The sequence below is a fragment of the Neovison vison genome, chromosome 10, assembly GCF_020171115.1.
Source record: "Neovison vison isolate M4711 chromosome 10, ASM_NN_V1, whole genome shotgun sequence".
NCBI lineage: Eukaryota > Metazoa > Chordata > Mammalia > Carnivora > Mustelidae > Neogale > Neogale vison.
Genome location: NC_058100.1, coordinates 67,320,012 through 67,391,635, shown reverse-complemented (window position 1 = coordinate 67,391,635; position 71,624 = coordinate 67,320,012). Strand labels below are relative to the sequence as shown.

General features: G+C 42.0%; 2 protein-coding genes across 5 annotated transcripts; both read right to left on the bottom strand.

Annotated features, from left to right (window-relative positions):
* Positions 1 to 40,740: 40,740 nt before the first annotated feature.
* On the bottom strand, positions 40,741 to 60,301 carry LHX9 (LIM homeobox 9). 3 transcript variants are annotated; one of them, XM_044266321.1, is made up of 6 exons: positions 60,274 to 60,301; positions 55,007 to 55,125; positions 52,846 to 53,048; positions 51,361 to 51,716; positions 45,256 to 45,458; positions 43,710 to 43,974 (listed from the first exon to the last, which is right to left on the bottom strand). In XM_044266321.1, the coding sequence occupies exons 1-6, from the start codon at positions 60,299 to 60,301 to the stop codon at positions 43,717 to 43,719; spliced, it is 1,167 nt and encodes a 388-aa protein (XP_044122256.1). In that variant the 3' UTR covers positions 43,710 to 43,716. The 3 variants fall into 3 exon arrangements, with proteins under 3 accessions (XP_044122257.1, XP_044122256.1, XP_044122255.1); XM_044266322.1 differs by lacking the exons at positions 43,710 to 43,974; positions 60,274 to 60,301 and adding an exon at positions 40,741 to 41,056 and having other exon boundaries at positions 55,007 to 55,180; XM_044266320.1 differs by lacking the exon at positions 60,274 to 60,301 and having other exon boundaries at positions 55,007 to 55,180.
* A 5,284-nt stretch (positions 60,302 to 65,585) lies between these two features.
* Positions 65,586 to 70,426, bottom strand: C10H1orf53 (chromosome 10 C1orf53 homolog). Of its 2 annotated transcripts, none has more exons than XM_044266318.1 (3): positions 70,145 to 70,426; positions 67,075 to 67,176; positions 65,586 to 65,807 (listed from the first exon to the last, which is right to left on the bottom strand). In XM_044266318.1, exons 1-3 carry the CDS (start codon positions 70,406 to 70,408, stop codon positions 65,736 to 65,738), a joined length of 438 nt encoding a protein of 145 aa, XP_044122253.1. In that variant the 5' UTR covers positions 70,409 to 70,426; the 3' UTR covers positions 65,586 to 65,735. The 2 variants fall into 2 exon arrangements, with proteins under 2 accessions (XP_044122253.1, XP_044122254.1); XM_044266319.1 differs by having other exon boundaries at positions 67,104 to 67,176.
* Positions 70,427 to 71,624: the final 1,198 nt, after the last annotated feature.

Here is a 71,624-nt window from a genome sequence, read left to right as displayed (position 1 = left end):
CATCAGTTGTCTATGGAAGCAGCCAAAGTGCCCCTTGATAGATTAATAGATAAATGGATAAAGAAGAGGTGTGCGCGCACACACACACACACACACACACAGGAATATTATTCAGCCATAAAAACGAATGAACTCTTACCATTTGCAAAAACATGGTTGGAACTGGAGAGTATAATGGTAAGTGAAATAAATCAGAGAAAGACAAATACCATATGATCTCACTCATATGTGGAATCTAAGAAACAAAACAAATGAGAAAAGGAGAAACAAGGAGACACAAACCAAGAAACAGACTCTTAACTATAGAGAATAATCTGGTGGTTATCAGAGGGGAGTAGGAGGAGATAAGGGAAATAAGGGATAAGGATTAAAGAGCATACTTATCATAATGAAAAAAATTAATACAATAATAATAATTTTTTTAAAAGAAATCATCCTGTCCTCTTAAGGGAGCATGTCCATGAAGAGTACAATGCTAAAAATTTGAGATAAACTTGGCTTTCACCTATCAATGAATGAATTCCTTCTATAAGAAGTTACTCATGGTTTTCAGATGACAATTCCTGATGATGAGAGTACTAAGAGATTTTTGATACACATTTCTACAGAGTGAGATAAACATCTCTACATAATCAATCCTAAGCCACATTTTCATCTCAGCAAACAACAAAGTTTGCCACTTTCAAAAGAATGCCATGGTTCTACATCCTTCTTCTGTTATAGACATTAGTACTCTGATTTTTCAGATACTAAATACTTGTTACAAAATTTATAAGAATAGGTTTCTTTAAAAAAAAATCCATACAATCCATCTACCTAGTTAAACACTAAGGTGCATTTACATGTGACTTAAAGTAACTTCTCACTGAGAATTGGGCTCCCAGATGGTCAGATCCCTGTCGTGGCCATCTGTGTGTCCCTGGTGCCCAGCACTGGGTTTTGACCCCAAATACTCATTGGTTGAGTGGACAAATAAATTAATGAGAGCCAAAAACATACAATTATAACATGTTTCTTCAATAATTTTCTATAGTTGAGAAATTAGAACAGATAGTATCTCTGCAATTCCTTTTAGTTAAATGGTCTTAATTTTGCTGAACATACTATATAATAAACACCAGAACTCTAAAGTGGACGGGGGGTGGGAGTGAGGGCCAATATCACGCACATTTTGATCCAAACCCAGGCCTGTTTATATGTTCATTTTCAAGGAAAGGAATAATTTTGTTTTAGCTAAGTTCCCATTAGACTTCAACTTTTTTATTTTACCAATGTTTTATTTTGAAAATTTTTAAACCTACAAAGGTGTTGAAATAGTATAATGAACCTTCCTATATTGCTCACCTAGAGTTACCAGTTTTTACCATATTGGTATTTTTGTTGTACTTCTTTCTCAAATACCTGTGTGCATTATACATATATAACATACACATATTATATATATTAATAAATACCTATCATAGATATTTCAATTTTTTCTCAACTATTTGAAAATAAGTTACAAACATAATAAGCCACCCTAAATTACTCAGCATGTATCTCCTAAGACCAAGGATATTCTCCTTCATAACCTTTTATCATATCATATCATCATACTAAATAAATGTAATATTACACAATAACACTTTAAAATATGAACCCACATTCAAAATTTCTTCAATTGTCATCAAAATGTTCTTTATAGCTCTGCTGTGTGTGTGTGTGTGTGTGTATACAGGTGTGTGTATGTGGTGACCAGAATACAATCAAGGAATACACCTAACTTTCAGCTAATGTGTCTCTTTTTTAAAGACTTTTTTGGGGGTGCCTAGCTGGCTCAGTAATTCAAGCAACCAACTCCTGGTTTCTGTTCAGGTCATTATCTCAGGGTTGAGAGATCGGGTCCTGCATCCAGCTCCATGCTCAGCTCAGAGTCTGCTTGAGATTCTCTTCCTCTCTCCCTACCCCTTCCCCATGCATGTGCACATGCACAAATAAAATCCTTTAAAAAATAAATAAAGACTTTAACCTGTAATAGTTTCCCTGTCTCATATTGTCTTTTATGATATTGATATTTTTGAAGAATCCAGCTAATTGTCTTGCAGATGTCAAAAGTTTAATGATCTGGACTTCTCTGATTTTTCTTCATGATTATATTCAGGTTGAGCATTCTTTGAAAGAGTACTACACGGGTGATGGCATGTCCTTTCCATGGCATCACATCAGGAGACACGTGATGTGAATTTATCCTATCACTGATGACCATACATTTGATGTCTTCTTTAATATGGTATCTGCCAGATTTATCCACTGTAAAGGTACCTTTTTCCTGTTTGTATTTAATACATAATCTGTAGGCAATAACTTAAGGTGACGTGACTATCTTGTTCCATCACAAATGTTTACCTAATGAGTTTTATACCCCATTGATAATCCTTGCATGAGTTGATTATATAGGTGGTTGTGGAGTAGTGATTTTTTTAAGTTCTATTATTCCTTTTACATTTATAAACCAGTGTTGTTCTGAAAAGAATTCCCATTCCCTCTCTTAAAAATATCCTTATGCACTCACACATTCTTATTTATGGTTATCATACATGCCTTTTATTTTCTTTATGGATGTTCTTTATGGATGTCCTATGTTTGTCTTGTTGGATACTTTCTATGCAGCTCCTGTGTCCTTTTGACAAACACCCGTCATTCTTTGTGTACTCTCTTGCTCTCTGAAACAACAGAATGTTCCAGACTTGCACTGTATTTTTCCTTGCCCCAGGAATGAAATCAGCATGGAATCTCAATGAAGCCTATTTCCTTTAAGAGTGCAGAATGGAATTTGGAAACCAAGATCTGCTGGTTTGCTTATTGCTATAATTTAACGTCTTAAAAACAGAGAAGGTTTCTAGCTTATTTTTTGTCACTAGTGCGTAAGCACATGATCCTGCTCAGTGTAGGTGCTCAATAAACACATGTTGAATGTCGACGTCCTATGAAATGCATGCACTTACGGAAATTACTTTGTATTTTTTAAGAGTATTAGAATTTGGAATATCTTTCATCCACAGGGTCTCCACTCACATTTTATTATGTCATATTGGCTATCCCAGACTTGGGCTTGGAATGGAATCTTAAACAAACTTATTATTTTCGTTTAGGAAAACTGACCTAGTCATAAGTGCGCTCTCATTTTTAGGTGTCATTTTTGATAAGGATAACTATAACTGTGTGTGTGTGTGTGTGTGTGTGTGTCCACGCAGAGGACCACATATGCAGCATATGTGCAGCAAAAAGAAATTTGAGATTTAGTGTTAAATTTTTTTTCCCCAAATTTACAAGTCATATAATTTCAAGGTTGCCCACTCCTTAGTTGTTTGCTGATTCTCAGTGTGTCCAGACACAAGTGGAAGAAGGGTATCCATACCTCTTCACTATGAGAGGAGCTGAGTTCTTTACACTGTATTTGGATGGCACTGCAGACGCTGTGATTTGGACTCTACTTCTACCAAACATTGAGTTTTAAAATAGGAATTAGGCATCTTTCTTGCTCACCCTACTTATTTTTTTTTTTCCTGAACTAACATTAGTTCCAAGGAGGTGAATTAAATGGCTTACTAGATTTTTTTTTCCTCTTCTTTCAAAAGCTACAATTTTCCGAAATGGCAGCCTGCCAGTAGGAGTAGAGTCGTGCGGCGCCTCTCTTGTGAATTTAATCTGTGGCTGCTGGCTAAAAGCTGAAAGGGCCATTTTTCAAGCAGCACTTGGGTTTTAGGAGCCAAGAGGGTCCTAAAATCTAAAGTGTGTCTACTTTTACTGGGGGGGAAAAAAAGTTAATTTTTTTTTGAAACCAGGAGAGAGTCAATGTTTTCACTAGTTTTTCTCTTTCACAGCCATCATAATTAAGAAAACCGTTTACCCAAGAGCTCTTCCTAGCCCACGTTGGCATATAATATATTTTCCTGAAAGCATCAGTAGTGTAGAAGCCACCTTCACTATTCCTATCTGAAACCTGGATAGGGATGTTTCAAATACGCATCTTTTATGATTTTATGTAATTAACATTTTCCATCCATCTTCAGTAAATAAATATAATACACAGTTACATGCTTATATGGGCCTTCATTTGTAAGCCAACAAACTAGACATTGCTCATATTATAAAAGCATTTTGTTTACATAAGGAAAGGTGCAGCACGTTATGCTACAGCAACATATTTTAAATAATGTTTTTGCTATAATTTATCACCCATAACACTGAAGGCAACCCCCTAGGACTTCCATACCTAATGAAAGGAGAAAAGGAACTTCAACATTTTCTAAAGAAAACAAAGAGAGGACTCTGATTCTAGGTGAAATACTCTAATGGCGGAATGATTTGAAGAAATCATTGAACAAATATGTGATTTATAAATAACAAACTCCAATAAGTCTTCCTTGGCAGCTTAGGTATTCCTGGTGCTGATTCCAGGCATTGCCTGGTCAGAGATGGCTCAGGGTTAGAAAGCCCTCATTCTTTTTGCTGAGGAACTTTTCTCTCTGGGTTTAAGTTTCTGTTATCAGAAATGGCCCCTTTTAAAAGGATAGATCCCAGGACAGCTTTTTCTTGACCTTCACCTCTTTATACACGCTTAAAATAATTCTAACAGTCAATAGTCAGAACAAATTTATTGATTGTCAACAGGATGCACTGTGCTTGCACCAGGTTGCCTGTTACTTTGATGCTTTTTTTTTTTTTTTTTAAACTGCCGCCAGGGAAACTAGCCTCTCTCTTTGCTTCAGCCAGCTGCACTTTGCAGTTGCTAGAAGTCAAACACCACTCATCTAAGGAAAGTTTAGTTTGAGTCTTAATTATAATCTACAGCAGCACTTGACTAAAGGTGAAATTTTTCATCATAATTTGTTAAAAAGGAGATAATGTTCATTAATTATATTCAGTCCATTTAGATCCATAAAAACAATCTAATGCATGGTATAGGTAGATGATTTAAAGGAAATTATTTAATGAAAACTCAGTTGGTTCATTTTCTGTGAGGTATAGAAATTATATGAAACAAACAAACTGAATAAGGAATGTCTAGGAATTATGCCAAATGAAATGTTGTCATTAATGCCCAAAATATTTGATAAGTTATTCATTTGACATCCCTTGTAAGAAAAGCGTAGTTAAAAATTAAAATGTCCACTCATGGTTAATTGCTAACTGATAACCTATTGATAAGAGATTGATTAATGAATCATGGGCTACCATGCACTCCACTAAAAATAGCTCTCTATAAACTGACTTTTTCAAGATACATTCTCTAGTAAAAAATGCAATTTGTTAACCAGTACATATCATATGATCTCATGTCTGATATTACCTATATGTATATATAATTATGATATATATTTTAAATACGAAATCAAGTCTACAACCAATACATATATGTATGCATACTTTCCATACACACACACACACACACACACACACGCACACACATATAATGAGCATGTATCATTTTTACACTCAGAGGAAAAAAGTATTTTTTAAATAAAGAGGAGTCTTTAGTGATATGGTAAAATACTGACAAAGTACAAAACTTAGAGAAGAAAGTCACAAAACAGCCTTATCGTGGTGATCCTAACATTATTAAAGAAATGTTCATACTCACATGCATTCAAAGGAAACATATATAGTTGCATGAAGAAAAAAAAAACTGAAATAGTCACCAAAATGTGGAAAGTGCCTATTTTTTGAAGGTAGAGTATGGTCGTTTTCTTTTTCCTTCTGTTATTTTCTTCATTATCCTTTTCTTTATATATTCCATCCTCTAACAAATAGCAACTATTTTGCAATCAAGCACTTTTTAAAAGAAAAAGACTGTACATAAGAGAATTTATTGAAGTACTGTTTGTAACAGTACTTGGAAATATGGAAATATTTCCAAATGGAAAGATACACACAGACAGTTAACATTGCTTACCCTGAATGTAGGTGGGGATGGGGACAGAAAGATAGGAATGAAGAAGTGTAGAGATTATATAATGCAAATGAGTGTGTGTCTGTGCATAGTGTGTATACAGGTATGTATGTGAGTAACAGAAGACAGGAATGCCTTGAGGCCATCCTCAGGTATTGTCTTGGATTATCTTCCTAAATTAAAAAATTAAGAACCATGTTGTTGCCATTCTCTTGCTTCAAGGATCAACTCTGCCAGGAAGTTGTATTTCTATACCAGTTACCTACCTCAGTTGTTTCTCTTGGCCTTAAATCCTTCTGCTCTGGCTTCTCCCTTTTTCCCATCTCCCTGTCACTGAGGTCTCAACTGTCCAAATCTTGGCACCAAAAGCCTTTCCCATTATAAAATGTTTATTATGACAATTTCGTACCACATGGACTCTACCATCTTATAAATTATCACATGTTACCTCTTCCACATATTTTGGATTTTAACATTAGTTTCCAGTTCATCATTTCCCAAACTGTATTCCCAAGAACGCTAGTGTATTGAAAGATGAGGAAGATGTTTCTTTAATATGAATGGTGAATATGTCTACTATTTGTTTAACAGACAGTATTTCTTAACACACAGGACTAGAGGAAAGAGAACTGTCCTGGGATCCATCTCTAGCTTTATTATAATCTTCCAGGTGATCATAGGCATCCTTCTCTCTCTTCAGTCTCCAGTTGTTCACTACAAAATAACAACTTAAACGAGAGCCTCTCTGAGGTCATATCCAACCACGAATCTACAAACATTCAAGTAACATCCAGGATGAGAGTCTTTAAGTTATTTTCAGATAAAGAAACTTTTTCAAAAAGCTAGTTCCCACAAAGCTGCCACAGAGTGCACTAAGTATCAAATAAGAAATCTGATTTTTTAAAGAATACATCCTTGCAGTTAAGTAACCAAAAGAAATCTGAAAAAGGAGTAACCAAAGCAAAATTTTGTTTCCCTTTAGATATTTACATTAATCTCTGAATTTACACATAATAAATAATAGATGCTCGGTCAAACTCCTGAATTTTCTGAGAATTGTGATGTTTTAAAACAGCATTTCTTTCTTAATTTCATATATTAATACTATATCCAATTTTGTGTCCTAAACACCAATTTGAAAAGATCTATCCAGATTGATTCACTCATTAGTTTCTGAGTTAGAAATGTGAAGGTATCAGAACTGAGTTTAACTCATAAGTTCTTATGCTTGGGAAACCCCTTAAATCCTCTCCACTTTAAGGGGTGCCTGGGTGGCTCAGTCGTTAGGCATCTGCCTTCAGCTCAGGTCAGGGTCCCAGGGTCCTGGGATCAAGTCCTGCATTGGGCTCCTTTCTTGGCGGGAAGCCTGCTTCTCTCTCTCCCACTCCCTCTGCTTGTGTTCCCTCTCTTGCTGTGTATCTCTCTGTCAAATAAATGAATAAAATCTTAAAAAAAAAATCCTCTCCACTTTAATTGCTTCTTTGGCAGGAGCAACAAGGTCAATACCTGGCACACAGTGGCTGAGCAGTAACTGGCACTTTTTTAAAAGATTTTTTTAAAGAAAAATGAAGAGATTCAGAGATACATAATTATGTAAAAGTCTCTCTGAACTTGTACAGAATTTGTTGACCCAGTGATTTTCAAACTTATTTATTAGTAATAACTTTTCTTTAGTGCATCTCTATTAATACTTATATGTAACACAAATATTTCTTGGGTATTCTAAACCTACCTTGAAATAAAACACAGTTATGATTTTATCACTTAAACTGTCATTTAATCCCTTTCAATGAGATTTTAATGTCTTTTATCTTTTAGAGCCAAAGTAGGACTGATAATATAATGGGTACTCAATGAATACTTGTTAAATTAATCTTAAAAGAACATATAAGGAATATGGGCAGGCTAAAGTTTAGCAGATGTGGTACTCAATATGCTAGCGTCTAAACTGGCCCAAGAATATTTGCAAAGAACAAAGAAGATGTTTCTGAGGCTATGAGACTGCCAAGGGAGCCCAGATTGACTGACCCCTTCTGTGTTTGCCATTTAGTCAGTAGGGATATGCTGCAGGACACAGTGACTTCCCATTCAGCAAGACCAACTATATAATTTGTAGGGTCCAGAGGAAGATGAAAATGCAGATCCTTTGCCCAGAAATTATTAGGAAAACAGTAAAAGCAGAGCATCAGACCAACAGTAAGATGCAGTGTGAGGCGCAGTGTGTTCATACAGATGACATGCCCATGAATGCCCAAGTTTGAGAGGAAAGTCAAAGAGAATAATAGAAACTGGGAAACTGTTCAGTGAGGAAATGATAGTGTACTAACTAAGAAGAATCTGGAGAGTCCTTTACATAGGACTGGTTTCCTTCTGAATCCTTTCTCCAGACCATGAGGCAGGCAGAAATACTTAAGGTCCTCATGGAAAAGGGAAAAGAGAAGTTCAATCCACGAATGAATGTACACTCTCTGCTTATTCAAAGTGTCACAAGAAGGCTAGCTGATCTCATGATGACTACTCCTCATGTAAGGAAGGGTGGTCAGTATAAAGATGGAGGGAGGTGGTTTGGGATTCAGAAGGAGCATTTGTAGGAGCAACAATGTTGCTACAGTGAAGCAGTTTCTTTTTAATATAGATAGGAGCTTATAAACATATAAATGAAAAAGGAATTTTTAAAAAACACTATGTATCTTGGAACACTCAAAAAATAAAATAAAATTTTTAAAAAATTAAAAAAAAAATTAAACTGCCAAAAACCAAAACAAACAAACCAAAAAAGCCCACTGTTATCAAAGAGGTAGGTTAACACATGAAGATACAGTATTATTTCTAAATAACCCAAAGGAATTGTGTTGTCACTTATTCTAAAATAATGACAATATATAAGAAACAACAGTCTACAACTCAGTTCCCCCTTCAGCACAACAGTGTCAGGACTTTCAAGGACCCACTCCTAGCAAAACTGGTGAAAATTATTTAAAGAAAAAAAACACAAGACAATTTACTGGGAATAGTCTTAAAGTCACATAGCAAATAAAGAAACATTTATTCAAGAAAATCTACAAAAACTCGGTAAGAAAAATGAGAAGTCGATAGTATTTGATGAAGACCTACTCTTTTCTTCCCTACTCCCAGCTCATTGACTAAAAACTTTATTCCAGATTGGGGTAGCCAGGAACTAGAGTGCCCTCTCCCCTCTGTTCCCAAAGGCCTATATTTTTAGTAAGGAGATGGGGCAGGAGAGAACCAATATATCAACATTTATCATCCTGTCCCCAACTACCAGTTGCTGAGTCTAATTTCCTGACAAGTGCAGCAAAAAGGTGAGGTTCCCTGCTTCCACCCCATATAGCACTCATGAGCTGGAAGCTCTGTCTTGGGAATGGCACTGCTAAACATTCTGGAACACCAATTGCTCTTGCCCAAGCTTATAAAATAGAGGTTCTACACTTGGAGAAGCAAGCAAGGAGGGCAAGCAAGAAAATCAGTACCTACTGATCTCCCATCCACAAAGCACTCAGTTTCTAAAGTGAAGATGTAATTAAGAGAGAAGCATGCCATTGTTCCAATCCCTAGCTTCAGAGTCATGGCTCAGAGATTTGACAGGGATGTGGGAGGGCATGGGAGGAGAAGCAAACTGTAAAACAGAGAACTCTCTCTTTCCATAATTGGGAAGAGATTGGAAGATTCGCTGGAGATGTCAGCTACACTATTGGCTTTCTAGTTTTCTGAAGACATCTGAGGAATGAGACAGCTGGGAGGAGCCCTCCTGAGGTCAGAACAAATCTCAAACCCTAACCACAAGGATTACTCTGTCAAAGGAGCCTGAATTTGACTGGATTCAACCATGTAACAATTTATGACTGGGGACATTGTTGAAAACAATGGAAGAATGGGCTGCAGAGGAGTTTAACAGCTGGTGTGCTCAGGAAAAGAGTCAAAGAAACTTGACAAAACCACCATCATCCAAAGGTGACTATGGGCATACTCAAGGCTACATCCTTGAGGAGAAACATCAAAATCTTCATGAAGTAGATGGAAATAGACTTCTCTATAATAATTCAACTAGTCGCTACAAATTAAAAAAAAAAAAAAAAGTCAGTAACAAGCCCCTAGGTGAGTGGAAACCAGTACCCAGAATTGCTATATTAGCTAAAATCCCTAGTTTTCAACAAAAAAAAATTATTAGACACACAAAGAATCAGGAAAGTATGACCAATGCATTGAGGCCAGAGGGGATGCAGAAGCAGGCAACAGAAACTACTTATCAGAGTGATCATATATTGCATTTGACAGATAAATATTTCAAAGTAGTCATTACAAATATGTTCAATAAAGTGAGGAAACCATGATTAAAGAAATAAAGGAAAATAGAATGATAATGTCATATCAAATAGAAAATATCAATAAAGAGATGGAAATCACACAAAAGAATCAAATGGAAATTCTGGAGCTATGTCTATGGCAACTGATTTTCTATAAGGGTGCTAAGACCATTCAATGGGGAAAGAACAGTTTCTTCAAAAATGGTGCCGGAGGGGGTGCCTGGGTGGCTCAGTGGTTAAGCATCTGCCTTCCGCTTAGGTCATGATCCCAGGGTTCTGGAATCAAACCACGCATGAGGCTCCCTGCTCAATGGGTATCCTGCTTCTCCTTCTCCCACTCCCCCTGTTCGTGTTCCCTCTCTTGGTGCCCTACTCTGTCAAATAAATAAATCTTTTTTAAAAATTAAAAATAAAAATAAATTAAAAAGGATTAATCATCTTCAAGTGGTTGTCAGGTTGTACGAGAAATGTCAGGGTTGTGCAGTCCAAAGACCATAGGAGGGACTTTGTACTCAGGGGGTAGGATGTGAGTAGGTATTGTAGTATTCCTTCATAATCACAAGCTGACCAGAGAACCACTAGGTTTCTCAACAGTGACACCTGCCTGCCTTTGCATCACCTTGAGATTGAATGGCCGTGGCAGATCAAATATCTACCAACCTATCATGTATCTTGCATGTACACTCAATAAAAGTCTGACTAATTAAACTGTCTATCATCTTCTACATGTATTTTGAGCAAAAATAAAGTATTACGTAGGGGGGTAAAAACAAAAACTCAGGCAACACAAACTAAAACTTACACTAACAACTATTTTCAAAAAACACTGGAAAATGAAAATTATTATGTCAAAAAACAAACAAAATAACAACAAAAACACCATTATCATTAAATAGCCCATAAGAATATCATCATTCATTCTTCATCCCATTGCCCAAACTGGAAATCCCAACATCATCCCTGGCTCCCCGGCTCCATCTAAAAAACCATCTCTCCCTATAGATACTGCTTTAGTGATCTCCATGTCCATCATTGCTTTTCTAGACCAGACACTCATCCTTCATTCCTCCCTGATTTATCATTAAGGCTTCTCTAATAAACCGCAGTATTTCTTCCCCTCCAACTCCCATTTTCCACACACATCTAACCTAATCATGTCAACACGATGCTTACAAACCTGCCTACAGCATCCAAACTCCATGCCTAAAAGGCATGCTCCTCTTCTGACTCCCCAGTCTTATTTCCCATCATCTACCAGCAGCACCCTCTTCTGGCTTGTTCCAGCAGCTTATCTCCATTCACTCTTCTATAACAAGCACTGTCTGTGTTTTCCTGCCCCGGGGTCTCTTGCCACTGCCTAATATGATATTTCTCTTTCTCAGTCCCTCTCCCCTGCTCAGTTCTACTTTGACAGTAGTACTCACCTTACTCATCATTTCTCATTTCCTACCTGCAGTGCCCTCTCCTCCCCCTCCCTCAGGCAGAATTAATTTCCTCCTCATCTGTATTCTCATGGCCTCGTATACTTCCTTACTTATCACTTTGTGTTATGGTTATGTCGCTTCCATGTCAATAAAATTTTTAAAGGAAAGGACTTATTTAGTATTATATTTTGGCACTGAGCCTGGTATAGAGTAGATACAGATTTTGTTGAATGAAACTTCCAGTGAAAACAATTCAGGCATTATGATCTTTGAACTTCAAGTTCTAAAGTTTCTATTGAGAGGTACTAAGAGTTAATACAGTAATAGGTAAGAGGTCAAACCTGTGCAGACAGCATAGACTCGAGTCATGGTTTATGTCACTCAAGGACTTGTTTAACTTCTCTGGGACTCAGTCTCCTCTGCTACACATTGCTGATGATAGTACTATCAACTTCAAAGAACTGTCCCTAGGAATAAAGAAAATTACCCATGTCAAGCACGTTCAATAATATCGAGTACACATTAAGTGCTAAATAAATGTTAGCTATATAAAACTTATGTGATATTGATCTGAAGACTCTGCATTACATATTTTTATTTCAAAATATAAGACTTCTAATATAATCAGGACATTTAAGGGTATTTAAGATTAAGATTAGGGCTCTTACGAAACTTGGGTATGAGTTACCCCCTGATAGTATAAGTAGGAAAAATCAACATTTGAAGGGGCAATTTTTGAGTCAGACAGAACTGGTTTCGAATCCCAACTCAGTCAAAATTAAGCTATGCAAACTTTGGCAAGTCATTTAACCTCGTCTAGCTTTGGTTTCTTGACTTCTAAGATGGGTGTTATAATACATAGTCCACAGACCCACAAAAGATAACATGAGCCTGGTGGTATATTATATAGCTCAAAAAAATGGCAATTATTACCATGAGATCAGCCATCTGTGAAAGAAGCCCATCTTGAAATATGATCTAAGAGTAGATTGTCGAGAAACACTTAGAACCCCCAAGTCAATCAATCTTACTAGACACTTAGCTACAGGAAAATATGATTGACTGGAAAAAAAACAGCAATGATTTACTAAAAGAATGTGTTAACAGAAGGGCTGCAATCTGCATAGAATGTGAAATGCACGGAAACACAAGATTCAAGATTTTGACAGTGTTTATCCAACTCTGAGTCAGAAAGGAAAAAAAGAGACACTGAGTCTAGAAAATGAGTCACAACAGAAGTATACCCTGTGGAGAAGCAGAGAAAATTCACCAGGATTTACCATGGCATCATTAAAATATCATTCAAAGTAATCCAACTCCTTTTGCTCTGATTCCACAATCACCAAGCAATATTCCATTTATTAATACATCCTCCCTTGTAACTTCATTCCAGAAACTACCTCCTTGAGTGGCAGAAACAAATACCTGGATATTGGAAGGGTATATTCTCTGGAAATTAATAAATTATTGCTTTTAATAAAATTAGATGCTTGTTGTTATTGTTGTTGTTCATAGAGTTAACATGAACCAGGCTTGATGAGCCAAATGAAGTCTGAGGACACAGCCAAAAATCAGGATGCTTTGCTTTCAACAAGGGGCAAAGTTCCCTGGCTAAGAAAACCCTACCACAGGACTACTGCCCTGAGAAAACCTGTCTAGCTGTCCAGCCCACTTACCTCCATGATATGTCTACTCTGACCGTATGTCTCTAACATCAACCACTAAAGTGTAGTATAAATGACTCAGTTTGAGGATTTTCAGCTCTGAAAAGGACAACCATTAGATGCCATTCTCTTTCTCACACAAGGAATAAGAAGACTCTCAAAATAACATTGCGTATCTTGCTGAAGTCCACACATCAAGTGTTAACAGAAAAGGGGTGAAAATCCTTTGTACCATCCTAGACTCTGATCAAGCCCACCTTTATACAGATAGCAATTTTCTCTTATAAAATATTATTTACTATTGCTAAAAGACCAATAACATGAAAGATTATATAAATATTACCTAAATAGGTATCTTGATCTTGGTATACTACAATAATCTACATATGTCCTAAAGCAACCTACAAGTCCCTAAAACTTCGTTAGTAAAATAAGACTATCCTTTATCTTTCCACTCTGGTTTTTACTAAAATGTTTCTAACAACTCACCCACAAAAGATATTTTAAAGTTCTTTAAGTAAAAATGGAATCTAGCATTCTATTTTTAAAATACAGTCATATCAACATCACCAAACACAAGCTAAATGCTTCCCAAGTATTTTAAATTAAAGAATTACAGAGAATTTCACAGTTTACTTCTTGGTTAAGGATGGCATCTCAAAATATGGACCATTGGTTTTGTTTTTTTTTTTAAAGATTTCATTTATTTATTTAACAGACAGAGATCCCAAGCAGGTAGAGAGGCAGAGAGAGAGAGAGAGGAGGAAGCAGGCTTCCTGCTGAGCAGAGAGCCCGATGTGGGACTCGATCCCAGGACCCTGAGATCATGACCTGAGCCGAAGGCAGAGGCTTAACCCTCTGAGCCACCAAGACGCCCAGGACCATTGGTTTTTAAAAGCTTCTCTGCAAGACAAATCTATGAGCCAAAAGGCATGCAAAACTGGGAAAAGAAAAATGAGCCCTAAATTTTATTTCCCAAATCTATTAAATGAAAACATATATCCTCTTAAGAAAAGAGAGAGACACTCCCCTCCCCATTTTACTCTTAAAACTAAGGATGTGTGAAGTATTACAGCCCCGTGAGAGCAATATTTGACTCACAACAGACTACATGGTTTCACACCTTTGTTACTACAGTAATCTAAACAGTTGCAGAAATACACAGCCACTCATTCAGTAGAGTTTCTAGGTTACATATGAAATCCAGAAATCTGGGGCACCTGGGTGGCTCAGTGGGTTAAAGCCTCTGCCTTCCACTTGGGTCATGATCTCAGGGTCCTGGGATTAAGCCCCAAGTCAGGCTCTCTGCTCAAGGGGGAGCCTGCTTCGCCCCCCCCACCCCCGCCACGCCCTACTTGTGATCTCTGTCAAATAAATAAATAAAATCTAAAAAAGAAAAAGAAAAAGAAATCCAGAAATCTCCCCTAAAAATGCAAATTTCCCTTCAGTTTATCATGTGCCTACCACAGAAACATGCTACTAAATGGGCCTGTGGTCAAATATGTTGAAAATCTTTTATACTGCAACTTCTTCAAATATTTTTAAATGTAATGAAATAGACACATTAAAAAAATTTAGTAAATTAGTGTTAATGTGATCAGAGGTTAAAGAAAAACGAACTCCCCCTTAGTATCATCCATGATTCCAAGTCAAGGCACTAGAGAGAGAGAAGGGCCCAGAAGGCACCTAGACCCTTGTTGGCTCGTGGTGAGCTCCACACGTTCATACCGCGTCACCGAGGCTCGTGAATACGGCAGGACGGCGACGCGCTGGAAAGAAGAGCCAGACTGAGCTAGCCATGAACGATGATAGACCATATGCCCCCAAACTGGTCAAGTCTCAGGAGAGGAATGTTCGACGTGTCAACAGGAACACAGTCGCACAAACACCTGAGCCACTGTGCAAACTCTCCAATGCCCAAGTGCCGTTTAAATCACGCCCGTATACAAAGTCTTCCTCATTCCTCAGTCCTGGGGCGTTGGCGCAGCCCACTGCCTTCTCAGAGACCTTCGGGTGCCCACCCTCGTCCACGGGAACACATGGCCTTCTGGTCTGTACCCTAGGACCCTGCCCCCTGGCACGGCCCTGACCGCGTGCGGCTGTCCGAACCGCTCTCCAGGAGTTCGGAATGTTGAGAGGAAAACCAGTCAGCCGCCCTGACCTGTGCTCGCTACGGGGCAGCCATGTTGGTCACGTGCGGCGCCGCGGAAGTCCCACAGCGGGGAGGAAGGCGGAGGAGCAGGGTAAGGAGAAAAGAGGGAAGCTGAGGCAAACAAAAACAAACAAACAAACAAACCCTGTGATGGCTGTGGGGCCGAGGAGGGGAGGGCAGGGTAAGAGAGACCCAAACCGGTTCCCAGAATCATTCCGCGTCCTCTTTCCAGTCCCTCACCTTCGGCGGCGTTTATTTCCTCAGGTTCGACTTTCCCTCGGGCGTGTTTGAGCGAGTCCTGCAGCTTAGTCTAGTCTGGCTCTTGTACCCGCCTCGTGGAGTTGCCCAAGCACGTCCCGCCTTCTCCCCGCCGTGTGGCTCGAGCCGCCTGGAAATCGCGCGCTTCTTCCCTCCCAGCTGCTTCCTGCTCGCAGAAGGCTCTCGAACTCTTTCCCTAGGTGTCGCTTGCTGCCCTAAAGGAGGCAAGTTTCAAATAATCAATCTTTTGTTCTCACTTCGCTCTCGAATTTGGGACTTTGAGGCTCCTTTACGAAAAAGTATTCTTTTTAAAATCTCCTTACGGGTAATCAGAACCAGAAACGGGCAACCAACAGGCTGCGACCACCGCCCGGCTGCACCAGCAACGCCGCTTTGCCTTCGCTTTGATTTCTGGTTAGTCTGTCTGGGGTGCTTGTTTCCAGGCTTAAAAAAGAAAAAGAAAGAAAGAAAAGACCTCCTATCTGACTTTCCATATTTTTTAATGATTTAGCACATTGACCTGCCAAAAAGCCTAAGGCTCAAAAACCGTAATAAGGCCTTATAATAATAGAGTTTCTCCTCAGAACAAACTTCCCCTCAAGAGCACCTGAGTCAGCTGGTTCACTCTGTAACAAGCCCCCTAACGAGCTGTGCTGCTACAGATTTCTGCAAAACCAGAGTGGAGGGTGGTGTTCTGGAGCAGGCAACCAGAGGATTCCGGGTACAATTCAGGCCGATGCAAAGACCCAACAGAGAGCTCCCAGCTCTGACACAATATGGATTATTTTTTATAAATATATCAATTAAAAATAGAGTTTTGAAAATTCGAGTCTTACCTTTTGTTTGAATTGGGGCTCACAATTTTTCTGAAAGAGATTTCATGCTATTCTTGAAAATACACATGAAGGTCATGCAGGTCCCCCGCCCCCCATTGTGAAAGAGTGAGACTTTTTCATGTCCGTGAACTGTAAGGAATTTTCTCCTGGGCCTTTTGCCGTGAGAGATCTTTCTTTGTCTCCCTGCGAGGTGAAAACCTTCTGCCCAGGTGACCCACTGGACACACCAAACTCTCTCTGGAAATTGCCTTCCAGTGTTGAAGGGCTACCGAAGAGGTGATTTTTGACCTGTTCTTCTCTCCCCTAAAGGAAAAAAAAAAAAAAAGAAAAGAAAAATTAAAGTACACAGGCTTAAGTTTAATACAAATGTTTTGCAGAAACTATAACCTGATAAAGAGTTCTAGAGCAGAGAGAGGATTGAATTAGCTCAGTGGTAGCATTTCCTCTCCAAAGTGTTCAGACCTGTTGGGAGAAAGTGAGGTGATCTGAACTAGGACTTCTTGAAGTTGCTTCCAGTCATATAGTTTTATTATTACTTCACAAAATATGCTAACAAATAGTCACAAATAGAAGTCACGGCTCCAGGGAACTCAGCCTTTATTTAAAACTCATATTAATTAATGGATTTCTACCTGTTAGTCAAAGGCCCTTCTGTAAACTGGATTTTGAGGAGTCAGGCTATAAGATGCAATCTCCACTTGAAGGCTCTCCCTGTCTGGTCTCCTCCTCCTGTCACCCCAGCTCACTTCCTCTGCTACCATGACTCCAGCAACACTTCATGGAGCTAGGGAACCTCAATCTGTTGATCCTGCCACCTTTTCAAGGTCCTCAGCCTCCTCATGTCATCACTTCTCCTCTGTAGCAGCTCAGCTTTCCTTGTCCATCATGATAATTGCTCCCTTGGTTAGGCCTTCACTCCCAGGACCCTCTCACTTTGTCTTCCTTGCTTGGCAAACCTCCAGCTCCTGCCTAATCCTCGCCTGCACCTGCTCAGCTGATTGTGGCTGGAGACAGGCTGGGCTCTGTTTAAATTCACCACCAGAACCTTAAAAGGGCCCTTACGGCTAGCAGGCAGCTCTGCCATCAGGCCCTAGTCCATTGTTCAGTCTCTACTTTTCATCAAACATCCAACACCTCCTCACCTATTGTCTCTCTCAGCTGGTCACCTCACTGCCTTTTCCACTGAGAAAATGGAAGTAATCACTGGAGAATTCTAACTCCCCTCCCTAGCCCCTCTCCCTACTTTCACCATCACATTCATCCACCACTTGTGCCACAAACTCTACCTTTTCTTATTATTTCGAAGAAATTGTCTATGTCCTTTGGGGGCACTCAGTCTCTGCTCACCTACCGGAATAATATTCACCCCATCCCAGCAAATATCCCCCTCTCCATTGCTGCTATCAGTTTCCCATCTCTGCCACATCTTCCCCACCAGCAAGCACATATAACGTCATTTATTCCATTTTATCCAAAGAATGTCAGTTATTCCATCATAACTCACCATCTCCACTTGAAAACCTAACGAGTACCTCAAACTTAACTTTTCTAAATCTAAGATCCTGATATCCCATCCCTGTACCCCAAACCTTTTCTCCCATAGTTTTCCCATATCAGCCAATGACATCTCCATTCTTCTAGTTATTGAGATTAAAGGTTTTTGAGTAGTTGGTTGTTTTTGCATTTGTTTGTTTGTTTTTTTGTTTTGACACAGAGAGAGGGAGACAGTGAGAGAGGGAACACAAGCAGGGGGAGTGTAGGGGGAGAAGCAATCCTCCTACTGAGCAGGGAGCCTGATGCAGGGCTCGATCCCAGGGCCTCAGCTGAAGGCAGACACTTAACAAATGAGCCACCTAGGCACCCCTTTTGAGTGTTCTTAACTCCTTCCTTTCATGTCCCATATCCAATCTGTCAACAAATCCTTTAAATATATCCAAACTTGATTGCTTCTTGCCATCATCATTGTTCTAGGCTGCTTAAACCCACTGTTTTCTCAACTGGTCTATCATAATGGTCTCCTAACAAGCCCCTTAGCTCCCTTCAGGTTTATTTCGACATAACAGAACAAGTTATTGGGACGTTAAACATAGCGTGTCATACCTGAGCTGCTAGCCCTCCAGTGACTTCCCATCTCACACACAGTTAAAAGTAGAATCCAGGGGTGCCTCGGTGGCTCAGTGGGTTAAGCCTCTGCCTTCAGCTCAGATCATGATCTCAGGGTCCTGGGATCAAGGCCAGCATTGGGCTCTCCTCAGCCGGGAGCCTACTTCCCCCTCTCTTTTCTTGCCTCTCTGCCTATTTGTGATCTTTCTCTCTCTGTTAAATAAATAGATGGAATCTTTGTGGGAGGGAGAAAGAGAAGAATAGAAAAGAAAAGAAAATCGAGACTTAAAAAAAAAAAAAAAAAAGAATCCTTTGTGGGATGCCTGGGTGGCTCAGTCTCCTAAGCATCTGCTTTCAGCTCAGGTTATGATCCCAGGGTCCTGGGTTCAAGACTTGTATTGGGCTCTTTGCTCAGCAGGGAGCCTGCTTCCCCCTCTGCCACTACCCTTGTCTGTGTTCTCCCTCTCTCTGTCAAATAAATAAGTAAAATCTTTTTTATTCCCCTATAAGATTAATGATTGGCATTCCCTCCACCCAGTCGGATCTGAGCATAAGGCCTTTGGCTCTCCTGCTCCTGTCATGCTGGCCTCCCTCTGTTCTTCCAGCACACTCTGGTCACTCAGGCCTGGACCTGCCTTTCCCCAGTTAGCCCCATGGCTCCGTCCCTCCCCTGGTTCTGGTCTTATTCAAGCTCAGCAACCCCAGCATCTGAAATCCTGACTCCTTCCAGCACTCCCCTCCTCTCCTGCTTTGCTGCGTTCTTCTCCATAGCACTCCATCAGCACCCACCACTATTTCTGTAGAGAACTTATGTCTGTGCTTCTGCTCTTTCACCATAACAGACAATGAGCTGGAATGCGAGCCTCATGAAGGCAAGGCTGTTGTCTGCTTGCTGCTTTCTTCCCAGAGAGCCTGTCACAAGGTAAGCCCTGGAAAACTGTTCAGTGAATCAAGGCTTATTATGTTAAGTGATACGACTCTAGTTTGCAGCACATCTGTGTCTTAGGGAGTGCCCCCATATTGCCTTTAAAGCAAGAATGGTGAAAAGTCACTCTTACCATCTCTTCTCTTTGGATGGATATAATTGTGCTTTTCCTTCCTGATAGGACAATTATGGGTCAATTTAATGCTCAAATTTGTTACAACATCTCATTCACCAAAACAAAATAAAAACACTATCCAGTAATAGAGTCTCAAGGTTCTACTCATGATCCTGATACTTTAGTAGTAAATAAATGGTCCAAGATTAGCAAGTGGTCTTTCGTACTCCACTAACCCTTCTACTAACATTTACTATGCTCGGGCACAAAGATACAGTCCACAAAGACCACAGAAGATACTTGTAACACTGTCTCTGGGTTTAAGAAGCCTGTATTCTTAGAGAGGAGAAATGAATTACACAGAGCACAGTGGTAAAATTATTACAAGACATGATAAAGTGGCAAATACGGTGTCACAGAGAGTACATGCTGTGGAATTAGAGATTTTCTGTGCCATTTGAACTAAATGAAGCCTCTTGATGGCATTTCTGTGTATGAAAGTAGTGTTGGCTTTTATAATCTCAGTCAACTTTGATCAAATATGCCACGTAAACTTCAAAAACAAACCAAAAGAAAACAGTCGTGATCAGGATTGCAGAAACATCCCATAATACTACTTCTTATTAACCAGGGAGAAACAGGTAACTGCTCTTTGGACACTGAAAGATTTTAAGGAAGAAGGGGAAAAGGGCTGGGTACTGGTAAGAATGCCTTTGATTATATACTCACTGTGTTTTAAATCTGGACAAAATTGTCAGTCCCGGAGGGAATTGACACAGGAGGCAAACTGTTATCTTATAAAGTAAATGTGTGAGAGGGCAGAATGTTTCCTTAAATATTGCTTTCACACTTGTGAACGGGCAGTAGAGTTTTTGAGGTCTTTTGGGGGAAAATTTTTTTTTTCCTGTCTAATTTACTGGAATAAATACAAAACATTTGGCAAATTTCATAACATGTTTACTGCGTAACCTACATGAACATAAGAAATAAAATGCTCAAATTATCTGGCCATGTAGAAAGAACCTTAGTCTTATTTAATTCAATTCTGTATCCATTGAGTGTTCATTACACAAAGGAAGTGATCCAAAATTTTTGATATTTCATGACACTGAAAAAAAATCATGTTTTTGAAGTGCTATCTTCTAAAACTAAGAGTTCCCTGCATATCAGTCCAACAGCTGTATTTCCTTTTTCTTTTTTTTTTTAAGATTTTATTTATTTATTTGAGAGAGAGAGAGAGCTAGCATGCACAAAAAGGGGGAGGAGCAGAAGGAGATGGAGAAACAGGCTCCCGCTGAGCAAGGAGTCTGATGTGGGGCTCAATCCCAGAACCCTGGGATCATGACCTGTGCTGAAGGTAGACCCTTAACCAACTGAGGCACCAGGCACTCCTAACAGCTGTATTTCTAAAGACATTAATGAGCAGTGGGAATGTCAGGTTTGACACCCTGTCACCCCGGTTGTGATTATGTGTGAACAGCTGGCCCATTTCTAGGCCCAGTACTTCCTCATGACTTTTAAGTCCTCACGTCCTGAGCCACATACATTCTACAATAGCCCTGGGAGTTTTGCAATTTATCTCTGAAAATGGTTTGATACAACAATAGCTGTCAGATCTACTCAGACAATAGTGAGCTTTTTAGCACCTTTCATAAAATAGTAGAATCTTAATGGTTTATGGTTAACTTCTACCAGGATCTGCTTTTATCACCTGAAAACCAAGCATTACAAAAATGTCGACACTTTGGTTCCTACAGTGTAGCTCTATGGATGTCATATTAGAGACTGTGGTGGCAGAAGGGAGTGTGGACTGGTTCACGGTACCCTCTGTCTTCCAGGAGGAGCCTCTCCTTTTCCCCAGGACCATTCTTCCTCTATCAGTGAGGCAGGCAGTAGAGAATGAAAAATCAATATGGACATAATTTGGCTCCCCCCACACAAATGTTACTAACCCACCTTCTCTTCTCTTAGGCTGCTCTCACTGCTCAGTGCCCTATTTTCTCTCCACTTTCTGACACTTTTATGTTCTTCCTTCCAGCCTCTTCTCTATACCTCCAGGTACCTCTTCTCCGCAGTATTATTATTCTAACCAGCCCCCTTTCTGATATTTTTCATCCTGCTCCACCCTCAGAATTCAGCTCTTCAACCCTTCCTAAATTCCTATAAAGCTAATTTTAAATCCTATGAACTATTTTTACAATAATTTCAGTTTGAAATGATTCTTCTTTTTCATAAACACCCATAGCCATTATTGGCCATAAAATTGAAGTAGCAATCAACAATAGATAATAGATCATGATATGTTTTTTCTATTTCTGGCTCCCATGATTTTTAAATACTGTATTTTTTTACTCAAATTTCTCTTATCTATTATTTGCACTTGGACAAAATTATAAATTTCTTGAAGACAGGAACCATGTCTCAATCGTGTATTTAATTCCCCAAAGCAGTGGTCCTCAAATTGTGGTTCCTGGACCAGCAACATGAGTATTACCTTGGAATTGTTAGAAATGTAAATTCTTATGTGACACCAGGACCTTCTGAATCAGAAATTCTGGAGTAGAGGCCCACCAATCTGAGCTTTAACAAGCCTTCAGGTTATTCTGATGCTAAAGTTTAAGAACCAGTGCCCTAGAGCATCTAAAACAGTGCCCTGAACATACCATTATTTATTCAATCCACACTCACTCAATGAATATTTATGAGGTGCCTACTACATGCCAGGCATTTTGCTAGGGATATAGTGTAAGAGCAGAAATATCCCTGCCCTCATGAGTGTATAGGCTACTTAGGAAGGCAGACATAATTAAGTAATCTCACAAATAAATATAAAATGGCAGCTGTCATAAGTTGTATAAAGGAAAGGCTATGAGGCTATGAAACCTTATAGTAGAGAATTGATCTTGTCTAGGCTGTGCTTCTGGAAAAGTGTCCCTTAAGCTAGAAATGAAGGATGAATATGTGTCTAACAGGTGCAGAGGGACTAATGCACATTCGAGACTGAAGGAACAGAATGTGTGCAAAGGCCTGTTTTGAGGGAGAATGTAGCCCGTGTGACTGGAGCACAGAAAGTCAAGAAGAGCATAATGAAAGTTGGAGCTTCCATCCCAAGTTAAAAATTGGTCTTTAAAAAAAAAGAAGAAGAAGAAGAAGAAGAAGCAATTTAAAGGAAGTGTAAACCAAGAAGATGGGGGGAATGAGGGTGATGATGTGATTAGACCACAGAGGTGGCAAAGGTGCAGGTGGAGATGAAAAATATTTTGGAATAAAAATTGATGCAACATGATGATGGGTTGGAGATGAGAGATGAAAAAAGCTAAGTGTGGGGATTAATCTAGGGTTTCTGGCTTGCATAATGGGTAAATGATAGTGCCAGTCCCTAAAATTAAAAAAAAAAATCAGATCAGTTGACATACAAGAGAGAAGATGAATAAATTACTATGGATGACTCCTGAAAACACTGGAGAGTCCATGGAATTCTTCCACCGATGGAAGAATTATATAAAGGATAGGTAAACCTCCTTTACAGGGGAGGAACAAGCTGGCATCCTGATGTGGCTAGGTCTGTCTGTTTTAGCGAGAGTTGATGTAGTCCTGTCTGATAGATTATATGTCTTAAGAAATGAACCAGGTCATCTGCATACAAAGAGTAAGATGTGCAGATGGGTGGTGTCATGGAGGAGGTGATGTAGAGGTTTGACAAGACTGGAGCAGATCTGAATTGTTTCAGAGGGTAAGAGATTCGTTTATCAGAGGAATCCTTGGACTACCAGGAACCAGTGAGGTTTCCATTGTGAATTTATCACAAAATCTATCTGACCTAGTTTGCAAATCTCTCGTACAAAGCTCAGCTGTTTTATTGTGGCCATGGGAAAAAAAGCATAGTGAGGCTCATCTAAGTCTGAATGTTTGTCACTCAAATGTGATGAAAAGATGGAGTGAGGGAACTTAGAGTATTAACAAAAGTGTATGGATGAGCAAATGAATGAATGATGAGTGATGAAAGAATTCTATTCCATAAATATTTTAAATTTAGTTCCTTGAACATTCATGTATGAAAAGAATCATAACCAGACCATATTTCATGTGCTTGTGTATCATAGTAACCTTACACTACTTCATCTAACCTTGCTTGAAGGCAGCCCTCATCTAACTATTCCAACATTTGCTTAGGATTTTGGCTGTCACCTCCCCTCTTCCTATATTCCATCTGATGAGCCAAAATTGCAGTGAACTTGACTTTAACATCAGGGGCTGACCCTGGGGAAAGGTTCCAGGATCTCATTACTGGTGACCTGATTGGGAATGAAAGGGCTGGAGTTATGCCAGTGGCATTGATAGAAGCCACCATGCCTTTTCTTGTGCTGCCTGTATTTCAGCAGGGGTTGCAACCAGCCTCTCTATCAGCCTCACCTGAGTGATATGCCTCTTCACTCTGAGTGAATAAAAACAGGAATATGGCCCTGCGAAAGTCAGGAAGAAAGAATGGAGGGAAGTCAGGAAGGAAAGAAAGAAGGAAGGAAGGAAAGAAGGGAGGGATGGAGGAAGGGGAGAGATCAGGAACTCAACAGGCCAGAAGTCATACAAAAATTCATTAAGAAATTACATGAAAAGGGCGCCTGGGTGGCTCAGTGGGTTAAAGCCTCTGCCTTCGGTTTGGGTCATGATCTCAGGGTCCTGGGATCGAGCTCTCTGCTCAGCAGGGAGTGTCAGGCTCTCTGCTCAGCAGGGACCCTGCTTCCTCCTCTCTCTCTGCCTGCCTCTCTGCCTACTTGTGATCTCTGTCTGTCAAATAAATAAATAAAATCTTTTTTAAAAAAATTACATGAAAGTACAAAAATACAAGTTTTTTTGTATGCTCAGTCCTTTTCCTTTTTCTGATTTCTGCATTGTGAATATCCAAGCAAGAATTATTTTTGACAGAGAGAGAAGGAAGAATAGCCTAAATAGTGAGGCATTTTCACGTAAATGCAGAAATTTGGTTGGGGGGAGGAGGCATTCGGCATTCATGTTGCAGTTTCCAGACTCTGCAAAAGCCATCACAAACTGGGCCCTCATTTCATGACCATTGGGCCCTGCTAATCCAAATTACACAGTGATCTGGGCACATCCAGACTCATCTTCAGGAGTAGAAACATCACAAGGTAGGATTATCCAGACAACATCATCCTCCTTCTCCATGAGAATCTCCCAACCTCAGTGACTGACACCTGCTCTCCCTACATCCTCATTTGGGGAATACAAAAAAGTGGTGGGTGTTATCTCTTTTCTCAAATCTTGGATCTCTGGTCTTGCTTACCACCCTCATCTCAGTCTCCAAACTTCTTCTTCATCCCTACATTTCATTTTTACTTACTGGAGATCTAATCGTTATCCTACCATTTTGTTCTTATGAAGATTTCCTAAAGAATGCTTTTAACTGAAACAAAACTCAGAAAAAATTTCTATGAAAGGGTATCATGTCATAGCTTCAAAAACCAAAATATAAGAACTCAAAGAGTACTACAGGTATTATAGGATAATCACTTTTCAAATTCCTGGTGGACATTCATGTAACCAAATGGGGACAGAACAGCAGGAAGTTTGAGACAGAAACAACAACAATTAACTTGCTTGAAAAGGAAATTTCACTATTTTATAACCTTTTAGAATACCTGTTCTCAAACATTTGGTCTCACTCTTAGACTCTCTTTTTAAGAGATTTTATTTATTTATCTGTTTGTTTCAGAGAGAGAGAGAGAGAATGAGTGGGGGGAGAGGCAGAGGGACAAGCAGACTCCCAGCTGAATGCAGATACCAACAAAGGGCTCCATTCTGGGCTCTATCGCACAACCATGAGATCATGACCTGAAGTCAGATGTCTAACTGACTGAACCATCCAGGCACCGCTCAGTCTTAGACTCAATATTTGCTGAGGAACCCAAAGAACTTTGACTTTTACAGGTTATTGATATCAATATTTACTGTATTAGAAATGAAAATGGATTTTCATAACTGCTTCTGTTTTCAGTCTGTTACAATGTGTTGTTTTGCTTACAGTATATGAAGAAAATATGATCTTATTAGGGTATGTAATTGGAAAAGAGAGGAATATTTTAATTGTTTTTCAAATCATTATGAATAGCCTGATAACACCAGAGCTTGACAATGGTAGTTTCTTAAAAGTTAGCTGCAATAGGGGAACTGGAAACATGACCATGAACTTCTCATACTCTGTACACTCATGTGAAAATGGCAAGTAACATCTTAGTAGTCTTATGCAAATAATGGTGACCTTGTGGAACCCCTGAGACTCCCTTGGGAACCTCCAGTGGTCCTAGCACCATACTCTGAGAACAGTTGTTTTAGAATCTCCACAAGGAGATTTTATGACACTGAATGGAATGGATAGATTTAACTGTAATATAATGTGTATTATCACCTCCATCTCTGAAAGACATGCGTTTCACTGCCTGGAAACTGTAATAGATTTGCAGAGCATTAAAATCAAAAGGAACATTGGGAGATCATCCAGTGAGATAATTTGTCTTTAGGATGAGGAAACTGTTAAAGAAGTCAAGGCTAAGTTAAATGGTAAACCTGAAGCCACTGTGGTATTTGGGGAGAGACAAACAAACCATCTCCTTTGTGAACTGCGGAAAGAAAACTGGAAACCTTAATTGTGTAGAGTATTTTCATTGCCTCGGTTACTCTTATCTCACATCCCAAAGAGAAAACAACACATCTTTATGTTACTACCATTCTTTAAATCCTAGAGGAGCAAAAATCCTTTTTTTTTTTTTAATTCATCTCATTTTCCAGCCAGACCCATTGATGTATGTCTGATTTTATTTTTTTTTTAAGATTTTATTTATTTATTTGACAAAGAGAGATCACAAGTAGATGGGGAGGCAGGCAGAGAGAGAGAGAGAGAGAGAGAGAGAGAGAAGCAGGCTCCCTGCTGAGCAGAGAGCCCCATGCGGGACTCGATCCCAGGACCCTGAGATCATGACCTGAGCAGAAGGCAGCGGCTTAACCCACTGAGCCACCCAGGTGCCCTGTATGTCTGATTTTAAAAGAAACTATCTTAGATTTCTGAATGGCAGACAAACTAAAGGGAAAATATGAGAAAAAAAAATAAGCAGAACAATTTTTAATAATCATTTTAGTCTCTGAAAATACTGTCTTTGGACTTGTACAGTCCACAGCCTGTGTAGCCATATGTGGCATTCCTGTCTAAGCTTCCAACAACGATAAAATGTTTATGAAAAAGCACAGTGCAAAATTACCCCTTCCAGGTGATCACAATGTTTTGAAAACATAACATTCCTGTATGGTTTGTCCAGCAGAGACTCATTCCCAGTCTTACTTCTCTGAGTCTCTTAACCCACCACATTCGAGGAAACAATCCCATCACACCATTAGTTTATAGTGAGTCCATCTGGAATTAAAACTGATAACGTTTCTTTCACATTTACTGCTGCTTAGCTATGTTCAGTCTTCCCATTTCTTTCTCCTCAGACTCCCCCCAAACTCCCAGAGTCCAAGAGTTTTCAGACCGTGTTTTACCAAAACTATGTTTGCCAAAACACAGATGCTTTGGGGAGAGGTGGCAAGGAATAGAAAGGGAGTCCCCCATTCTTCCACCCCCACGTCAGATTTTTATCTTATATACAGGGATTCTGGTAAGATTCTATTTGATGGAAGTATTATATGGCAAAATAAATTTAAACATAACCACCATCGTTTGTAATCGTGCACCACGATTTTAGGACCTACATGTGGCTTTTTATCTTCTTTCTAGTACATTTTATCTCTTGGGTTAAAACCAACCTTCCAATCTCTAAGGATCTTTTCAATTCTGATTTTCCCATGGACTGTACTTTCTGTCCCTCCCAGCTTTGTGCCATCTGCAAGTGTGATTAGCTTGACAGCTCTGTCCTCAAACTAATTCAGTAATATAAATGTTGAAAAGAACAGTCTTTGAAAAAGCCCCTAGCCACCTCCCTTGGGGTATATTAATTCATTAATTGGTACTCTCTGGGACTGGATTTTTTTAAATCAGTTATCAATCTGCATGGCTATATAAAAATGGCTCTCCCACCTTGAGCCCAAATTAAGATTCAAATATGTTGAATCATGTCTGGCAAAAGGGACAGGGCTAAGAAGAGTAGATTTGCAGGAGTTAGTTGTCTAAGGACTTCTGTTTGGGGCTGAAGGGGGAAGGAGGATTGTGTCCAGATGCCTGGGAGTAAAGGTGGGGGTGGTTAATATGAAAATGATATTTCTCCCACACAGTCCTGTGTCCTGGTATCAAGGTCAGGCCAGAAGAGGCCACAGACAGAAATGGAAGGAAAGACTGTACAAGGGGGTTCCTGTAGCACTAGTCAGGTCCCAAGTGACAAGTGCACCAGTGAGTGGGGAGGAAGACATTCTCCTCCTTTGGAAACATTCAGGAAATAGCGCCTTTGACACAAATGTCCTGTTCTCATGGTGGGTACGCTTGCACGGCTTTATAAACAGAAGACACCCAAGGAAAAAAAAAAAAAAAAAAAAAAGAAGACACCCAAGGAAACCAGAACAGAAGGGGAGAACATTAGTGCACCTCCTATTATGTACCCGACAGACTGATAAATTAATATGTCTAAAAACATCCCCTGGGGACTCCCAGATGTTTCTAGAAGGGGGTGTTAAGAGAACAGTGGAAGTCCTTTAAAAACACAATGTGGGTAAACATTGAGATTTGGATGTTTGAAGTTAATGTGATGTCTCCATAGCCCCAGACTGACGAGGCCTGGGCAGATGCAAAAATATACATTTCATTATTCAGTACACATTTCACCCCAAAGCATATTAATATTTTACTGAACCCCAAACGCAACCTTCCAATGTCCACCTTAGTTTTTTGCTACATTCTAAAAGATTCCTGACAGCTGTTGAGGTGAGTTCTGTGCGAGGAAACACCTCTATACAGTTGCTATTTCTTCCTTCTTGTTTAAGTTCCTGCCTTTCAGAGCTACTACACCCCTTACCAATCTACAGAAATGTCCCCATCACAGAAGTTATGGAACAAAGGTTGGTGGAATCCTAACAAAGGTTGGTGATGAATGTTATCGAAGAAAGTATCTAAGCCTGTGTTTTCTTCCCAAATTCACATGATCACTTGACAATAATTATGAAATAACAGATTTCAGACCTCTTGCATGGAGTGAGGGTGGGATAAAATCTTCCCCTCCTTTTTTAGCAAGCTCTCCAGGTGAGCCTTACGATCAGGGAAGTTTAGAAACAGAGTGACCTTTCTTTCTTACAGCTGTTGAAACTAATACCAGCTCTGTTCAAGTGATTCATTCAAGGTCACATATTCACTTAACATTTCCCTCCTTCCAACTGCCAAAGAAAATCACTTTTGTACCTCTCTACACTTATCAAAATCTGTAACAGGATCTCAGGACTGGAGCCAAAATTGTGGTTTTCGAATCCCCCAGATCCCATGGCAAGACTCAGGGTTGTTGTGTCCGAAGAGGTTGGAGACAATGACAGAACTACAACCTCCCATATACCTCCTTCTTGCCACCCAAACAAGCCTTGTTCTTACTTGTTGTTTTTTTTTTTAAGATTTTATCTATTTATTTGACAGAGAGAGATCACAAGTAGGCAGAGAGGCAGGCAGAGAGAGAGAGGAGGATGCAGGCTCCCTGCTGAGCAGAGAGCCCGATGCGGGACTCGATTCCAGGACCCTGAGATCATGACCTGAGCCGAAGGCAGCGGCTTAACCCACTGAGCCACCCAGGCGCCCCTCTTACTTGTTTTATATACTCCGTTCTGTGAAAAACCTTAACAAGAAAGCTTTTGATGCCTAAAAGAATTTGAGGGTAACTGATTTAAAATATTCCCATCTGCAAACTTGATCATACTTTTTTTTTTTGAAAACACAGAAATTGATCATACTTTTAAAAATTTCACCTACCACCTTGAGGCACCTAGGTGGCTCAACTGATTGAGTGTCTGACTCTTGGTTTCAACTCAGTAGTGATCTCAGGATGGTGGGGTCAGCCCCCAGGGGGCTTTGTGCTCTACGGAGTCTGCTGGAATTATCTCCCTTTCCCTCTCCCTTCCCTCCTGCTCCTCCCCCTACCACTCTCCCTGTTCTCTGGCTCTCTCTGTTTCTCTCTTTTTTAAATAAATAAATAAAATCTTTTAAAAAAAAAAAAGTTCATCTATCTAAAAAAAAAAAAGAAGAAGAAGAAATGCTTCAGAGCCTCTTATTTCAATGTTCATTAGCCTTTGTTGCTGATACCACCTACATATATTTATCTAAAGTTCACATTTACTTTATTAATGGAAAAGTAACCAATAGTATACTGATCACTACTTAATCTCAAAAAGTTCATGCTTAATAAGGACTATTAGCGTGGATCTGGTAGAGGAAATTAATTTCTGTTTTCTATTGTGAAGAAAACCAAAACCAACAGCCATCCTTGGAAAATAATAGGACCTATAAACACCAGAGAGCTGTGGCTTCTGGGAGAGGAAACAACATGCCACCGTCTTTACCATGGGGATTCTCAACCAGAATGAGGGAGCTGGTGGAGGCTAGGCTGCGAATACTGCAAAGGTTTGATGCCAAACCTGGATGTATGTGTAAAATCTGTTTTTGCTCTGCATCTGTATATTGATAAGATGATGCTGGTGGTTAGAGGTTTGTGAAGCCAGGTACACTTGGTGCCGGCAAGAGGAGAAAACGTAGCTTAACACTCATCTGGCACCAAAAAAAAAAAAAAAATATATATATATATATATATATATATATATGTATGTATGAAAATGCAGAATTTCCCTCATGAATGTATAAGAAAGTCTGGTCAGGACAGTACACAATCCAAGACTCAGGCCAGAAGGATAGTCAAGTGAAGGGCGCAACAACTAAATGACTTTGTCTTAGTGTAAGGCGTTATGATTCAGTAGTGTGATTGTGTTGTCATCATTAGTGATTAGTGCTCTTTGGGTTTTTTCATTCTTTTCAAGTGCACCTTCAAAAAGTAGGAGTGGTAAGTGCTCTTAATAAAATGGAAAGAACTTCTGTAGTAACATAACCAAATGGCTTAGGGCAAGGAGATCCTGTGCTTCCCAATCACGGGACCAGGATTGGTCCCTTGAGTGCTCTCCGTTTCAGAAATATATTATGATGATAGGTTGTTTGTTGTATGCTCCGCTATATGCCATACTATATGCTCATCATTCTGGAGAGGTCAACTCCAAGAAACACTTATTGATCTTAAAGAAGGAAAGTAAGACTTGAGCAACACCTGCTAGACCCACAGCTGTAACCCTTCCCCTGAATTCCATCATCAAGAATTAACAGTGCTGGTAGTAATTAATAGTTAAAGCTGCTTTGTCCTCTAGAGTTCAGGTCAAAATGACTTCATAAACCTATTCTATCCACTATCTGTGCATCACAACTCAATTTTTAAAAACGCTTACCAAACAATTGCTATTTTCCTAGCACCTTTAGAAAGACAATGGAAATATAAGACATCATCCCTTTTCTCAAGAAAAGTATAATATTTGAGGGAGACATAAAAAATAAGTAGACATGCAATATGTATATATTGAAGACCTAATATTACTCATGTCGAATGTATGAGACATACAGTGAGTTATACAGTGGTCAGAAAGGAAGACATCAGTCACCACAAATGTTGGTGGGAATGCAAACTGGTGCAGCCACTATGAAAAAAAGTATGGAGATTTTTCAAAAAGTTAAAAATAGAATTACCCTATGATCCAGTTGTCACACTACTAGGTATTTACCTGCAAAATACAAAAACACCAATACAAAGGGATACATGGACCCTTATGTTTATAGCAGCGTTGTTTAAAATAGCCAAATTATGGAAGGAGCCCAAGTGAGTGTCCATCAATAGATGAATGGGTAAAGATGTGGTACATATAATGGAATATTATCCGGCCATAAAAAGGAATGAAATCTTGCCATTTGTAATGACATGGATGGAGCTAGAGAGTGTAATACTGAGTGAAAAACGTCAGAGAAAGATGAATACCATATGATTTCATTCATATGTGAAATTTAAGAAACAGAACAAATGAGCAAAGGAAAAAAAGAGAGAAAAACAAACCAAGAAACAAACTCTTAACTATAGAGAACAAATTGATGGTTACTGGAGGGGAGGAGGTGGAGGGCTCGGTGAATCACGTGATAGGGCTTAAGGAGGGCACTTGTAATGAGCACTGGGTGTTGTATAGACTTGTTGAATCACTAAATTGTACACCTAAAACTAATATAACACTGCATGTTAGCTATACCGGAATTAAAAAAAAAATAAAGATTTTATTTATTTCGGGCGCCTGGGTGGCTCAGTGGGTTAAGCCGCTGCCTTCGGCTCAGGTCATGATCTCAGGGTCCTGGGATCGAGTCCCGCATCGGGCTCTCTGCTCAGCAGGGAGCCTGCTTCCTCCTCTCTCTCTGCCTGCCTCTCTGCCTGCTTGTGATCTCGCTCTGTCAAATAAATAAATAAAAAATCTTTAAAAAAAAAAAAGATTTTATTTATTTCACAGAGAGAGTGAAAGAGCAGGAGCTTGGGGAGGGGCAGAAGGAGAGGGAGAAATAGACTCCCTGCTGAGCAGGGAGCCCAGATTGGGCTTGATCTCAGGACCCTGAGATCACGACCCTAGCCAAAGGCAGACTCAACAAACTGAGCTACCCAGGCACATCTGGAATTAAAATTTGTTAAATAATTTTTTTTAAAAGTGCTAATGAAGACAATTTTCATGGAGATACAATTAGAATCATTTGAAGAAATGATAGTTTTCAGATTCAAAGCAGTTACCATTTATTAAGCATTTCTCATGTCCCAGGTACCACACTTTAATGAAATTATTATAATTTTGCAAAAAATACCAGACTGGAAAAGAACATAGGAAAAAGTTTTGTAGATGTTATGTGATGCTTTGGGGATACTAGATGATTTTATTTTTTCTGAAATGTTGATTTATTGGTGTTATATATGAAATAAATAGTGAAGAAAAAAGAATTCATAAGATTTAAGCAGATAAGAAGTCACAAAAAACATTTTATGACTGGAGAAGATATGGTGTGCAAAACTGTGATGGTGAGAATACCCTGCGACACTGACAATGAAGGATTAGTGTTGGGAAGGAGTGAGAAGTAAACTGAGAAAGTATGACAGTCATATTATGAAGAATCTTAACTGTTTCTGTGAGTTTATATTTAATCATATATACCATGAGAATCCATTAAAATTCCTGAGGAAGAAGGTGTCACGGAAAGACAATATTTTGAAAGATGACCCTTGTCACATATGGGAAGCATTCTGAGTAGAAAGAAGCAAGAAGCAAAGGGACCCACAAAGCTGTAATGGCAGTATCAGAAAGGTGGACAAATCAGGGCTTGGACTAGAATCTCGGGGGCAGAGGCAGACTATGAACTCAGGTCTGCCTGTCCAAAAACTGATTCTGCTTCTTCTTAAACCTGTCACATATGGCTGGAACCAGAAAGAATCTTGGAGACTGTCTATGTTTCACAACTTCTCAAACTCTTCCACCTAGGTATTCCTAAGAAACTGGGGTCTACCTGCAGACCATAATGTTCTTTGAAGTAGATTTTATGTTCCCAATTCAAATAACACTTATTTTCTTCTGTTGTGTATCTCTTTGGTTTTAACATGCAATTGACATTTTTAAATGTTTTCAAGGGGCGCCTGGGTGGCTCAGTGGATTAAAGCCTCTGCCTTCGGCTCAGGTCATGATCCCAGGACTGGGATCGAGCCCCGCATCGGGCTCTCTGCTCAGCAGGGAGCCTGCTTCCTCCTCTCTCTCTCTGCCTGCCTCTCTGCCTACTTGTGATCTCTGTCTGTCAAATAAATAAATAAAATCTTAAAAAAAAAAAAAATAAAATAAAATGTTTTCAAGTAAAACTAATGATAGGTATATTCTATTCCAGTTACATGTGGACTGTGAAAGCTCTTCTCCAGATCCTCCAAATAAATGATAACAAGGCTCTTTTTAAATCCCCACAGAGAGAGTTCACCATCTTCTAGGTTATATGATTTTACATTAGTAAGAAACCGATTTCAATAATTCATTTAAATATAATCTTTTTAAAAATCCCCAGCCTGGGGCACCTGGGTGGCTCAGTGGGTTAAAGGCTCTGCCTTCGGCTCAAGTCATGATCTCAGGGTCCTGGGATTGAGCCCCGCATCAGGCTCTCTGCTCATCAGGGAGCCTACTTCCTCCTCTCTCTCTCTGCCTGCCTCTCTGCCTACTTGTGATCTCTGTCTGTCAAATCAATAAATAAAATCTTTAAAAAATAATAATAATAAAAATAAAACCCCCAGCCATTGGAAATACTCTTAGGGCACAGAAATGAGGAAGCAAAACAATAATTGAAATATCTTATGACCTCCTACAGAGAATATCTTCTCCCATGCTAAGAAAACGTAGTTCCAGTGAGTATAGTGGTGGAGGGTATGGCAAAAAGAGGTAGATCAAGAGGGCTGATCAAAGACATGCAATAAAGAAAGGATAAATAGGATTTGGGGGACGCCTGGGTGGCGCAGTTGGTTGAACGACTGCCTCCGGCTCAGGGCGTGATCCTGGAGTCCCGGGATCGAGTCCCACATCAGGCTCCCAGCTCCATGGGGAGTCTGCTTCGCTCTCTGACCTTCTCCTCGCTCATTCTCTCTCTCACTGTCTCTCTCTCTCAAATAAATAAAATTAAAAAAAAAATCTTTAAAAAAAAAAATAGGATTTGGTAACAGAATGGTGTAAAATAAATTGTAAAGGAAAGTGCAATGGAAAAATTGCTAACTTGATGATTCTCAGCCTGCATGACCCACCAGGAGAAGAGTCCTATCATTACCAGAAATGGAAAAAGTCCAGAAGGACTTTTGGCCAAAGAGAAGAAAATGTGTTCAATTTTATTTATGCTGGGCTGCAACGAACAGAACAGTCAGGTGGAAATAACCGAAGAAGTATATTTGGAGTCATCACTAAAAAGCTGAACCCTGAAGAAAGAATGCAGTTTTGAGAGAAGCAAGCAGAGGGGAGAGGCGGTGCGGGCCTGTGATGGGCTCACTCTGAGTCAGCAGAGCCAGGAGAGAAGCAGCAGGTGCGCTGCCTGTGGCAAGTGCCAATCAGGGACATCGTTTCAAGGACATGCAAGTAATAAGGGGTGTAAAAATCTGGCAGAAAAGCAAATGTGAATAAAGAGAAGGAAAATGCCATGATTTGGGTAAGAAAAAGATCATTGCTAACTTGAAGGAAAAGGGTTTCAATAGTGTCATGGGAATAGAACTGAGATGAAAGAGAATTTCAGAGGAATGAGGGTGAGCAACTATGAGCTAAGGAGAAGCTGTGAACATTTATAGAAAATTCCATTAAGGGGGCGCCTGGGTGGCTCAGTGGGGCTCAGATCATGATCTCAGGTCATGATCTCAGGGTCCAGGGATCAAGCCGTGCATTGGGCTCTCTGCTCAGCAAGAAGCCTGCTTCCCCCTCTCCCTCTGCCTGCCTTTCTGCCTACTTGTGATCTCTCTCTCTGTCAAATAAATAAATAAAATCTTTTTAAAAAGAGAAAGAAAGAAAGAAAAGAAATTTCCATTAATTAAAAGCGGTCAGTGTTTTGTAACCATTGTAATGTTTCTCCACGGGATATAAATTTCACTAACAATGCAGCAGTGATAGATAAAAGGTTTTAGCAGTGGCCATATTGCTGCAATGATACATTTTAGCAATTGTTTTTTTCTTTAATAAATAAATAAATAATAAAAAAGCAAATCTGCCAAGCTTTAAACTGAAACTCTTTTGAGGTCCATACTTTCCTGAGAAGGGCCCACAGTCATCTGAACTAAAAAACGATACATGTCTGTCTGAGTGCTCTCTGTTTCAACTGAAAATAATAGTAATAAATGGAAATTTGAACCACACAACCTAGTAAGGCTCTTTCCAGCACAGAGAGTGATTCTGTGAGTTTATCCATATCTGAGCCAAAACGCAAACAAAAACAAAGCCCATGGCGATCATCTTTATTAGTAATACATTCCAATGCGAGGTACTCCAGAAAAAGAATACCAGAGTTGAAACCGCATGCTTCATAGTGCAACACTTAATAGGTTTTCAGGCTACTGAAGGTGCATATACAGGTGACAGATCTTGGGAAGCCTCAGAATCTAGCTCAGTCCGTGATATAACATGCATATTTAGCCTACCATAGTATATGCTTGGGTGTACATATACACAGTAGATGGGCCGTTTTATATTTCTTGTGCACTAATGAAATCAAGGGGATTCAATCATCTTAACACACTAGTAAGCTCAATTTAAACCAAAACTTCCTCTTTGAATTGTAAAAGAAATGTTTGTTTCTAATGTGCCTCTTTTAATAAATGAAGAAAATTAAACTACTCATTCCAATGAAATCTGCCCTTTGCTGTTGTTATGGTTGTTTATGTTGATATGCTAGCCTTCGTCAAACTTTGTTGAACAGAAAAGTTCAAAACAGCAACATGATTCTAGTAAAGAACAAAGTTATGGCCCAAGCTCTGTGAAGACAGAACCTACACAGAATCTAGGAAGATTATTAGGATTAGTGGGAATACTTCCAGGAGCATGGCTCCGTGTTCAGTTAAAAAGAAGGCCTATTACAATATCTCCAACTGACAGAAAATTGCCATTATTTTGATCTTTTGTTTTGCTTTTAATTAAGAATTGGTTTAGGGGCGCCTGGGTGGCTCAGTGGATTAAGCCGCTGCCTTCGGCTCAGGTCATGATCTCAGGGTCCTGGGATCGAGCCCCGCATCGGGCTGTCTGCTCAGCAGGGAGCCTGCTTCCTCCTCTCTCTCTCTGCCTGCCTCTCTGACTACTTCTGATCTGTCAAATAAAGAAAAATCTTAAAAAAAAAAAAAAAAAGAATTGGTTTACAAGAAATGAGCCTTCTTTCTTAAAAATATGTATCTTTTCATGGCTGTTAGAAAATATACAAAATATACACAGACACTGACTGGTGATACTTAAGAAGAAAATTAAATTAAAAGCTATATTAGAACCCTTGGAGATACAAAGATCTCATTAAAATATCCAGAAGGAGACTGCATATGTATGTGTGCTGAAATAATAAAGTAACTATGTAGTTATATTTATAAAATAAGTTGTCCCTGTTTATATCATAGAAAAATACCATCATTTAATTATTCACATCATAACATTTTGGAGGTTTTTATAGCTCTTTAAAATTCCTGCAGAGCACCTAGGTCAATCTGGTAAGATGCTGCAAATATTATATTTAAGATAATTTTCCACTATATTTTCCTTCTGAAAAACCACTCCTGAATTCAAACAGCTTTATTGCTTGAAATGGTGAAATATCTCTGTGCTTTTCAAAAATCACGTTTCATAAAGGGCATTTATTCTATAGAATTAAAGTTTACTGAATAATAAATATAACTTTAAATGATGCAAGCTGTCAAAACCCTTGAATGTCAAAGTTGAAGCAGATAGCCCCACATGATTTTTGCTACTTCAGAGAAGGAAAAGAAGCAGAATGGGAAATACATAAAGGCAACTTCACCTTTGAATTTCTTCATCTTTATATATTTGTCATAAATAACAATTTAAATATCCTTTGAGGTTAATATTTTCTGGTTCACTGGGAAAGTACTGGAAAAAATTAATATATTCATGAATAATATTAGGCAACAGAGACTGGAACATCTTATTTGTAACAAATTTTATTTTCAAATAACCATAAAAGGTATCCAGTTACTCTTCAGATTAATTTATAAGATCATGCAAGATGTAAACAAGAAGTTCCAAAGGAAAAAAAATTGTTCCTGACAATTCTAATATGTGAAGAAAAAGTACACAGAAACGCACACCAGGAACTTTCTAATACCTGGATCCTTATTCTTGCCTGTTTTTTGTCATTTCAGCACAAGATAAATGTAGTGCAAAGAAGCAAAAATTAATAATCCAAGGGGAAAAAAAACTTGTTAATGTGATGCGGGATAAAGGTGGGTTTACTATATTAATATTCACAAAGAAACGTTGGAAGTGGGAAGTGATGTAGGATAAAAATAACTATTTTGCAGCACAGATAAAAAGAAATTTCATTGCTGTGATTATATTGCTACTTACATCATATTCATAGACTTTTCCTTGAGTACCATGCACAGTTCTGAGCTTTTTTTTTTTTTTTGCTTTTTTTTTTTTTTTTTTTGCTTTTTCTTTCTTTTGCTTTGAAAACAGGTTAAATAAAAAGATAATTTTCCCAGAGGGCATTCAAAATAATTTATTAACTTAGAATGATAATATATTTTGAAAATAAGGTAAATGGTAATATTACTCTGAAAAAAATGTTGGAAGGGCAGAGTAGGTAATATAAAAATGTTTCAGAATCAATGGCACACCATAAAGAAAATAACTCCTGTTTTCACATTGGCTGTAAAGCAAAGGACTGTGGCTTTACATCAGAGGGTTTTTATTTATTTGAATATTCAGAGTTGGTTCCCAATTGCTAAAAATATAAAATCTGAAAGGCCAATCCACAGTTTATCTAATGTATGGTTTCAAAGACCATACAATGCCATTTCTCTAATTTGGAATAAGTCCCAGTGTCCTTATTTGATCCTTGCGTCTAGAGACGATACACGTAAAAAGTTTTGAATCACCTTGAGAATACACAAACTCTCTACCAGTAAAGCTAGCTTTGTTTAAAGCATAGTTGAAAACTAAATAGCAAAACTCCATACCAAATTAGGTGTTTATATTTATCTTTTATGGCAACGGTATCCTCCCTAGTATTCTCCTTAAGAGCCTAGAATGACATGATTCCACGTTTCCATTCCAGAACTTCCCACTTCTAACACTTTTCTCCATGATGCTCTTTGCAAGCACGCTGAAACAGAAAATGAGATGATAGGAATATGTGGTTTATAAAATGCTTTGACTTCAAAGAAACGTTATTGTAAAAGAATGTGCTGTGGAGTCTACAGGGGTTTTGTTAAATAAAGCTATCTATTTTTTAGATGATGAAAAATCACCCAGGTCTTAAAAGTATTTGCTTTGGGTCCCTTATTATGGAATTTTATCCTTATTTGAGGTATGAAAAGCCTACCTACTCTGTAAGTCAACATGAAGGGGGCCACTCAACCAAAACTGACAGATGCTAACTCTGTAAAGCTTTTTTTGCCCGAGATCAATTTGCCAGAAGTTAGACTAACCCAGGCATCTGGGAGGTAGAAACTATGAAAATTTAGTACCTTGCTCCCTTCTAAGAAGTCCACATCCTTCTCTTCCATGCCCAAAAATAAATGTGTGGTTTCCCAGAATGAAAAACCATGGTACATCACAGGAAAGCATGACAGACCTTCCAACTCTCTCCATCGCAAGCTTTTCTTCTCTTCCCACTCACATAATGAGTGCTCCTTTCTTTTGCTTTTTAAAAATGTGCCTGTTTCAAATTTGTATTATTTTTTTCAGATGTCTAATTGCAGTTATGTTCTTTCCCTTTTTGGTCTCCTCCTGCATTTCACATACCAGACAAATATTTAAAGGTCTGTAAAACCAGGCGAGTCTCCAAAATATTTCTAACCGAAACTACCATAGGTGATAGCGCAGGGAGAGAAGGCAAAGCTGTAGGACAAGGATTTGAATAAACGGGGTGGAAATGTATTGGAAAATCTATTTAAGTTGCTATTGCCATGGATGAGGTTTCAATGAGGCATAAACATTCAAGTTACTGACAAAACCAACATATTTCATGATCCTTCAAAATAGTCTACTTGTCACGGTGCATTGCTTTTTTTCTTTTTTTATTATTAGTAAGTTGCTCTCTCTTTTTAAATTTTTTTCCTTTTTTTAGCATTCAGGAAGTGAAAGCATTTAAGAAAACATTCAAAGTTCTGAGAATACATGTAAGTGAAATATTTAATGTCTGTCATTCATAAAAGTTACATCATTTACATAGGGTTCATTTGTATATAATAAAAATTTCATCATACTGAAAAATTTTCTGGAAAGTTATATGTTAATTTGTTTAACATATGCTTTGGATATACAGCTAAATAAGAATCATTAAAAAATTCTTTCTTCAAATATTCCCTTTAACAATTAAAAAAACCTCATTCTTACATATTTGTTTTTCTTTCCACTTGCTCCTTTGTTTGTAATATCGTATGTAATTTGAACTATGCAAAGATTGGATCTTTTCATAGTTCAGGATATATTTGTATACTTCAATAAATTTGCTCATTGCATAGCAAACATGTAAACTTACAGAGGATCTATAAATTTTACCTTAATAATCTAAAAACATTGGTGAAATTTTATAGGATAGTTTACTCTAAGGTTTATTTTTTGTTGTAACTTGCGTTTGCTTTTTTTTTTTTTTAATTTTTAATACATGGGTCGATTGAATACAACAAACAAAAAAAATCATGAAAAGTTAAAAACCAAGGAGGTCCTTTTATCCTAGACTACCAGAATTTTGCTTCATTAGATTGTTTGGACTTTTTTTCCCTAAGTATCACAAGTTGGAAATGTACGTGCTGCCTCTTAAGACAGTGTTCAAAAGGAATTTCAACAGTGTGTATTTAACATAAAGTTAACTATGTTTGCATCAAATAAAATGTTTATTAATGAAAGCTATTTATCATACAAGAAACAGCAAAGATAAGTCATCATACAGAGATGTACACTAGAAGTGACAGATGTAAAAGTGCATGCAGAGATTTCTGTTTAAAAAGGAAGGAATAAACAATAATACTAAAATTACTGGGTTTTGATCCTATACTCTCAAAGGAGTGATAGCTCTCTTCGAATTTACAATTAGAAAATGCCATGAACAGATAGGACTAGTACACATTAGCAAGCAAGTGAAATGGATGTTTTTGGACTTTATTTTACAATTACTGTGCTTGACAAATGTGTGGGATTTTTTTTTTTTAGCAATAATAATTTTCTTCAAATATGGGGTGGGCATATTACCGCCAGGCTGCTCTCTGGTTTATACACGGCTTATCTAATTTTGTTTTAAACCACATAACTTTAAGCCTCCATTTGTGTTAGACACCATAAAGAACAGAATTTTTGTTAACATTCAGTAAATGACATTTAAGTCTCTCTCTCTCTCTCTCTCTCTCTTTTTTTTTGGCTCAATAGATTTTAAAATGTATGATTATCATAACCTAATATTGTCTTTGTCTTCACTGCAGTGGATTTCCGATCAAACTTTTCCCCTTCTTTTAATACTTTAGGGAATTTTCAAACGTCGGGATGTTTGGCTGTAATGCCCCAAGATTTGTTCTCCCTGAAAAAAATCATAGTGACAATTTATTAACTACAGAGCAACTTGGCTTTTAGGGGTCTGCAATTTCTATTTTGATTTACAAATATCCATTTGTGCTCAATAGACCTAATATTAAATCTTAATCATAGTTAAGTTTCTTTTCATGCAATTACTTTATCTGCTAATGATCTTGTTTTTAATTCTAAAAATTGGGTGGAGTCAAATCGGTGGGGCATTACTTTTTATTATAAGAAAATATATTTAAAGGCAATTCTAAGTTGAATTACATTGCATATGCAATGGTGTGTACATTTAAAATGAATCAGAAGCTTGGAAATCTGAAAACTATTTGTATGTTTGAATATTTAAAAATTTTTTGTATTACCACTTTAATAACTTTTACATACAGATATTGGAAACACACTAGTACAATTAAACCTTAAATAAAACTGATGGGAAATAAAACTCCTTAGATTCAAAATGGTTTATTCACACAAATTTAATAGGATATATCACAATTGTTTGGTCCATAAATATTTAGGGGAAATAGTTTCTATACAATGCATTTATCAATAAACAAAGAAACATGGACAATTTTGCTAGACCACTTACTGTACTATAAACACGAAGCTCAATATATAAGATTATTGAATTTATCAACTATATTTGAAAGAGTGCACAACTGCTTTCTATGACATGTTTGTCCCCTCTAACAGGATACACCATAAAAAGAGTTTCGGAAATAAGAGGTAAAACAGTACAAAACTAGTGAGGTGTCAAAAGGGCTTAAAACAGTTAATTTAACAAACAACACATATATCCTGATTTTTCACAAACTTACTTCCAAGTTATATCATAAGGCACATAGGAGAACTGAGTTATAATTAGTCTACTTAATAAAGTAGATCTATAGTACCATACATTGTTCTGTCAAAGAACAAAATTTATAAGTATCAATATTTTACCTGTAAAAGTGTATTAATAAGATCTCAGCCTTACCAAGGTTGTTTGGTCTGGTTAGTGGTAAATGCCCAAAATGTAATAGAAATATGAAAAGTCAAGATTTAAGCTCCATATAAGATGATAACCACACTTGCTAAATATATAATGGCAATCACACCTTTCTTCTGTTACAGTGTTAACTTATCTTCCACCATCTTTTTTTTTTAAAAAATAAGCTACTTTCTGTGCTAATTTTCTAAAGACCCTGAGCAAAAGTTACAATAATGCACTTTAATGTGGGCAGTGAACTGTCAATATGTAACCACACATTTATACAGCCAGAAGGACACCTTTAAAATCTATTAAATAGCCACTTTGACCACCGAAGGAGATTTAAGGGGTCCAAAAAGTGGAGAATATGTGCAAAGTTATTCTTAACAATCCACTAAAGCAAGACATATATCTTGACTTCTTTTTTATTTATTTTTTTTAGGAAATCCACAATCTAATTGGTATTTAACTACAACAGAAGCATATAGATGAACATTCACCACTGCCCAGACCATTAAGATTTTAGCTTAAATTAAAAGAAAAAAAAATGCTACTGTAAACTAGGAAATATATTCAGATCAGCATCCACAAGGCTTCTGAGTTTATCTACTTTAAGACTAATAACTTTAAATCTGTAATGTCAGAAAAGTCTTTTTTTCTGACAAATATATCAACCTATGCTGAAGTAAAATAAAGCAAAACAAAACAAAGATTTCTTGTTTTTGATACTAGTCTACTAAGGTTAAAAAAAAAATTATTCATATAGAATGCCAGATACAATATCATGGTACAGCTGAAGCCAATTAATAGATCTATCAATTAAATTATACTGATTTTTTAACTTCTTAAAAAATTATATTTTGCTTATTTCCATTTTCCCTAGGAAAAAAATTAATTTAGAAACAATGGTTTTACAACTATCATTTTTAGTTTTTGGTTAAAAGTATAGAATTTCAAACTTTATATGGAATTTTCATAGATACAGAGGGAGTATAAGTATTTTCCAAATGTTGAGAAACAAGTAACTAACTAACAAGTTTTGCTGGGATGTACATCCCGAAAAGAGGGAAAAGTCATATCCTTGAAACAGATTTCCCACCTAATTAATCTTAAGTATTTGGAGATGCTATAGATAATGTTTTGTTTAATCATATTCCTCATTTGTAAGAAAAAAAGAATAATCAAAACATTTTTTTCAGTTTTAAAATTAAAAAAACAATGTGAAGTTTTCAAAATTCCATAAATACACATACAATCCCAAGATTTAAAAATGACTTTAATTATTTATTACCCTAATCATTTAACTGGGAATATAATTATTTGCCCATCGTAATACCACTTTTTTTCCTTCGAGATTCTGGAAATAAGTAACATACAATTTTAAGAGGCACTTATTAGAATAATTCAAAAACTCCCCTTACCAACTGAAAAGATCTAATTAAAAAAAAACCCAAAAACAAAAACAAATACACTTCATAGACAAAGAAAAAAAAAACACTTTGTAGAGAAGACAATACTGTAAACTCATTTGCCAAGTGGCTGCAGATGCTAATAACACGAAGCTGTTGTTTTTATTTCCCAAATATCTTGTGGGTTAGAAAAAAAAAGGTATTGTAAATAATAAAATAATAATAATTAGAATAATAAAAGAAGAGGAAGAATTAGGGGAAAAAAAAAAAAAACCAATGTTAGAAAAGGTTCGTTAAGGTAGTTTGTGAGGGGCTTCCGGATTCGTGGCTGTCCATGTTAGAGGTCACGGATGTCACTACAGAGATAGTGGGATTGGTCAGGTCTGTTAAAGTGGTCGCAGTGCCGGGTGGAGTAAGAGCGCCGCTGTCTGCTGAGGGCGGGGCCGGAAGCGACGTGCCATCAGCTTTATCAACACCCCCATTCTCCTGCCGCAAAAGGTTCCTTCTGAATTTGGCTCGTGCGTTTTGGAACCAAACCTGCAAACCAATCCCAATTGATTTCTTTACCGATGTTTATTTTATACTTCTTTTTTTTTTTTCCTCTTTCTTTCCTTTTTTCTCCTCTCTTTCTCTCTCTCTCTCTTTTTTTTTTTTTTTTGTTCTTGCTTGCTTGCTTTTCTTTCTTTATTTCTTTCTTTCTTTTTTTTAATGTATGTTTTCTTTTTAAATTGTTTGTTTTTCTTGGGAGAGGAGGGTTTTGGGGGGGGGGGAATCTTCTTTTAGAATAGAGTAATTCAAGTAATGCTACAGATACTCTCTCAAGTGCATATATCCCGCCAGCATTAACAAGTACTACTTGGGACAACTGATACTTAAGTGGAGATACCCTGGAAATGAAGGCACAGAGATAAAGGGGAAAAATATATCCTGATTCCTTAACTGTTTGTTATCTTTTGAGAATGGGGGAGGGGCAGGATCACTGAAAGTTTTGCAAAGTAAGAACGACTCGTATGAAATGAACATCACTGAAACAGATTTCAAGCTATCCTTGAGTCTGACACATGGTAAATAGTCTTTGCGTAGGTAAAACCCAGGGCCACAGAACACAAGCAGCCAGAAACTGGTTGGTGGAATTTTAAGTGTGTACAATTTGTCACTAAGAAGTAGCAGAGGATCCCAGGTGACCCACAGCAACCCACAATTTCGTTAATTGTATATTCCTACCATTGTGAGTTTAGGAAAACAAGTGGACAGCACATCTAACCCTCAAAGTTTAGTTTGGAGATATGGTTTACTAAAATGGGAAAATACTTGCTAGAGAGTTGGTTGCTGAGACACTATCTGTGGTTGTGGCTTTTCAGGAGTTGAAAAAAAAAAAAAGGGTTGATCAGCATTTGGAAGGTACTGGCCTGTGAGTGGGGCTGCCAAGAGTTTGCTGAAATACAAAAGCCCCAGCAGGTCCCCCCTTCAACTCTGTACTGAGCCTAGTGTGAATGGAACTCTCTAAAGCCACAAGGTGTACAAATAAGATCAGCCACATTACAGAGCAGTGAAGCAAGCTGTGCTGGTTTTGGTGGCCCCATCTCTCCATCTACAGAGAGAAGGTGGGTGTACTTTAAAAGATCCTGGGTCTGTCTTGGGACACCCTCCAGGAAGCCCCTGCAAAATTTCTGCCCACACTCTAGGGAGATAACTAAGGTAAACTAACAAAAAGCAGTACAGGAAATATCTGTATTGCTCTAAACCGGGAAGAGAACTCTTTTTGCTGGCAAGGATAAGGGAGAGGTATACACAGCCAAGGATGGAGGTTTTTCTTACCTGCAAAACTCTTTTGGTGAGGCCTGTTTTCTGAGCAAGCTGCTTGAGATCCTTGGCATCAGGGTTGTGGTTGATGGCAAAGTAGGATTTCATGGTCCGGAGCTGGTGGTGCTTGAAGGAGGTTCGCATGCGCTTGGTCTTCTGCGAGGGTGGGTAAGGCTGCTGATCGCGATCCAAGTGGTCTGCCTCGTTCTCATTGCAACCTGTTGCGGTGACAGCAAACGAGCAAGTGCTCAGTGTCAAGTCAGGCATTAGGGGCAGTGGTGATGGGCTGCTGTATAATGTTATGATAATAAAGCAACCAGGGGAAAGGCCGTCCCCCAAGATACAAATGGTATCTAGACCAAACAAAGAGGTTAATTGCCAACATCAGCCAAACCAGTCTCTTAATATGGACACAACCAAAGTTTACGTAATAGAAAAGCATTAGATAAATCCTGTCTTTTGCATAATGGTTGCTAGAAAGCTCGGGAAGACAAGAAAGTCCTAAGTGTGAAAGAAACATCCGAGAGTGAAAAGGAAAAGCTCTAATATGTTTATGCATATCGGCACCTGCCTTTCCACACACACACACACAGTTTTTAGACACTCCGTATTTTTGTCTCTTTGTGAAATGAAACATACTATCTGAAGGCACTGTTCTTTACCATGAGGGATATGCAAATGAGTAATTTCAGCTCTCTCAAATCTGAGAGTTTTTGAGAGCCCACCAACTAAGGAAGAACCTAAAGTCAGTTCCCAATTTTTAGTTTTGTTTTTTTTTTTCCTGATATTCCTAGAGTCTTTGCAATCAGGAAAGAGGTAGAAAGTGGCTGGAGAAAAGGAAGAATTTATAAGATAAGAACTTGTACATTTCCTATGTAATCCTAAGACTATTATTTTGGAGGGGTTTTAGCTATAACTGCTTAACACTGGGCAATCCCAGGAAGAAAACACTTTTCCCTTGGAGTTATTTTAATAAATATTTCTGAAAGAGAATGAGCCCAGACTTCTCTTCACTCAGTTCATGCCTGAAGCCCTCCCCACAGCTCACAGTTCAGAGACACTGATGGCGCTTATGTCTCAGCTCAGATCTTGGCCCTTTTTGCGGTGGATGTGTGAGTGGCATTTGAGCTATGCCCCCTAGCCGGCCTGGCAGAAAGAGGGTGATAGCTCTCTCCTTGCAGAACCTGGCTCAGCACTGAGGGCAAAGCAACCCAGCCTTTGAAACCAACCTGAAAGTCATCCTCCCAGGATGTGAAGTTGCACATTGAAAAGGCCATTTCTGATAACCTACTAGCTCTGCAAAGAAAATAGGATTACAAAATGAAATTTCTCCCTAAATATTGACTGATTCAGGGAACTTCTCAACTTACAGGGCATGGCATTTTTTTTTCTTCAAACCCTAACTTCAAAAATAAATAAATCAATAAATCCTTTCTTTGCTGATTAACATGATGCATTGTCAGATCCGATCATCCTACATTTTAGTACATTATGATAGAATATATAAAATCAACCTGATCGTGTCACTTGGTGGGGGGCAGACAAAATCTGAATCTGTAGAAAGTAAGGCATTTCTTGATATTAGCTCTTCTGCCAGATTATTATTTGTCTGCTATGATCTGGTTAGAATTATGTTCTAAAACTTATTTTTAGTAAGTCAGCATATATACAGAAACAGTAGTTTGGGTCATCAACCAAGAGGTGTTCAGATTTCATCACAAAATCCATTTAATAAGAAATTCTCTCTAACGTAAGAAGACATTACATTAAACATGAATTAATGTCTCCTTTGTTTATATATCCATAAGGTACATAAGTAGGAGGGCACATGTGGTAAAAGAGAGGATGAGGGAAAGATTATGTAACATTCACTTTGGGGTCCCCTAAGTCAAGTCCAGGGCCAGGACTCAAAAGCATTTTACCCAGATTTGGAATCTTTGCTCATCAATAAAATTGAGTGACTATTAATGAAAAAGCAAGTCAACTCAAATGGAATCCAAAGTAGATATATACATATAAATGTTGAACATAGACTCCTTCAACTGCATCAGAAGAGTAACATGTACTCAGAGATAAGAGAAAGAATGTACTTTACATTTTATACTATTTTAGCCCAGTGGGGATGTGTTGGGTTGAAATATTCTACAAAACTGTACTTTCCAATCCTCAAATGAAAGAGCATCTTATGACCTATGATAAAACTACACTTACCTCTAATAAACTGAGCTATATTTCACAACCAGATTATAAATGTGCCCACAACAAAATGGTCAAAGAGGCACAATTCAGTCATTGGAGGCTTCTTCAAATACAATTTCATTCCTCTTATATGTGAGTAACATGTAACTTTTCCTGAACAGCACATCAAATTGAATATTACACTTGAGATAGGAGACTTAACTCAGAGTTTAAATAATGCCCTTAGCTATTACCCCACCCCAGGATAATATTTCTTAGAGATGAGTATGATTCCTAACCTCACTATGTACTCCATTAGTCTTTAAAATGAAGTTTATGAAAAACAATTATAGAATAGTTTGATTAAACTGCTTTTCTGAGTATGCGTTCTCTATTCATTATAGCTGATTAAAAACTCAGCAGATAATTTTAGTTCATTAAATGTAATAATGGGACTTGTTTTCACATAGACCACAATCCAGTGTATAAAGAGATTGTTAGCCCTTTATTAAAGAGATATACTGTGTGTTTATCCTGTGACAGTGTCATCATATTATTCAACTTAAAAGAGCAATATGTTTCTTCCACAGAGTAACTCAGTGAATTATCCTAAATTGTTTGTGTTTAACAACAAATGCCTTATATAAACTTGCAAGTGATTGTGTTTCCCCTGGGTCTACTTTGAAAGCTATATGTGTTTTTCCCCCTGAATTATGAGATGAAATGATAACGCTCTTCAAACTGCTTTAACCATACACTTGTAAGTACACATCTGGCATTATAAAGTCAGTGAGAAGATCTAAATATTTCATTTTCCAGTCGCTTAGGAAGTGGTCACCTATACTAGAATGAGTTTCTGTTCTGAAGGTGTGTAACCTTCTGAGAACTAACTGATCCCTGGGAGACCACTAGGGGTCAGTGCCAGGCTAATTTAACAACCTCAGGAGCTTTTGAAGTTTGGAATCATAGAAAAACCTAAGGAAGGGAGATTTTTTAAACTAGCAAAGATGTAGTCTCTACATTAATGCCAAATTACCCAAATTACAGCTGCCTATCCTAGACTAAATCTTCTCACCCCTGGAGGGCTGCATTTCAATCCAGCATTCCAAATAAACTCTGTCTCTTTCTAAAATATCTGCCGAGTATCTGCACAAGGAAGTATAAACTAAATTAGGAATATTTTCATTAAAGGCATTTGCCAGATGTCAAGCACTAAGTTATCTTTACCAAGTTTCACATCTTCTCTGGATGTCTTTTCTGTAAATGTTTTTAAAAATATACAAACGTATAAATTATATTTGTTTTGTGTAAATGTTACTCTTTCTGAGACTAGTTTACATTTCAGCAGAGATGGCAATGTAAGATCCAGAGAAAGCTAAAATAATGAGTTAAAACTGGGGGACATTTTATTTTCTACTGTTTAACATGTTTTAAATTGCCGAAGCTTTTCTTTTGCTAGTTTTGTAACAAACTGGCATTAGAGTCATAAAGATTTTTTTTTTTAATAGCGAGGTTGATTTCTGGTCCTGTACCTTTAACCCAATTCTCAAGATTATTTTCATCTGATTTTAAAGAAGTATATCCTCTTCATTTGTATCTCTAGGAAAAGTCCAGAAAGGATGGGGTAGATGCTAATTAAAAAGCATCCAGTCTGAAGTGGTGTGATCTAGAAACTCAGGATCGGGAGGCCTCAGCAACCCTTTCCTCCCGCAGGAGCAAAACAGCATCACCTTTCTCAATAAACCTTGACGGCAGCACCAATCTGCAAACTAAAGACCTAAGTGGAAGAAGATTTTCTTTCTTTCTTTCTTTTTTAAGAAATAAATGTGCCCACTCTAGAAGTAGGGGATACTAAATTCTACTGTTCTTAAAATTCCCCAAATCTTTTTAACATGAAGACCCAAGACAAAATCAAATTTAGCTAGTTAGATTAAATAAATTAGCACAAAAATTAGTATTGCTGCCGCATGGCTAGAAATCTCCATCCTTCTGCACTTTCTCGGGGCTGAAGGATTCCCTCTCCAAAGGACTGGCTTGTTGTGTGGGTCTCGGCCTCTTGGTCTCTGTCTCTGTCTCTCTCTAATTAGGGCATTAGGGCCTTGGTGAGCGCCTCGAGATTCCGATGTCATCTTCTATTAATAAAGAACAATTAGTGCCCTGCCTGTCCTGCTCCGGGGACCTCGCATCAAAGGAGATGAAATGAGCGCGCTGGGCAAAGTGGCCCCGAACCAAAAGCCCTTGCGGAAGCGCAGCAGGGGCAAGCACGAGGCCGCGACCCGCAGCCGGGGGTTGGCAAAACCCGGGGCTGCACCCGCTGCCTTAACAAAAACACGCCCGGGTGGGGTCTGTAGCGAGCCAGCCGGCTCTTTTCCCGTGGTCTGGCGACCCTGGCATGAACCCTCTAGGGACAAGCACAGTGGCGCTGAGCTCCCTGGTTCCTAATCTTCGTGGGATGCCACCCGCGGCGATGACCAGGAGGGGATTCCTTCTCCTCGGTTAAATCGGCAGTGAACACCAGGAGGGAACCGAGCAAAGGCCTGGGGGAGCCTGCTCTTCAGAGAGGCTTCCCCTAAAAACTCCCAGCTCAGAGCAGGACTATTAGTTCCAAATGGTTCACACTGGATAGATCGCTTTTCCCAGTAGATAAGGTTCCTTTACCATTGAGCAAGAATGGATCAACCACACACGGGGCACTGAGGACTGGAAGAAAAAAATTAGCAAGATCTGTGTTCGTTGATGTCCGCGCTTTGGCTGGTATCTGGGTGCTCATGGTATCAGAGTGGGGTTGCTCCAGGGAGGTCCCCAAGGTCCCTTCCAATAGAATGGACTCCCTCTAGCCTGAGTCTCCTGCCTCTGAGATTCCCATCCAGGACGGGGCGTGGCATGGGAAACCAGTCCTTAGTTTCCCAAATGTTAACCTTGGGCTTTCCCGACCCCTTTTCCCAGGGTCTGGAACTCGAAGAAGAGCTTCCTTTCTGCTTGGAAGAAGGTAAAATCTGCAGTGTCCAACTCCATCCTCACCTGGGGGATGGAGAGAGAGCCTGGCAGACACCAGCCATGGAAAGCGGTGAATGAGAGAGACTGATAAATGATAGGTGTCCTCCAAAGCAGGGAAGAAAGTGTGTTGTCAGGCCTGTTGCCTACATTTTGTTTTTAATTAAGAGGGAAGGCTGGTGGAGGACAGAAGAGCAGCCTGTCACACAACTAAGACTCCTCAGTGGGCCTGACCTGGAGTTTCTTTCATTTTTCCAAAGGGTCTGGTTGTCCGGATGGCTTATCATACAGGGAAGGAGCTGGTTCGATGAGTAGCCTGACCTACAGAAGGGGCAGGCCAGCTCAGCTGTGGAGAGTGATTCCTACCCCCACAGCTGCTTTTCACCCAGATACAGGGATTTGGTTTTCAACGCTCTTGCCAACTGTGTTCCTGATTAACTCTGGGCTGGTGACCACAGTCTCGGCCCTCTCTAGGCAGACTGGAGTTGGGCTCTGAAGACTTTTTTTTCCTTCAGTATATAGGAAAACCTCCTCCAGGATCTATAATTTGGCTTCCACACAGGAATTGCCCTGGGGCTGTTTTGCTCCAACTGAGAGCCAGAAACTAATGGGCTCATTAACTAATGGGCAACAAGGATTTGGCTCTGCCTATTTGGGGGAAGTCATTGCAGCCCCATGGTCATGAACTGTGTTTTCTGCCACAACCTAAATAAAGGTCTTTCTCTCCCCTCTCCATGTCTCCTTCTTTCCCCCTCTTCTTCTCTCTCTTCTCTCCTTCTCTCTCTCCCCTTCTTTTGGGTGAAAGGGAGTTGTACTGACGAAAGAGGCATGTTAAGCAAAACCCCCTCTTGCCACCAGATCTTGAATAGGAAAGGACTCCATGGAATCCTTCCCAGGACAGCCCCAGGCCAGGGCTGAATGGGGGAGGGGAGAGTAGTAAGGGCCCACCTGAGTTGTAATTGACGATGTCCACTCCCAGCGCTGGGCTCTTCCGCTTCCGGGGCCGCCCTTTCTGCACCGTGCCAGTGCCATTGAAGTAAGGCAGGGCCAAGCCGCCGCTCTTGGCCGCCAGCTCGGTGTAGCTCAACTGCGGTGGATACTCCCCTTGCAAGAGGGTCTCGAAGTGGGCGCGGCAGTACACCAGGCTGTCCTTCATGCCGAAATGGTCGCCGGTGGTCAGGGTCTTGTTGCAAGTGGAGCAGGTGAAACAGCTCAGGTGATAGACAGAGTCTCGGGCGCGCATGACCATCTCAGAGGCGGAGATGCCAAGGTGGCAGCGGGCACATCTCTGCACAGAGAACCTTCTGGAAAGAAAAAAAAAAGTCAGGTCAGGGAGCAGGGTGAGGCAAAGGCAAGCCATTTCCCACCCATGACACCTGGGGTTTGGTCAGCAGTGGTCCTAGACTGACACCTAGGAGGGCTCCGGGAGAAGAAGGCTCCGGGAGAATAGGACGCTGGTCCATTTGGTCATTAAATTTATTTCCTCCTTGGCCTGTTCTGGTGAACCAGGACAAAGAACCCTTATGTTAAAAGGAGAAGAATAGGGCAACATCTTTAGTTTCCTTCTCTATAAAGTTAAGACTTAAAAAACAAACTAAAGTCAAAAAAGGAAAGAAAAAAAAAAGCCCAACAATCAAACAATCCCATACTAGCTAACTCAAACGCTATGTGAAAAATATTTAATTGCAATGCCAAGGAGAGGGTTTCATCTGTTACAAAACATTCTCCGAAGAGTGGTATTATTATTATTTAGGGATGTGTGCGTGTGTATGAAATCATTCAGACAGACGCTTTTGCAGAAGAAATCTAATTCTTTTTTAATCGCCTCTCTCCCTTTGGTTGAGAGCAGAGCTAGGTCACTTGCACATAGTTCTCTTTCCCACTCCAGAAAGAAAAATTGCTGGGAAGCACCAAAAAACATCCCTAGAGGTTACTCTCCAGGCTAGCCCGCATGGTTCTAACTAGCAGCAAGGGGAGCTCAGAATTGAGTGGCTTGGGTTTCACCAACGACGATTACTTCTTTTCATGGGCATTTACGTGGTCTCCCACCACCCTCCCGAAAACCTAACACCCGCTCCCCGCCGCCCAGGACATCAGTTCAGTTCCAAGGTGCGGTCTCGCCCAGTTCGCAGTAAACGGAAAAAAAGAAACAAAAAACCGCTTTCGTCTCCAGATTCCCTCTACTGAGCTGTGAAGGTGCCGGAGTGGGTGATAGTCACTGGCAGCGCTTGAACTTGGTGTTCCACCCACCCATCCTCACCGCCCTTCGCGGGGTGGCTCGGCTTGAAGGCGTGTGCAGTGGACTTCCCCGGTCTCGGGGCTGATAACCGTACCCCGAAGGGGCGAAAGCTGGGGTACGGAGAGGAGGCTCTCGGGCTGGGGTGGGTGGCCCCGCCAGGTGTACCGAGGCGTAAAGGATGGGGACGGGGATACCTGTAGTAATCCTCCTTGCAGTAAATGCTACCGTCCTTGGCGAAGCAGGTGAGCTCGGACTCGAGGGCCAGCTTACATTCACAGCACTTCAGGCACCGCAGGTGCCACTGTTTGTCCACAGCCAGCAGGTAGTACCTGTCCGAGATCTTGCCCCCGCAGCCGGCGCACAGAGCAGGCTTCTCCGGGCTTAGCGGGGGCATGACCTGCAAGGCAAGCACATCGCACCGCTGAGGACGGAGCGAGCACCGGGCGCGGCGCGCACGCACAACCCGGAGTTCCCTCCCCGCAGCGCGAATTCCTGTCGTCTGGGGAGCGCGGCAAGGGTCAGGGGCCACAGCGCAAAGGCAAACGGCGTCGAGGAAAAGTTGGCGATCTTTCCTTCTGCAACTCATTCCCTTTCTGCAGTGTCTGCCTGAACCCCGCGTTCGCGTTCTCCCGAGACTATTAACCTAAGACGGGCTGGCCATCTTCACCCTCTTTTAAAACCTTACAGACAAGCCGTCCACCTCGAGCCTCTTTTCAAAAGGCTAGGAGTGCATTGAGTATGGTTTGGCCGATGCTCCCGAAGTTGAATATACATGCTAAAAATTGTGGCTTTCAACGCACACAAAATAAAACAACGGAAATTTTTACCTGGGAATGGAAAGGAGATTTGAACGAACACAGGTTGTTTTGAAACCATTCCATTTCTCTAAATTCTTATATGCAGCGTTAACTTAAAAGGGAAGGAAGAGATTATGATACCTGTGGTCGACACTGTTTTGACCGGGGTATATTTGGTTGTTCTTTAATTTTCAGGGATATTGATCCTATAAATATTGGTGCCTGTTCCCAGGAAGAGTCTGTTGTTCAGTCCCTTCTGCACAGTCCCCCTTTCCCCATTACTAACATAGCGGGGAGACCTGTGTCCTGAAAATCTGTTTGGTGCCCAGGTTAAGCTTTCCGCGCGCTTATCCACCGACCCGGCTGAAGATGAGGAAACCTCACAGTGACGAGCACAGCCTCGCCACGAGATTCGGGTTTGGGTTGCTTTTTGGCTTTAAACAGGATAGCCACAACAAGGAAAAAGGAAAAGAAGAAAGTAACCACTAATCCTTTCCCCTCAAGACTAGCAGAAATGGGTTGGGCTTCCCCCACAAAACTTTGGCCGGCCTGGAAAAGTAAAGTTTCTTCCTTTTCCTCAGACCTGGGGCCCTCCACACTGCATTTGTGTTGCAAATGTGGAAACCTCCACCTACTCGGCTCCTGGGTGGAACCCAAAATACCACTGACCGCCCAGGGCAGTCTCCCGGGTTGGTTTGCGCTACAATGCCCGGTGTGATGCCGAAGGATCGACACAGCTCTGTTTGGCTGAAATCATTTCCGGAGACTTCTGTAGTTTTCCCCCTCCGGCTCGTTAGAGGGAAAGGGAAGCACATAGATTATCAATTGGTTTTCTTTATTAATTGGACGTGACTTTTATTAATATGAATAGTAGTAACAGTGGTAGCTGGTTACATCGTTTAAGGGTTAGAAAGTTCTCGCGCTTAGACTAGGTGCCCCGCTCCTCCGGATTTTTATTAGATTTCCCGGTACCCGTTACACCCGCCCGGCCCGGAAGTTGAACGCAGTCCTGTTTCGCTAGAGGGGCCGGGCCGGGCTGCCCGAAACCCCGAAAATCGCTGGGTTAGGCAGTGCCGAGCTCCGAGCGTCCCGAGACGCTCCAGCCCAGTCGAGTCTGAGATTTCTCCAAATACCCCGTCATCACACCCAGACTAGAGCCACCTGGGCTGCCGCTTGGCGGGGACGCCACGGCCGCGCGCGCCTCCGCGCATCGCCCGCACCCAGCTCGCCCTCCCTGCCGCGATCCTCGCCCGGGAGGCGCCCGGAGACCGGAGTTTGAGGTCTGCAGAAGAGGACATCCCCATCCTCTCACTCCTGGCCCTCCCTGCTGCGGCAGCGAGTGGAGAGCTCGGGGTCTCGGTTGCAGAGACATTTCAAGTCAGAAAGGGGGTTTTCTTAGCCCCCGCAGGCAGTCAGACCGGAGAAAACCCGCCCGCCGGCCTGGAAGGGACGTCTCTAGGACCCTCCATCCTCAGCTCGGAAAGCCAGGGAATGGAGGCTCGGTTTCGCAAAGCGCGCAGGGGCGCCAGGCTACCGCCGCCGAGGGGCCCTTCCTTACCGCATCGCGGCCGTTGAGCTGAGCGCCTTTGGCCAGGCGGGCCTCGGTCTTAGATCTGCGCTCCATCTCCTCCATGATGCCTTGGATGTGGCCTCCGGAGATCCCGTGGAAGAGCATGGCTGGGGGACGGAAAGGACACGAGTTGTCTTCTGCTCGGCACCCCACTATTTCCATATACACACGCCCGCGGCTCTCAGCTCATCCGAGGGAAGCAGCAGAAGGGACGGCGGAGAGCTGCGTGTTGGACGAGTGCAGAGACGCGCGGGGACGGAGGGCAAGAGGAAGAGAGGGAAGAAGAAAGAGGCAGACGGAGTGGAAACGGGTCTGCTTGGAAAAGGGGAGAAAAAAAAAAGGAAGAAGAAAAAAGAAGCGGGGAAACCCCAGCGGCTCCCTGAAGGAGATGTGCAGAAAACAAACAAACAGGGGCGGAGGGGGAAGGAGGCGAAGAAGGCGAATCTTACTGCTCCGAGAGACCGAGAGATCGAGTTACTAATGGGAAACAACTGCAGCGGAGGGAGGAAAACAAAATCTGGTGAAGAAAGAAAATAGTTTTGAACACAAAGAAAGAAAAAGAAGTGCTATTTTCAGCGGTCCCTGGCTGCTTGCAAGTTCCCAGTGCCTGTAGGTTGGGTTGGGGACTGCTCCTGCCGTAGCTGTGTCCAATTTGTTAAGAGACTAAAGCCAGCCCATTTTTGATAATTTAGTAGGAGGAGTTCTCTCCCTGGAGCTGCCACGGATTTTTATTCAGACAACAAAGACCTGTCATACTCCTCTCAACCCCCTGGTGATGGGCAAGCAGGGACAAACATTACAAAGGGGAGGGGCCGAAGGGGGGTTAGTAGGAGGGGGCATTTACTTCCCCTACACACGCGCGCACACACACACACACACACACACACACACCCTTCCAAGAGTTCTCAGTAATCATGTTTTAAAGGAGGAGAAGGAGCCCTTATTGTCCCCGCCCTGGTGCAGGAGGCAGAAACGGGCCTATTGGATCCAAGTTCAAGATCAGACCCCAGTTCAAGGCATACAGGATGTCAGCTCCAAACTTTGGGTTTCCTCCTTGTGGACTTTATGGTCCCTAACTTACAGGGGACCCCCAAATAATCTAATGTTAAACAGATATTCCTCCCTTCCCCTCTTCCTCAACTCACTTTTTAGAAGCAGGCCACCTCACCTCCCCTAGAGGCCCTCCACCCTACCAGGGCCTGGAACATCACCCAAAGTGAAAAAGATTCTGAAGTTTAGTTTTGGAAAAAAGGTTTTGTTTGAAAAATGAATGTAGAGGACAGGGCATGGAGGTGGGGGGGTCCTCTACTGAACCATGACACAGGATGAGATATCTTTTACCCCAGTTCAGGTTTGAAGGTAAACAGCTGGTGATTCTAGTGTCCCACTTGAAACTTCTGGATGTGAGCCTCTGTGGGAGGACCCCTGCAGGACTAGGTGCATGGCCTACTGCGTGCTGTTCCCATCACCCTGGCAGGACAGGGGACTTGTAAAACTGGATGCGCCGCTCATTTAGGAGGATGTGAAAGGGGCTCCTTGCTGCGGAGGAGGGGAAGGTGAGAGTTGACAAGCAGAATGGCAGACCTGAGCCTCACAAGAGGCAGGATTGTTCTGTCTCCCTCTGTTCCCGCTGGCGGTGGCCCCTCCTTGGCCCTATTAAAAAGTGTCCACAATACTCCGATATTGTCGATTCATTCAAACCAGCAGAAGCCCCCTAGGGGCCCGAAGCATAGAGCAGCGGCAGGAACCAACCCAGCTTTAACCAGAGAAAGGAAAAAGCCAGGGCTACTCTCCTCTTCTTTCCTTCCTCCTGCCTGCCCTGTTTGCCACCACTCCCCACCATCGGCTCTCCCAGGAAAGGCTCGTGTCTCGACACATCCTGGATACCTCAGAGGAGTATCCTAGTGGCAGACTTGCTTCTCTCTAGGGGAACAGTGGTCAAAGCTGAAAAGATGAAGGAAGAGAGGAGGAAGAGAAAGAGGAGGGAAGGACGAAGGAAGAATAAAAGGGGAAGGGAAGAAATAAGAGAATGGGAATGAAATAGGAAGGAAGGAAGAAGAAAGGGAGGGAGGGAGGGAGAAGGAGGCTAAGGATGGGAGGGATAAGGAAGGAGGATAAGGAAGGGAGGCGGAAAAGGAGGGAGGGAGGAAGGCAAGGCAGACAAGGAATGCAGGGAGGAAGGAAACTACTTGTGTAGCAGTCTGACTTCCTGTCCCAAAGCATTGCCTTCTGAAGCTGCTGGAGTCACCCCTTCCATGAAACCCAAGACTCCACTGCTTCCCCTTGCTCTTTTCTCAGGGTCAAAAATAATGTTATTCGCAGACTGGACGCTGTTACAGTCCTCCGGGTGCCAGAATACAGCTCATAAAACACAATTTCACACAAAAATGAAGCCAATCAAGTGAACTAAGCTGGAGACCTCCCCCCCCCCACTTTGGCAGCCCTACCGGACAGCAGGGCTGCTATTTACTGTAAGTAATGTAATTAGCCCCTTTGGATGGAAATCAATGAGCTTTTCAAACCCACGTGCACAAACGAAGGGCCCCAAGGAGGGGCTGGGAGCAGCAACCCTTTCAGAGACAGCAGGTCCTCTTACAAAGGGGCAGATTGCCTTCCCACAAGTCAGAAGCTAAGTGGACTCAGACCCTAAGGAGAAGGAGGAGGAGGAAGAGGAAGAAGAAGAGGAGAAAGGAGAGACTCTGAGAAGAAAACCAGTCAGTTAACCCACGGAAGCTCCAAGGAAAATGTAAATTTGGGACCTCAATCCAGGGACGTGCTTTGTCTCATTTCTAGACTAAACTACCACTCTCCCCCATCAACTGCCTACCAAATGGGGGTGTTGGAACTGGGTTTGGCTGTTGGTGAGTTTTGGTCCTCTTCAGCCCAAAGAACAAAGAACCCAAGAACATAACCCTGTTCTCATAAGAGACAGACTTTGGAGATTTAATGAAGTGAAAATTTAACAAACAACTCCAGGAAAGAGCCAGAGTTCTGTGAAGACTCCAAGGAAGCCAATCACAGAAGTCCTGTAAACCATCCTTCATCCATTAATCTGTTCCACAAGTATTTGTTAACCGTCTATCAGGTACAGGCAGCGCAGAGCACTTTCTACAGTCAGCTTTGGGGTTGGATCCTGGCTACTCCTGCTTTTTCTTATAAAACTCAGCCTGTAAGTTCCTGCACCCAATGGGTGTTGCTACTTTCCATAAAGAAGTGTACTGCCAGCAATCTTCTTTCTCAGCCAAAGCAGGAAGTTTGCAGAAAGCTAGGGGGTGCTGCTGGAGTTTGGGAGGTCCTTTCTAGTTTTGCAGAATTGCTCCCCACCCGCCCAGCTCTGCCTCCTCTCGCCGCTGTTCCTTAAAGAGGATGCCCATGATGGGGAGGAGATATTCCAAGAATTGGGTGTGTAATCTGGGCTATCCTTCTTGTCTTGGAGCCCCAAAAGTTTACCTAAGAGGGCCCACCTCACTCAGGAAGGGCAGTAAGCACTCTGGGCTATTCTGAGGGACACCGGTCTCCAGTACCTCTTCTCCAGAGGTGAAAGAAGACAGAGCTACAAAGCTCTATAAAAGTTGGAGTGCTCCCTGGTTCATTTCCTGGGGCTCTGCCTCTCTAAATGGGACAGGTGCAAGGGGCTCTCCCCTCCTCCATGGCCCATAGTAGGGTCTGAATGCTCCTCCCTAAACTCAAAGCTCAATTCAGAGCAGTGGGGCAGAACCCTAGCCGGGTGGCAACCCTCCTCACAATTGGGCACACACAATCCATTCTCTTCTTTGCTCTGCGATCCATCCATCTGGCTACAGTTGCCGCTTTCAGAAAAGCTGGCGGCTGGTTTCAAGCTGGGCAGAGCAGTAGGGGATTGATGGTTCAAGGTCCTGGAATCTCCACGAAGGAGGCAAGTTTGTCCCAAGGTCTGGCCCTGAAAAACTCTCCAGAGGGCAGGAGAGGGGAAATAAAGGGAATGCATGGCTTTACCCAGGGAGAAGAAGAGGCTTTTCCAGAGAGGAAAATAACCCAGCAGACCCATCTCTTGAGAGCTCTGGCAACTTAAGTTCTCTTTATATCTGACTTTTGGAAGTCAAGGGCCTGCACCCCCGGTTTGCCCTACAAAGGGTAGAGGTCACCCTTCCTCCTGACCCTGTTAAACTGGTTGGGGAACGATGCAGCTCTTGAAGCCGTGTCTGGCTTTTGGCACCGTCGTGAGCAGCCCAGGGCTCGGCGAACTTGACGTCATCTGGGGCTGGGAACCGAGCGTTCAGTCCTAGTCTTCCCGGCTCCATTGGGCACGAGGTGAGCGGATGGCCCGGAGCCGCCAGGCCTTTCTCTAGTCGGTGGGCATAGGGAATCTCTCTGTTCAAAGAGGTCCAGACTGGCACTGCCGCCCGGGCGCATCTCTGATTCAGTCCTGCTGGGAGGGCCTCCCTCCAGACAGATGGGAGCGGGACGGATGCGAGCGGAGCTGGGGGCGGGGAGAGCCCTCCCGCACGGAGGGGAAACTCGGGGCCGGGCCCCGACTGCGCGCCGCTAGCGCCCGAGGACCTTACCTTTCCGCGCGCCCTGACCCACGCACATCTCTGTACCCTTAAAGCCACCCGACTGTCACTTGCTCCCTTCAAATCTCTGTCCTCCGTGCTCCCTGGTTTCTTGGGTGGGGGGCGGTTGCCACATCCGAAATCCGAAGCCCCTTTACCTGACATTTGCTGCGCCGTGGGCCCTCAGCCGCGTGAGGAATAAAGGGAGACGTCCCGCACAGCGTCCTCCGAGGTCGCGCTTAGGAATGGCTGTGCGAGGTTTGCATAGAACAAAAAATGCGGGGGAAGCCAGTTTCCAGTTAAGCCCTGCACAGGTGAGAAACGGTGTCAGCCCTGCCCCCCACCATCCCTTCCAGTGGGGAGACGCCCCCAGCAGCACCACGGAGGATCCAGGGCGCATCCCTCGTGCTGCCGACAACTCTGGGCTCAGCTGCACGATGACCTCCACCTCGCCCTCTCCATCCTCAAAGAAGTCAAAGACATTCAAGAGAAAGGCAAAAGGAGGGAAACGCAGCTTTCAGGAATCCTAACAAGAGACTGAACGACACTGCATTTTTAGAGCCTTCGAAGCGCGGTGTAATTTCTAACACACACACACACACCTCTTTCTTTCACCTAATGAAGGCGCGCACACGCGTGTGCGCACACACACACACACCAGTGTGCACACCAGCCCAAGGAAAAGGGCAGAGGAAACGAGAAGGAACCTGGCGTGTAACTCACCTGCCTCTAGAGTGGTGCCGTTCAGCATTCTTAGAGCGAAAGGAGCTGATCACGCCGTAATGGTGGCCGCACTGGCAGAGAAAAGCCGCGCGTCAGCGGGGCGGTGCGGGCCCGGGGCCCCCAGCGCCTCCTACCACCCCGCTGGGGCGCGTCCGAACTGCTCCTCCCGCCGCGACCTCGGAGCCTGGGCAGCTTCGAATGAAGCCCAGCCTGCCTCCGCTAGCGCTTGAGAGGCTCTTGGGGTGTCCGGCCGTCCGGGCGCACGCCCAGGCCAGGAAACCGCTCCGACGAGACAACCCGCGTGGGCTCTTACCTTGAGGTCCAGACGTTTTCGCCAAGAACCCGGTCCTCGGCGAGGGAGGGCGGGGGGCGGCGGCCAGAGGTGCGGGCTGGTCTCCAGGTGTTGCCGAGGGTTCCTCTGTTAATACAAATAAATAAACCGTTGGATGGAAATCAATCTCTCTCTCTCTCTCTCTCTCTCTCTCTCTCTCTCTCTCGGAATTGACCCGAATCCCTCACCTCTGACCCGCAGCTCCTTCCACCTGTCTTTTATTTTCAGTTTATGCTTTCAAATCGGGAGGAGGAGGAAGGGGTGGGGAGAGGGCACAGACGTGGGCTGGTGCGCGGAGACGCGCTCTGAGACTGCGTTCAGCCCTTCCAGCTTCTCAATAATCAGGGGAGGTGTTAATGGAGGACTCGGCCGTAACTGAACCTCATAAAGCCCAGAACATCTTGAGGCTTGGGCGCAGCGGGGGTGCTGGGGTCCCGCGGCGCGCCCTGGGCTCCCGGCCCCCCAGCCGGCCTTTGCCTTCCTGGAGCTTGTACCTAAAAGATGCTGCCGCCAGCTGGTGCCTGCGTAGACCGCGAATGGGCGGTAGCTCCTGCGGGAAGCTGGGCTAAGCCATTGATTGCTCCCCCGTCACATCCCCGCCTTCCCCTCCCGGTCCTACCCTCTCGGCGCTCCCGGGCGAGGCGCCAGGAACCCAGCACTTAGGGATGCACTCCCGCGCGCCACCGCGGCGTTCCCAGACGGGTCAGCGCGGGGGCTGGAGGTGTCGCTCCCACCGGCCCCTGCTAGGAGGTGGGGATGGCGATCAACCGGGAGAAAACCGACTCAGACCTTAGGAGATGAGCATTCTCGGGAACACAGACAGACACCCAGACCCGGGACGGGGCGGGGGCCAGGTTACCTGGTCTCAGGTTCCCGAGGGGCTGCGTCGCCCCAGCAGCCCCGGGCGCAGTCAGGCCGCAGGGAAGCAGAGCGAGAACCGGGAAGCCGGGCCTCTGGCCAATTATTTACTCACTCCCCCATCCAGAGCGCTCCTCGCAGTCGGAGATGGGGGGCGGGGGATTGCTGGGAGGCTCCTGCGCTGATGCGGGAAGGGGGTGTGAGCCGCGAGATTGGCCGCTCCGGGTTGCGAGTCCGGGTGCGGCGGCGGCCCTCCCTCTCCGCCCCTCCCCGCTGTGCCACCTGAGCTGTTACTCTTCGGTGCGTGGGCTGAGGGCGCTGAGGACTGGGGCGCGCGCGCTCCTACCAGCCTCCTGAGTAACCAGCGTGGGATGGGGGGCGCCTGGGGCTGCGCCGAGCAGGGCGCGGGGCAGTGCATCTCTTGGCCAGCCCCGCAAGCTCCGCCACACAGTTTAGGGGAGGCAAAGGATCCAGCGGGAACCACGAATCTAAGCCCTCAGTCTTTCTCTTTCCATCCCAAACCCCGAATGTGGCTCTGAGAACCCAGGACAGAGACCCTCGTTCCACTCGGATACTTGGCTTCATCAGCCAGTCCCACCAGCCGACTAGTTCCACTAGTTCACCTCCTATCCCCTCACCGCCCCCCCCTTCCCGTTCTGGCCTCCTTAGCTCTTTCTCTCCTGGAGAACCCCTATGTGTCGGTCCGTTTTCGCAGCCAGAGAGGGGACAAGCCTCTCAGGTTTAGCTTCTATGCTCGCCCGCGAGGCCATCGCACAGATGGACGGCAATACGGATGGAAGCGCTTAGGTGCTTTCATTCACTCCTGTCCAAAGCAGACGTTTTTATCCTCTTTGGGGTCACGAACCGTTTTAGATATTTGAACAAAATAAAACAAACAAACAAACAAAAAAAGGCATTCCTTCCACGCGCGCGCGCGAGGTGCGCGCACCTTGAAGTGCACGGAGGAACCCACACTTTGGCACAAATTTCGAGTGGGAAGATATGGTCGTCACCAATCTCCCGATCCCTCTACAGCCTATGATTCCCCCGGTTTACACTCTTTATTACACGCAGTCTCAAAAAACAGGGGGCCGTGAGTTCTGGAGATTTTGTGTCATGAGCCCAACCTTGAAACTATTTGTAGAGACGAGGGTCACTCTGCTCTCAGCGCCCAGGGTGCTCTGTCAGACACGCAACAGGGCGTCCAGAGACCCCTGGTAGGCGGGGAGTCCCAGGAACGACTCAACGTTTAGGTAAAGATGTCTGTGGATTCCTCTCCAACCTTTTGTCAGAAATCAAGTTCTCACAGAGGCGTGCAAGAGGGTCTTGGCAATCCCTTCCCCCTTCCACACACGCACACACACTTGAACATGACTTTTTTTTTTCTTTGTTTTTGAGGAGACAGGATAGTTTTGGCACCCGGAAGTGCCTTTTAAGTGTTGCAGGATGGTGAAAAATAGCACCGACTTTTAAATCTTCCAACATGAGCAGACATCCAGGAACTCAAGCCTCTGGTCCAATGTAGAGAAGATTAAATGGCAGGTGTTGGTCTGGAGTGGAGGGGGAGGTTCCTTCTGGGCTAGCCACCGACTGTGAGGTCTCAAAGTGCTTGCAGGAAGGCAGCGCGATGATTGTCTTTTGCCTGGTAGTGAGCCCGCTTCCCTAGCTTTGTCTGGAGGTTCACTGAAGCCGGACTGATTTCTGGCAGTGGAAAAGGGTGTGTGGAATGGACTTTGCAAATGCCTTGGATAAGGGGCACTGCGGTGGAACAAAGGTTTGAGCAGGGCCCAGTTGCATCTCCCCTTCTCTTGGTCCTTCTTGTCCAAACACACCAGGGCTGGGAGTGGCAAGTTTCAGGGAGGGGAGTCCTTCTCTTCCTTGCGCTGCAAAATCAACGGGGCCAGTGTGTCTTCCGAAGAGAGGAAGTGTGCATTGCAATCCACCTGCAGAGAGCGCTGCCAGGACAGGGCCCTTTCCCTAGAGAAGAGAAGCACCAGTGCTTCAGGAATGGATGCCCATCCTCCACCCGGGGAAACCCCATAAGAAGCGTCCCCAGTTTCCACTGGGTCTTTCTGTGTTGGAAACGATCTAGAAATCAGTGCCCCTTGATTTATGGTGACTTGCAACAGGAGTCTCCAGAAACCATGAAAGTGGAGCAGCACCAGGGTTAATTTAAGCTGGTAAGTTTCTATTTCTCAGCATCCACATGTGTTTGTATACACACACCCAATAAGAAGCCTGAATTTTTATTTTACAATGTGTGAATACAATATAGCTTGAAGCTCTTGCAGTGAGGCCTGTTTATGTGGCCGTATTGTGTTTCATGTGGGAGCACCGACCCACCGCTACCCCTGATGTGTGGTTCACAAGCATCTCCACAGAACCACAGTGGAGAACTTCAGGCCTTGGCTCCCAGGCTCCAGAGGTGGGAGAGAGTAAGAGAACCCCCCACCCCTCAACAGCGACTCCTTTGCTGCTGCCCACAAGGCTTCAAGTTCTGCCAGGAAGAGTCCCACAGGAGTATCATCCGGGATGGGACATGGAGTCCTTTCTCTTGGGCCAGTTCCCTACCTCAGGAAGTGCACTAGGAGGAGGAAAAAGCTGCCTCTAGGAAGGAGGAATCCCATAAGTTATTTCCTTCTGTCAAGGGGCTTTCTCAAAACTCTGCCTTAAATTGGGGCCCCTTTTCAGAATGAACTTTCTTTCCTCTCTCTTTTTTCTCCAGACAGATGACCTTTACAGGCTCTGTTTCTTTCTCTTCTCTCTCTTGGGACCGCTGAAGAAAGTACCATCCAGCCCTCACCCAGAAAATGGCCTTGGTAATCTTCAAATCTAGTGGAAAACATTGAACTATCTGGCTGCTTCTTGACCTGAGGATAGAGAGGAAATTGGCTCCCAGGAGTCCATAAACCTGTCTGGAAAGTCTAACTGCCTCCACAACCATAATGTTGACCCCCTTCTCCTATTCACCTCCTCAAAACGATTTCTAGAGAGGACAACACCAGGCCACGAAGACGGGTTTTGTTTTGTTTTGTTCTGTTTTTAATATCCAAGGCAGCTGCCCATATCTCACAGGGTCTACCGACAGGGTTGCTTAGGGCACCACAGTGTGAGGACTAGGAAAATTGGGGCACTAAAATGCCAAAAATTGGGGGAAACAATTTAATATTTGACATACAAATAACAACATAAATCACAATCAAGGGGAAGATCAGAGCCTTACTGGGCTTTTCACTTATTTCACAGTTTAGAATAGCTTTTACTCTAAATTGAGTATGTGAGAAGACATCAGAATCTTTTGGTTGCCTCAGATCTCTAAAACTCTTATTGAGGCCACAGGCAGAGAGTAAGGAAGACCCCTGAGATGTTTGAGAACCTTTCAGATTCTGTTGGGAGAAAAGGCTGAAGGTTAGCTCTGGGCAGAGTGACAATGGACAGCAGCCTCATTTTACTGAACAGCCCCCACTGGCAAGGAAAAGGCTTTCTGGGGCCCTTATCTTCAGAAGGAAGCAGGGGAGAAAGTGTAGGAACAATAGTCCCTGTGAGCCCCTAACCCAGGTTGGATACTGATGCCCAGAGGTATCACTGCAGTGAATGGAATGGGTATAAAGATGATAAAATATCCTAAGATAGATTTGCCTGGAAGTGTCATAAGACATGGAGAAGGAAGCTGTGGGAGAGAGAAGTGAGAATGGTCTAATCAGAGGCATCTTAAGTGGCCTGACCTCCAAGTCAGAATGATTTAGAGTTTTTATTGAGAGAACAGATGGAAGATGAGAGCATTTCTTGATGCAGAATGGCGCTTCTTGGGCACTCATATGCTGCACAATATAGCATTATATCAATCTTCTTATAGTTCAAGATATAAATAAAATGAAGAATGTATTCAAACTCTTCTATTTGCCAGCAACCTCCCTTGGGTTGCTAACACAGAGGAGAAAACAGTAGGAGAACGGAGGCTATAAGAAAAATTGAGAGCGGCTAATGTGACCCGATTGCTACTATTTATTTAATGGAACAGTCATTATTTTCTTTCTTCAACATATGTGTCTGATAATGAAGCAAAAAGAAAGGAAAATAACTATCAATGTGCCACTTCAGAAACACACAAACATTTGCTAGCTTTTTCATTTTATTGATGTTCTTTTAATATATGTACTTATAATTAAACTAGTGCTCAAGGACTAACAGCACAGACAGCAATTCTGGATTAGGGCATTTTTTTTTTTTAAATACAGGCTCAATTAGATGGAGAACAGAGATGAAATTGTTGTCAAACATAAAAATATGAATTGAATTTCTTCCTTTTAGATGGATCTTTAACATTGACTTGACCATATGGACACTGCAGAAGAAATAAAACAGACCATTATTGAATTATTTCACAGGGATCTTGAAAAAGTACAACACTCCTCATGGTGGAAAGAGACTGCTAATCATGTTATACAGATCATTTGATCTACTGGGTCCTGCAGACTAAGAGGAGAATAATGGCAACCTCCGGCAAATGGTCCTAATTAGGGTCCAAGAATCACTTCCTAAATGCATCCTTCCAACTTAAAGAATTCTACTGTCAAAAACTCACTCTCAGAAAATTCTCAAGTCCTCAATTTATGCAAAGCTCTTAATGCTTTTGATTAGAAACAGCTAATGGCACAGGTAGGAACATACATAAAAGTGAAGGCTTAATTTTTCAATACTGGTTCCAGCCAATATATGCATTTAGTGTTTAGTCCTTAACTGTAAAGTGCATCAGTTAAAGGAAATAATGCCTACTTGCTCCCAAACATAAAGTCCAAGTGGTCTGTAAATAGAGGTTGTTACCTGTTTATAATATTAACACTGTAACAATTTACCTTACTAGTATGCTTTTAAAAAGTTACAGTGATAAACCCAATCTCGTTTATTTTTCTTGCTCATCATAGGTAAGGATTAGCTAGTTCATCTTAATCAGTGAACATAGAGATACATTCAGTGAAATACACATTTTAGGAAATGTACAGCACTAAGTTTGGGGTAGATAGCTTCATGGTTATTTTTAAGATAGAGTACAAAACAGCCACGGAAGAAAATGAGAGAGAGAGAGAGAGAGAAGGGAGGGAAGAAAAGAAAGGAAGGGAGGGAAGGACAGGAGAGGAAAAGGGTGGAAGGGAGGGAGGAAGGGAGAGAGGAATCATTATCATTTAAAGGAAACCCACTTCACAATGCTGGTCAAATTGCTATTTATTCAGCTGATAATGAAGGCAAAAACACTGTCTGCGATCTAGTTTGTAATATTCTGGATTTCTTTTCCTGCCTTCTTTGTACTTGCCTAGTGAACGTGACTTATTTGAAACCTCATGAAAAGTTTCCTTGTAATAAAGAACTCCCATGAATTTCAAATCACATTTCAAGGAACTGATGCTCACAAAGAAATGTTACAAAATTCCATTAACTTTAAAGGTCCTATGTTGGTCCTAAGGACTTCATTGTCCTTGGCTAAAGTAGCTTGTGAAAAGTGCACTCCAGGTCTATTTAGCTTTTTTATTTGACTTGTTTTTCAAATAATAGGTATTTACGAAGTTACAGAAGCACCGAAAGCTGCTGCTGTAATGCGAGAATTTGCTACTCACGTGTCTGCAGGCAGAGCCACAGCATTTACCTCTTTGCAAGTGGGCGAGCTGTGTGAGCACGGTATAGCCAGTAGCTGGATCCACGTAGTTTAACTGGCCAGTCTGAAGAATAATGAAATAAAACAATTCATTAATCTCAATACTCACCATAGCTCCTCACCATACTTCCTACTCATAAAATACTGCAAAATTTTCTTTAAACAATATTAAACTTCTTCCCAGCAATTTTGGTGGCACCTGCAATTAAAGACTGAATGCATTCCAACATTATATGCAATCCAACGTTTGTGACATAAGGAGAAAATATACAGTTTGAGAAAAATGAGAAGTTGATGGAAAAACAAGAACTCCTCTATACCCAATAACGATGTAGCCACTGCTCAGGTATTTTTCATTCAGTTTCTAGGTAACAAGTTTAATAACAGGTGATTTAGATGACTTTAAGAGCTTAAGAGGCTGAAAATGAACTTTCACTCAGAAGTTGCAGTTGCAATTTCAGTACTTAAAATATGTGGATAATGATTTAAACTTACAGAAAAGGTGCTAATCAAAACCAACAGTCCTTACAGAAAAGTATAACCTTGCTATTATTGAACACTTTTCTTTACCTTCATGATGTGTTACTCCATTGCACATTTTACACTATTTTCTTTTTTGGGGAGGGTTGTTAGTTCTGTTTTTAAGTGAAAAAAGTATTGTTTTAACATATTAACACTCACTGCTTTCACGAGTTTGATCAAAAGAAACTTTTACTACGCCACTTCAGATGTCAAGAAAGCATACTCTACCAACATTCGAACATGGTTTTTAAAGTGTCCCAAGTACATTGTATGAAGGCAAAGAAAGTAATGCAGCCTATTCTATGGATTTGGGCCACGTGGGTGGTGATGATTTATCCTCCAGATTCTGTAGAGGAACTTTCTCCTGGGCTTCTTATATAACCCTTTTACTCTGCATCATTCTTGTATAGAATAGAACCTTTTCATTAAAATATGTGTGACATGTGAATGTCTTCTAGCATATTTTAGTATGTGCCACAAGTTACTTCTTCAGAGTATCTTCCTTCAGAGCTAAATATTTTAATCTGGCCAAGAATTTAACCAATAATGATCTGGTGAGAATTTAACCATGAATAAGGCATAAAGCAAAAAGACACAGTTCAAGTCTAGGTCTACTCTAAGGTATTCTAGCCGAGCCAGACCCTGGCAGCAGAAATCCAGCAAACAAGTCTCAAGGCCAGTCTATAGGGCCTCTCAAATCTTTTGGGACCACAGAAGTAAATTACATGAAACCAAGAACACTAAACTTTAAAGACCAATTGTCAAGACCTTTAGAATGACCAATTGTCAAGACCTCCCTTCTTTAAGAAACCCCCGTTTGAAGACTTGGAAGAAAAACAAAAACAAACAATCAAACAGACACTGGGAGCTCTGTTAGCTGTGTTCTTCTCACTTTTCATAGTTTCTGGAGGTTTTCTGAAGGCAATTATGGAGCAACTTGGAAGCCTAACAAACAGATTGCTTCTGCATTTGTGCCTGTTCTGCTTTCCATGTTGATTGCGAAACTTTGAGCTTATTGGCTGCTCACACAAACTTAATTGTCCACAGTAAAGGAACCTCAGGTGTAGTGGCAAGGGACAAAGGTGTGACAGGAGTGTGAACAGTGGCTGGAAAACAAGATGTTCAGTCGTGCAGATCACCCCAGAAAGAAAGGTAAGAGACCCATCTGCCTGGAGGTGTGGGAAAAGGACAACTGAGAGGGGACTTCTGATTTGTTGAAAAAGAAAAACAACAAACTTGTTTTGGGGATTTACTCTTGGTCACCTGGACAACCATTTCACCTGTGATACTGACACTCACTGATGAAACAAGTGTGGGTTTCCTAAGTCAGAAAAAGTCCTTCTCCTTTCCCAGGCTGACTGACCTGTATTGACAAGTGACTGCTCTTTGCTCTAAAAAGAATGAAACCTCTGCTTATATTTACCATATTTATATGGTGATACGTGGCAACAAATTATACATTTTATTTTTATTTTTATTTTTTAATGGAGTATAAGCAAGATCAGTCAAAAGCTGTCAGTCATTTCCTGATGAATTTTTATGCAGAAGTGTCAACACTTGAATGAGCCAGTGAATTCCCAGGGCCTACTAACTAGCAGTGGGGAAAACAGTCTATTTTAGAAAATCATCAAGGTTTTCTTTTCTACTCCCGTTGCTCAAGCAACACCAGGTAAGTAACTCTCCACCGGACATCAAGTACTAGCACCACAGATTATATTAAATAGGTTACTTTTACATTGTTTTTGCCTTTTTCACGCTAGAACTCCTTTGCTCTCTCAAGATATTAAAAATATAAATATGCTCCCTTTAAACTTATGTAGTCTGAGGTGTCAGAAACTGAACGAAGATGGTAAGTTGTTATATTGGTACTCATGAGTGATTCCCTAAATCCTGCAAACAGAAGAAGACATAGCTCAAAATTGGGAAGAATGTAAACGCCTGATTACAGTCTCCTTTACAATTGTGCTCCGTTAGGACGGAGAGAAAAGAGGAAATGATAGTAGCAAAAACTATTTTTTTAAAGTTTTGCATTATTAGTATGGTTGGATGGCAAAGTGTTTAACTGCTAACACAGATAAACACACAGCCTATTTTTCCTGTGACTTCTCAGCTCCTCTCTACCTCCTCCATCAATGCCTTAACAAACACCCACAACACACACACACACACACACACAGTCAGGATGGGTCCCAAACTGCCACCAGTTTAGCTCGGACGCTGATCAGAAAGGACCTACGCTTCATACAAATATAGGTTAACTCTTTGCGCATAACAGGGAACTGGCTAGTTTTCACGCGAAAGGGTCGGAGCGGTAAGCCAGCGTGCGTGTCAGAAGCCAGAGCAAGAACCGCGCGGGCTTCCAGCGACCTCCCCGTCAGCCTAGGGCGCGCAGGCGCACGGATCCCGGGGCTGGGCCCGGGTTGGGTTGGGTTGGGTTCGATTGGGTGGGGGCGAGGCGGGGCGGGGCCGGGCGGGGCAAGGCGGGGCCGGGCGGGCAGGAGGGGCCTCACCGCGCAGGCGGCCGCGTGCAGGTCCGCGATCCGCCGCTCGGCCGCTGTTAACCCTTCGCTCTCCGGGCGCCTGCCGTCTCCCTTCAGCCCGCCTTGCAAGCGGGGCCCAGAGCCTCTGCGGTCTTCCTCGGCGGCGGAGGAGAGGGTTAAGCTGAGGTGCTGCGGGAACCCTCCTACGACCCGGAGAAGTCGAGGTGGCCGGGAAGCTTGGGGTAGCCTTCCGAGGGCGGCGAGCGCCGACGCTGGGATCTGCCTGGCCGCCATGGCCGCCGCCGGCCGCGAGAGGCGGAGCGCCCGACACAGGGGCCCGGCGGGGCGGCCGCGCGGGCCGGGGCGCCGGCGCGCGGGTCCCGGGCTGCGCGCTGGGAGGCAGGCCGGCGGGGGGCCTGGGGGCTCGGGCCGCGACCGCGCCGCGACCGCGTTGCGAGGGCCGGGCCTTCCGCCAACGCCGCCCGCTCTGCCGCGGAAATAAAACGGACTTTGTAGGCGGCGGGTGAAGCAAGATGCGGGGACACGGGAGCGCGGGCCGTTTCTTTGGGCCTACATTCTAAGTATTCCACTTCTCCTCGGTGCTGGAAAGTGGACATTTTATTTTCTCACGTCGTGCGTGGCTTGGGATCGTTCCGCATAATCCCCAGCCTGGGTTTCGAAGAGTAGTCGTTTGGTTACGTGTTCTTCAGTTTTGAAGGACTGAGGGCGGGACTGATCCCTGGGGGCGAGAGGGGACGACTTGAGTTGCACCGAAGTTTGACGAAGCCCCCACAGGGCCCATCACCATCCTTTTTTCTTTCTTTCCTTCCTTCCTCCTTCCCTCCCTTCCTTCCTCTCTTTCTGCATTTACCATGCAACCCTGCAATTTTATTTGGAATTTTCATAGGTAGTGATTGAACCGACCCTCCTGGGCCATAATCAATCTCATAGCGAATTAATAAATTGGGATCCTGTTTTGGAAATCTGTTTCCTTTCTGGTGGAATAATAAATTAGTTAATCAGGATCTTGAGATTTCTCGAGGTGTGAGAAAAGAGTTTAAAACCAGGAAAACTAACGAGGGACCTTAGGAAAAGCTATGAAAACATGAGACCAAACCTGAGAAGCGAATCCACCACAAATCAGATGTGTGTGTGTTTTTTTTTCCCAAACCAAATGCTGAAATAAGGGAAGTAAGTCTGGAAGATCAGATCGATTGCACTGTTTCTTAAATTGAAGATGAGGGCCTGTTAATCATGACATTAATTCAAAGGGTGAGGACAGCGTTTTACAGAAATGAAAGAGACTAGACCAGGTTCAAATGGAAATTAAATACTCATCTTACAACAGAGTTACAAAACTTTTGCATTGCTGGATGAGGAGGTGGGCGTGAATGTACACAGCAGAGCAAGGGAATCTTTGTGTTAAAATAGTTCTGTTTTTTTTTTTTTTTTTAAGATTTTATTTATTTATCTGACAGAGATCACAAGCAAGCAGAACGGCAGGCAGTGG

Excerpts from the sequence above, each read along its gene's own strand:
- LHX9 (XM_044266320.1), bottom strand. The coding sequence starts at position 55,180 with ATGGAAATAGTGGGGTGCCGAGCAGAAGACAACTCGTGTCCTTTCCGT. Across the intron at positions 51,717-52,845 it reads TGCAAGGAGGATTACTACAG|AAGGTTCTCTGTGCAGAGAT; the intron begins GTATCCCCGTCC and ends TTTTCTTTCCAG. Across the intron at positions 43,975-45,255 it reads TCACCAAAAGAGTTTTGCAG|GTTTGGTTCCAAAACGCACG; the intron begins GTAAGAAAAACC and ends ATTGGTTTGCAG.
- C10H1orf53 (XM_044266318.1), bottom strand. The coding sequence starts at position 70,408 with ATGGCGGCCAGGCAGATCCCAGCGTCGGCGCTCGCCGCCCTCGGAAGG. Across the intron at positions 67,177-70,144 it reads TGCACGCGGCCGCCTGCGCG|ACTGGCCAGTTAAACTACGT; the intron begins GTGAGGCCCCTC and ends ATTATTCTTCAG. Across the intron at positions 65,808-67,074 it reads GTGGCTCTGCCTGCAGACAC|TGTCCATATGGTCAAGTCAA; the intron begins GTGAGTAGCAAA and ends TTTCTTCTGCAG.